This window comes from Sceloporus occidentalis, unplaced genomic scaffold, assembly GCF_023333645.1.
Source record: "Sceloporus occidentalis isolate IW3139 unplaced genomic scaffold, rSceOcc1.0.p SCAF_45, whole genome shotgun sequence".
Lineage (NCBI taxonomy): Eukaryota > Metazoa > Chordata > Lepidosauria > Squamata > Phrynosomatidae > Sceloporus > Sceloporus occidentalis.
Genome location: NW_028317025.1, coordinates 7599064 through 7666623, shown reverse-complemented (window position 1 = coordinate 7666623; position 67560 = coordinate 7599064). Strand labels below are relative to the sequence as shown.

Sequence of the window (67560 nt, the reverse complement as noted above, 5' to 3'; positions counted from 1 at the left end):
CCCCTTCGGCTTCCCTCATCCTCTGATTCAGGACGGCAGCCTTTCGCTCCTGGCATGTTTGGTTTCCGGGATCCCTGGCAGATCTCTGGCATTTCGGACTCAGCTCGGCGACTCTTGGCAGGAGCTTGGGCGCCAGGCACTCACAGATCTTACTGTGCAGCCTGGCAAGCTTGGGCTTCTTGGTGCTTGGAGCGGAGTTTGGATCCCTTTTCAGCCCGTGAATTCTGTCATTCTTTTTCTCTCTTCTCTTTTTGATAAGGGTAGGGCTTACAGGACTATTAATCTCTATCGTTCTGCCATTTCTGCTGCACATTGGGGTTTTAGCGGCGTGCCTCTGGGTAAACACCCGCTGATTTGTCGCCTGCTTAAGGGAATCCGTCTCTCGAGACCTCCTACACCACGCTATTCTTACACCTGGGACGTAGATGTGGTGCTCAATCTGTTCCTTTCTTGGCCTCCTAACTGCGATCTCTCGTTACGTCAGTTATCGGCTAAACTGGTCATGTTACTCTGTCTTATTTCCTGTAAGCGGGTTTCTGACGTTCGTGCTCTGGATTGGAATGCCAGATCTTTTGTGCCGGAGGGAGTCCGATTTGACATCTCTCGTCGCACTAAGACGGCTCTTAAATCTGTCGTCTATCCTGCTTTCCAGGCCCAGCCGGCATTATGCCCGGTTCTGTGTCTCAAGGAGTATGAGGCTCGCACCTTTCGCTTCCGTCATGAGAATGCTCCAGAGCTCTTCCTGTCCTTCCGACATCCTCATCTCCCTATTTCTTCGGCTACGTTGTCCCGATGGGTGAAATGGGTTATGGGTCTTGCTGGTCTCGACGTTTCTAGGTTCGGGGCTCATTCCACTAGGAGTGCGTCAGCATCCAAGTCTATGGCCCTCGGCGGTCGTTTGGAAGATATTCTTCGTTCGGCGGATTGGTCCCGAGAGTCCACCTTTCGCGATTTCTATTTCAAGCCGATTGAACATGTTTTTTCTTCTGTGGTTTCTCAGCTTTGAACTTGCACAATATGAGCCTCCGTGTCTTGAAATAAAATTATCAGATTTTACTAAAACATGACGTAAAGTCATGATTTTATGAAAGACACGGAGGCGAATATTGTCCCACCACTTACCTTTCAATAATTTTTCCCTCCCCTGGGTTATTTTCCATCTTTTGTGGTTCCGTGATTTCGCTGGATCTCTTGTGACCAGGTTTGATGTTCTGTTTGTCCTGTGTAGGTTTGCCTTCCGGTCGTGTGTTTTGATCCTTTTATATGGTTAATATTTATTGTCCCTTATTGTGGATATTATTCCTGTATGCTGTGCCTTTTTTCCTGTCTTTCCCTCAGTATCGGTCTATTTGGATTAACCGTGTCCATGCTCTGTGTTTTTTATATTTCTCCAGGTTGAGCTTTCTGCTGTGTTTTCCATCTTTGGTGTTTTCTCGAGGATGAGTTTTCCTTCTTCCGGAGTTCCGGTGTTGAGGTTTTTCCTTGGATGTGACCTGGATGGTTTTCCGTTGTTCTCCTGAGTTGCTCGGCTGTGTCTTGTTCCAGTCAAAGAAAGAGGAAGATTTGGGGCTGTGCTAGTCCTTTTATATTGTTACTATTATGATTAATATATGGAAGGGGTTTGTACTTCTCCATGTTTATTGGTTTTTGCTTTCATCAATGTCTTTTTTCTTTGCTGCTGTTTGGAGTAAAGAAAGGGTTAATTGCACAATATTCGCCTCCGTGTCTTTCATAAAATCATGACTTTACGTCATGTTTTAGTAAAATCTGATAATTTACTCTTTTGCAGTACAGTGCTGAAAAGCTTTAATTAAAAAAATCTAAATACAAAAAATACATCAAGTATGAAGGAAAGCAGAAACCTTGCAGAAAAATACCATAGGTGTATAATTATTGCTTTAAAAGAAAGTAACACAAGCCTCCAACAAATTTCAAACAAAATGAGAAAAAGACCAGAAGCAGTATTCAGCTTGAAACTACACACATCAAGTATATCAAAAGGACATATTCGATCCCTGAAATGGTTAAGTCATGCATTTACTGATATACCATACTTATATGTGCTGAAAATGGCAAATGCCTTGAAACATTCACTGTAAACATTTAAATAAAAAATGGAGATTTTGTGGGGGGGCTTTTGTTTCACACACAGGGCTATTCCTTTACACTATATATTTGTACAATATAAACATTTATATGTATATTAACCACCAAATGCTACAAACCCAAAAAATATTATATATAATTCTGCAAACCCCTTGTTCTATCCCCTTTTTCGACTTGTGTCTGTTTAAACAAGCATACAATTGTGGTGGGCAGAGTTCAATTATGAATGCCGCAGCTTAAGGATATGGGGTGTGCAGACTCTAATTGAATTTAGATGTGCCAAGAATTGCTTGGCACTTGGCTCCTTAACTACTGGTAAAATTAGATAACTTTGAAATAAGTGCGTATCACATTTATAAGTCCTTACACCCTGCAAAACCTTTAAGATGTAGCTAAACATGTTTGTATTTAAGGGATGACCAACACCTGCCAATAATCATCAAGGGCTATAATTAGAGCTCTCAAACAGTCAAGCCAGACTTTTTGTTTAGCCTTCATATGTATGTTAGCTTCTTGTGTAGAAAGAGGTCCTCCACTCGCCTGTAAGTACCCATTAATGGAGGGGGGAAAAAAGTCTTTGTTCCGTAAAATACATTCATTCATACATCTTCCTCTTCATGTTTCAGATCAGACAGCTGCAATAAAAAGTTAAGGTTAGCAGTTAAAATCAGACATAAAATGTTCATATCAACTGACTACTGTCGAAAGCATAATTATGCATAAGTAGGCTCCGCAGTGATGTAGGAAGGGCGAGGCGAGAAAAGCACTTCAGACCTTGGCTTCTGTGCTCCCTAATCACTCTGTGCGGGCAAATGATGCCAAGTGCCAGGATATGGCGTCGCACTTTGCATCAATCAAATCAGAGGTCTGAAAATCCTACCACGACAGAATGGAGGATGAGAAAGGTAAGAAATGGGGAAAAGGGTGTAAGGGCAGTGTATTTGTATATGTGTATATGTGTGTGTATGTGTATATGTGTGTGTTTAAAGGGAGGGTTGTGTAAGGGCAGTGTATGTGCATATGCATGTGTGCTTATGGGCAGGCATGTTTAAGGGCAGTGCATGTGTATGTGTTTGTAAGGGCAGTGTAAGTAAAATAACCTCTGCAAAAAGATAAAATAGCTGGGGGCACAATTTTCCATTTCTGCCTCGGGCACAAAAGGATCTAGCTAGAGCTCTGAGGCTCTGTGTCAAATATTTTGGACACCATTGCTTGTTACTATAGAAATAGCTCTTCTTCAGTTCCAAAGATCCATCATGTGCTGGTGCATAGCAGGCACAACCACATAATTATAACCCAAAGTGATTTTTTGCATGCGCCAGAATGCCTTCTATGCATTTCCACCTCCCAATCTATTTGCTTGCACACTGCACATGCGGAATATTTTTGCGGTGCCTCTGCACATATGTGCTGAAAGTGCTCCCATTGATTTCCAAGTCACACAATGTAACGGTGGGGTCTTATGCAGCAGCATTCATCAAGTTTTCGCTTTATTTTCTTAGGTAAAGCAATGCATCTTAAAGTAATAATATGCATTCATTATTGGTGGAGCATTAAACTGTCCCTTTAGGGAACATTTTTTTATTATTATTACAGGTTTGTGAATGGGTGGATGGAGAAGTTCAAATATACCAGCAAATACACTGCAGTGTTAACATTTTATTAAGTAAAAATGAATCACCAACCATGTATGTAGATGAGGTAGTGCGATCCAGATCTGGTTTCAGATACTTCTTAGAAGCTTCAAAGAGCCGAGTATTCAGTATATTACAGTTTGTTTTGTTCCAGTTGTATAAAATAATGCAGAAAATCAGTGATACACTAAAAAGAACTAAGAGGATATGTCCATTATATCTCTCAGATACATTAACATCACATCATACACTACACAATAAGATAATTGTAGATTTTTTTGTTCTTAAATGAGGTGCATTTCAGACTTAAAAGACTAAAAGCTTGATCCTGGGTCAAATGTTAAACCCCCCCCCCCCCGGGAACTGCACAAAACTGAGCCATGAGTGTAAGCAATAGTCATGAGGAAAGATTCTACTAGGTATTGCCTTTCCTTGCTCACCTCCTGGCTGTATTAAATTAGAGACAGACTCCTCCCCTATAACTCCATCATGTGTAAATTAAGACACGGCAGAATTTCCTATTTAAAAATGTGTTATGGAATAAATGTTACCAGGAAGACAAGGGAATTCTCAGTAGATTTATAATACTTCCCTTGGCAACCCTGGCAGGAGTAAATTCGAGATCAAACAAGGATTAAAGGAGGGGATCAAAACAAGAACACACGGACCTGGATTATGCTTCAGATGTGTCTCTACGCCACAGACATATCACAGGCATTGTCAAGCCACAGGCTCTCAAGCATTGTCACCAGCCTTACAGTTCATAAGACAGACACCTGTCTGTCAGACCTGTCCAGTCCAGAGACCTATACTGCCTTAACCTTCACCCATAGAGTCCCCCTCTGTGCCTGTTACCAAAAAGGTTTAGACAGGACTAGAAGGCAAGAGACTGTCTATAGACCTATGAATTTGTTCAAAACTTTGAAAGCAGATGGCCTCCCAAATGAAGTTAAGGCTGGAGGAGGCCATTTGCAACTGGGGATGTAAATGTTGACCAACCCAGAGTAGTCATGACACCATATTGGTTGCATAACCTTGAAGTCACTACCATACCACTCGTTCATCCAAAAACATGTACGGGACAGATCATTTATACATTTGTTCCTGCTCTACCCAACTGAAGAGTCTCTGTAACTTGCTGCTGCCAGTGATTCCAAGGGAAAAAGTTTAAAGGACACTTAACTAGAGCAAGTCAATGTTTTAGATGCTGGATGTTTCTCTTTTCACATGTTTTAATGTTTAGACAAGTGTGTCTGTAATTATTTCTTACCTGACAAAATAAACACCAAACTGCTGGTATAAAAGGAAATTTTTTCAACACTATCACCAGTGTTCACTAAAAAAGGAAGAGTAACATTTTGAAATGTTCCATCTCCCCCCACCATACGGCATTTTTATAAAAAAACAAAAAAACAAAAACAAAGTATACACATCACACAGATAGACATGATGGAGAAAACATGAAATATGAAAGCACACACACACACCAATAAATGAAAGCAGTGAAAGTACAAATTTACCTGAAATAAAATGCTAGTATCTGTCATTACAAACATAATTAAACAAATATAAAAAAAAAAAAACAAAACAAAAAAAAAAAAAAAAAACATGCTTCTACCCAAAGGAATTTAAGGCTCCACAATATACTAGCAGCTTGGTAAGCTATGAGGGAATTCTCTTAGCTAATGAATTAAAGGTGTTCCACACAGATGTTTTTCCCAAAGTTTAAATGAAATGGCAGTTGGGAGCGGCAGCTGGTGGCCAGACTGCTGTGATATAAAACAAATGGGAGGGCTTTGGAGGAATAAGAAGACTGTAGTATTTCAATTAACATTATACACAGTTTGTAAGAGACAGAGAGCATTAAAGAAAACAACAAAGTGACAGTTTTCTTTTACTTCTCTCTACATGATGTGGAACTTATCTGCTGGTATTTAAGGAGCTTCTTTAACGTGGTTAATTTGATTTTAGGCAATAATTCACTAACTTTGCCTTAATGGGAGATTTGCAGTAGAGTTGCAGTTTCAACTAAAAACTCATTATGCATGACCAACCCCAGAAAAATCCTCCAGCCTAAAGCAAAGAAAAAAGGAATGAGCAGCTCCAGCTGAATAAAACCCTTCTGTTAAAAAGGGCCACTTTTAGTATTTACCAGTTTCTGGAAGGTATGAGATATAATTAGAGTCCGAGTTTAGACAGTTATAGGCCTGAGAAAGCTCTTGGCTCGGAGAAGGAACACAAATGAAAGAACACGTTGCTCCCAGCTCCAAGCACAAGTTTAAACCTACACAGCAAAGAAGAGGGGTAAAAATTAGGGCTGTACATTCCCTAGAAAGAAGTCCTGTCACACATACAAATATCTACCCAGCCTTTTCTAATATGTTTAATAATCTGAACCAAAAATACTTGATTTAAGTCAGGCCAAAAGAAGTAGCTAATAGTGAAATGCATATCAAACTCAGGGTTAAAACTGAAGGTCAAATGTTACAGATTTTAGATTTTTAAATACTTCCTGGTAATTGCAATATCATTATGTTTTAAAGTCATTTTCAAACTTTTTTTTTTATTATTTTAATGCATCCATGTGATGCTATATAAATATAGTATTATATTACTTTTACAGTATTGAATAAGCTAAGGAAACAAGTTTGTATAATACTGAACTGCCGTAAGGCTATAATTTATATCTGCTTCTCACATCATTGTGTGGATGAATTTGGACAAAGTATGTCCGGCACAGTTTGAAAACAGTTGGTTTAGACGTGTACAAAGCACTTGTAGGTTCGATGGAGGAAAAAGATTGCTGAGCTTTTAGCAATCAGAATTTTTACAGAGGAAGTCGTATGGGAAAGAAATAGCTAGACTATCAAAACAAAAATGTTTGCAAAGGAGGATGACAAGAGGTCACAGTAAGGAAGTTTTACTCTGCTAAGGCAGCGTTTAATACAAAGAGAAAATGTAAACACATTGCAGATAAGTCTAACCCGAACATAAGATAAAGCAAAGGAAAAAATTAAACAGCGACATAATAGATGAGCTGAATGGTTCTAACTGCCATCAAACTTTATGTTTCCCTTTCTATTTTTAACTATGCAGCACTATAAGTAAAGTATGTGTAATGTATTCCATGGAAAATAATAAAAATAATTACAAAAAAAACAAACAAACACACATTTGAGAGGGTTCCTCACCATCGGGCTGTAATTCCCTGTCGAAGATTAGAAGCCCAAAGGGCTGGCTCACCGAAGTCACCTTTGTGGCATTAGCCTGCTGGTGCTTCGGCATGCTGTACACAGCATTGTGTTGTAAGTCAGACCAATATATCTTGTCCTAAAGCGAAAAAAAATCCTCTATATTATAAAAACACAACATTTTTTTCTATAGAATCTTTTTTTTTTTTTAGCTTCTACATGTCGTTAGTCGGTAGGACAAGACTGAAAAGAGTCAAGAACCTTATTGCTGTGCTCTAGTGTAACGAAGATAAAAGAAAAGTGTGATAGACATAAGCCTGTCTACGCTGAGCCTTAAATTGTAATATTTAATAGACTTTCGGTCTGAGAATTACATACTGGTCTTATCACCACAGCAACCTCTGCTGATTGGAACTTTCCATTACTTGTGGAGAGAAGACCACTTTGACCAAGTCTTAGGTCTAGGCTTACATTAGCCAAACATACTGACTCCATACTACACCTGAAATAATGCAATTCCTGATGGTTTTGCCAAGAAGTCCTTAGAATACAGAACTACTTTCCTGTGCTGACCGTTCATTGCAATTTTGGATATAGTGTTTAGTTCACTGTCCACCCAGTATACTGAACTGTGCTTTAGATCTGTACAAAACAAGCATTATGAACGTTAGATATATTGGATTTATTGCAGAATGAATGTAATGTATAATGTTTCAGAACATGAGTGTTTAGTGTTTTTTCCTTCATTAGCCCCCCGTGTGTTTGTTACCAATCTACATTACACGTACACACACACACACACACACATATATATATATACACACGTACACACATGTGTGCGTCACACACACACACACACACACTATATATATATTGTGGCAAGGTAACGGAGTCCGTCTATATCAGTGGCAGGTTGGAGCGCTCTATATTCCCAGCATGAGGGGGTTAATTGCTGGAAGTCAGCAGGTAGATCCAATTTACCTGCACTGAGATGTTTAAAGGGCGGCCGTTAGAGGCATTAGTTGTCTGAAAACAGGGAGAGAAGCAGTCAAGCCAGAGGCCCTAACAAACTTGTGTTGTGCTATAACTACTTTATGACTGGGACTGGATTAGCTGGCCAGTTGGTTAGTGAGAGAATAAATTTGTATAGGTAGTCTCCAAGATGGAGTAGGATTTGTTTTTTGTTTTGTTTATTTACACTGTGAAGTGCAACACTGTGGACCTTAAAGAAAGCTACAATAAACCACATTTTGCTTCTATTCTGCTGGTGTTTGGAGTTTGTTTGTAACCGGGCCATTTTGTATACACATACACACACACATATATATATATATATACACACACACAAAAGATTAAATAACATTAATATATATGATTGCTAACAGAAATCACTCCTATCATGCCAAGGCAACCAGTACATGCTGGAATCTGGGTATGCCTGGGCACAATAGGAGTGTGATTGCTGTTAGCAATCATATATTTAATACAGCAATCACACTCCTATCATGCACAAGCAGCCAATACATGCACATCGCTTACAGCCTCCCTGTGCCATGCCCCCCTTACTCATTCATTCATAAATACTAATAATTCACAGATACTCATTCATTCCCTCAATCACGCATACTCGTTCATACACTCTCCCCCACCCCCTTACCTGAACTGCAGATTTCCCTGTGCCGCTCGCAGACTTCAGCATGGGCCCTGCTGCTTCCCTCTGTGTTGCTTGCACTCTGTGAGAACAGCTTCTCTTCACAGAGGAAGCAGGAAGGAGCAGTCATGTGACTCCACTGGGTTCCCGTGTCCCGAGGTAAACTGCAGGGCCCCTGCGGAAGTGAACATTCTGCCCTGCATCTGGGGACATAATTTCTCTCTGGTCTGGCCACCCTAACTTAAGTCAACGTAAGTTACACAAATGATTCAATTTCCTCTTGTATTTATATGACTATATGTATACTTCCATATGCAATGGTGCTGTAGCACAATAAAACATTACTTTTTTCCTTGTATACAACATTTTATTCCATCACTGTAATTACCCAAAGTTAGTGCAACAGGTCTTCGGATGTGCGCAGTAACCAGTGGAATTCTGTCAACTCCATTGATGGCTGCCTTCTCTATTTTAGGTTCATCCCCCATGTCAGACCAGAAAATGTACCTGTTAGTAGACAAAATGTTACAAAATGGTCACAATATTATAAAGGTTTTCTAAAAGGGCAGTCATGCCAGTTTTTGTTTTCTTCTTCCCATGAATTTTAGAACTTGCCTCTTGGTGGCTCTCAGCTAATTCCTGTCATTCTGCACTAGGGGATTTTGTGCTCATGCTTGCTCGGGTATTGGGTGTCAGTATCCATGCACTACCAATGCACTTTCCCCTATGTTAGGTTTAAAATTGAAACCTGCATTAACCCATCCACACCACTGGCCAATACACCAAAAAAAAAAAAAAAAAAAAAAAAAGGAGGGATGCCTTTATGTTCCTTTTTATTATTTACGTTTGTTTATGCCCCAAAACAGATAATTGCCATTGATGAGTCCCTGGTCACAATCAACTGCACTTCAGGCAGTATATCCCATCAAAGTGCTCACGGTACTGCATAAAGTTATACAAATTTTGTAAGAGCAGTACAGGATATGCTGTCTCCTTCCAAAAATAGGAAGGGAAGGACAGTCATCTTGAACCCCCTGGGTGCCTAGAATCTCTAGGCACTAGTGGGAAAACAGTGTGGGACCTTCTTCTGCCCTATCTTAACCCCTTCAGTCCCCTATGGACATACCGGTACGTCCAGAAAACACATCCCGCCGCTGCACGGGAGATCAGGCTGTCGTTTGACAGCCTGGACTCCCCCTGACAGCAGAAGCCAGCATCGCCGGCTTTCTGCTGTCCAATCTCATGTAACAGCTTCCGGCATGAAAGCCTCACCCTCCTCCCATGCTGAAACAGAAAAAGAAGGAAAAACAAAAACGGTTATTAAAATAATATAAATAATAATAATAAAAAAAAAGTGAGCTGGCATTAATAACATGTTCAAGAGGTCCCTAAGAGAACCTCTAACCATTTTTTTTTAATTATATATATATATATATATATATATATATATATATATAAAAAATACAAAAAATAAGAAAAAATGAAAAAAAAAAAAAAATCCTTACATCCCATTGCCCTTGCAAAACATCTACCCAGTATAACCCTCCTGCCCCCGTTCACAACCCCTAAACCCGTTAAGCCATAAGCATAAAAATTCTACAAAAATTTACACCTTCTAGTATGTTCTCTATAAGCGCTGGGAAAGTATGGAAAACCTATATAAATTAGGTATTTCTGAAATCAGAACACCTGAACTGATAAACTTGGAGGGGGATTTCCCATCACTTTACCTAATTTTGTGAGGATTCAGAGGGAAATTTAAAAAAAAAATAGGTGTTTTTTCTAATTTTCGCTAGTTTTTACTAAATTTCTCATTCTAAATTTTCAGCTAATGATCTAACTATGGTATCAAAAGAAAGTTCTCTCTCTCCTTGAAAAAACAATATATAGTTTACATGGGTACACTATTCACAGGAAAAGAGAATAATCGCTGAACCGACATAGCGCAAAAATAGAAAAATTGCTCCGGGACTTGGTACCAAAAACCCCTATCACCTCAAATATCATGGGGGGGGGGGGTAGATCTTTCTAATCAGTGTCTACAGCCGTACCTGGCGTTGTGGAAGATCAAGACATGGTACTAGAATTCCAGATTAAAATCCTGAGGAATATCCTTTTTTGAGGATGCTACCCTAAATGTGCATTGGTCTGCTATAAAAAAAGAGCATTAGGGAGGACTTGAGGTACCACTGCTATTCCTGTACCACAATCATACCACCGTAGATTATTATATTTCTATACATTTTGGGGGTTTTTTATGTTCAGTTAGGGTGAGCCACAAGGGGAAATGGGAGTATTTTCAATTGGCACAATTGTTGCAAATTCCAAGAAAACACATATGCTTGTGGGGTATTTCCATAATCTGGAGCTGTAGCTCAACAATTTAGGCTGAACTTCTCTGCCATAAAACATATAACCCCCAGAGTAAGGACGGTCAAAGAGGAGGAGCAGCAGCACTAGCAGTGCACTGGGCCTGGGCAAGCAGACACTGGTAAATCACAGGCGCATGTAACCCCTGGAGCATGACTGAATTTCAACAATATAGAAATTTAAAAAACGATCCCTCTGATTAAGGAAGGAGACAGAGCAGCAGCACTAGAAATTCATTCACTTTGAATATTGAGTGCTGGGTACCCTAATTTGGGAAGATTGACTTTCAAGAAAGCCATCTGCTCAACCAGGTGAGGGGAGAGCCGTTTTCTCTGGGGGTTGAGTATGTTGTCTGTCTCAGAGAAAACCCACTCCCTTTGAACTCCGGTGGACGGGCATAAAAGCAACTGCTTTGCCACTAAAGAAAGGCCTGGATAGACAACGTAAAGTGTCAGTACCAGGAGATAGTGGCAGTTTCTCAAGATAGGCTTTCACCATTTCAGAGATGCTACTCTGACCTTGGCTGCTACTATTACCCACTAAAAGTATCAAGGGCCAGTGCCCAAATGGGTGATGCTCGGGTGGGCCTAGTGCAGCTGCTCTGCGTGGGTGGAAAGGATTGGGAATAGGACATGTGGCTGGTACAACTGCAGGGAATTTTAATTTCCAACTCCTGCATCTCTTTCACTTAGCATGCCTCATTTTGCGCTGCATCTTACGCATCCTACAGAGAAATTTGCCCTTGATTCTTGGTTCACCAGAATGTACTCTGGGGATCAGTGATTGCTTACATGCTACCTTTCAGCCTACTCATCAGCTTCGCAACCTCCACCTCTCTTTTGCCTGTGCCAGCAAAATATGCATGAAGTGAAAAGCCCGCTGATGCTCTAGCTCTGCTCCTCCCTCAGCTGTTTGCTTGGCTTCAAGCTACTGTGAAAGTGCCCAGCAATCCTACGGCACATTTCAATCAGTTTCGAAAGCGTACACTGCCCCTCAGTTGGAATAGCTGCCCTTACCACCAGGTGTACCTGGTTACCACCACACTTTCACCATGTTTGCAGCCCCATTAGTAACTACCTTTCTCTTTTTAATGCTGTGCCTGCCTGTGGTACAATCCATTTTACCAGCATCTTCCTAAGAGCAGCCAAAATATGAGCTGATGCGTGCTGCTCATCTATAACCCCAGCATAGAATAGGCAGGATCTATAATCCTGCTGCCCTTCTGCCCCAGTTCCGCCCCTCCTTTCAACCTGCGTGTGTTACAGGATCATCGTACCAAAGGCTGGGTACCCCTGTTTGAGGGCTGAGAAATCACCAGTCAGTACCCTCATACGGATAGCTCCTGCTATCCACAGATCGGTCAGGCCGCAATTTGTGCAGTAAAACCAGAACTGCTTTTATTACAAACACATAGAACTTATATAGATTCTTAATTCTATCAACATTCCTTTAACAGACGTTCTCAATAGACACAGAACCCAACCCCAAATCCCATCAGCTCGGGGAGTACACAGGCAATGGATAAGGTGAGCCTGTGTTATCCCCCCTCTAGTGAGGCTGCCATCTGGGCAAACAGGCCTGTGCTGGCCCAGACGATTAAGAGCTCCAGCCAGGTTACATGATTGTCCCTTTGAATCAGCAGCCACATTCAGTTTGACTATAACTTAAAAACCTATAAAATATTACCGGGCCATGGGATCGGAAACAGGACACAGACGCACTCCATGACCCGGCTAAACCGCACAAATCCCCAACAAAGACCTCCAAAACACCCTCACACAACGAAACACTTTGTGCAAACTGCCCCCAGACAACTCCCCCCAGAGTTCCACGAAAATGTCTGTCTCTGTCCGGGGACAGGAGGTCCGGGGCAACTCCAGTTAACCTGGCCCTGTCACAGCATGCCTCTGCCTACATCAGCTACAGCGGACCAGTATTTGTCCTCCAAATAGTCGGGCAGCCACCAGTGTGCTGTCAGTCAAAGAAAGGCATGTTGTGCACTATGGCGCTCCATATGTCGAACGTGAATGGTTTGTCCAGCTGCTGCAGACAGCTCAGTCTTCAACAATGACTCACAAGACTGGTCAAGAGAGGGGACTACCGTCCAGCGGAAGGTGGTGCGTCAAGGGGAGCGGTAGTAGGGAGTGAGGGCCTCTAGCAGCTGCCTGAAGGGCTTCCCCCTGAATCATGGAGAATGAAACACCTCCAACAGCGATAAGCTGACCTAGCAGTCATGTCACATTATTTGACTTCAGCTTTGAATTGGCCACACTCCTCTGAAAAGACTGAGGCTTCACCAGGTCCTGGCAGCTGCTGCTGGTTGTGGGTTTGCTGTTGTTGCCAATGCCTTCAGTTTCCCCCTGAAGCAAAGCTGCACTTTGGTGTACAGGTGTTTATTCATCCCAGAATGGATGAGATGTCCTTTCATCTTACTCCTCCTCACTACCTTACAACACAACTAGATTGTAAGCTAGATAATTTGAAAACGAGCGAGAGTAAGGGAGCTATATGTAATTAGTAGATAATAATATCAATGAACACCACTGTGAAAATTAAAGAAAATATAGTCATGTATTTATATATATATCGTTCCACGATTCTTCTTGCAAGTAGGTATGGGTAATTTACATGAAAGATAAACAAATTAAAACATACATAGCGTAACATATAACGCAAAAAATAAAATAAATAATAATTTGTATACATTTAAATTTTTTTCTTCATTTTTTACCAGCTAGTATATAAAACATTTGGAAATGTCCATGAGTATGTGTGATTCTGGTGTGCATGGGTTGGGTACTGCTGGCCTATAGAGTTATACTGTTATTGACCAGTGGGGGCACCGGTGACTACAACTTCTCTTCTGAAATAGATCTGACCATGCCAAAGCTTGCTGCCCATCTTTGCTGGAGAGTGCTGCCAGGGCTTACAGTAGTGGTAGTGCTAGGATTGGTAGTGGTAGCACCATGGGCAGTTGTGGCTGCACTCGTAGTGGCGGTTTTATGCCATGCTTCACTATTAAATAGCTTGCAAGCCCTGCATCCTAATCTTTTAGTGAGTTCTTGGTAGCAATTGTGACTAAAACAGCATTTTACTTTGGTAGGTAGGGTGGACAAGATTTTACTAGTAGTAGATTGAGGATGGTTATTGGTGCTGCTGGGGCTGCTGCATGCGGTAGTATTTGTTCAACTTTTGATTCCAAGCAAATATACCAGGAGTCAACCTGACTGCTACTTTTTCGTACATGCTTGCCGCTAGCTATGCCCAACTCACGCACACCAGAATCACGCCTTCTCATGGACATTTCCAAATGTTTTATATACTCGCTGGTAAAAAATGAAGAAAAAATAAATAAAAATGTATACTCCCTACTGACACAGTCAAATGCCAGATTTTGTCACCATTATTAAATTTTTCAGCAATTAATTGAAAATAAGAAATATTTGGTGTTGTCCAGGAACCCGAGGTTTGGCTGGTAGCGTAAATGGGTAACTTAAACTACTCAGGAACAGGTTTTCAGTTTTAAAAAACTGAAAGACAGTGGCATTGTGTACAAGCCCAGCAGAATGTCTGGTTTTGTCACCAATAGTTATCAATTAAAAATTTGATGATCTGATCTGAAATACACAAAATTACAGGTTTGGCTAGTAGCATAAACGGGCAGCTGTGTTAATCAACTAAACTCTACTCAGGAACAGGTGGGAAACAACCATCAATGAGACCACAACAGCTTGTAATTATTATTATTATTTATTGTTTTATATAGCGCCATCAAATGCCGTAGCACTGTACAATGTGTAGACAGGACATAACAAGTAGTATGTAACATAATAAATTGACTAACAGAGACAACAGAGAAAACAAATCCATACTTAAGTTTAATACTTACCCAGTCAAAGGATCCACTGCCATAGCCCCAGGTAGAGAAATGTTGTCCTTATGAAGTATTCTTTGTTTTGATCCATCAAGGGTGGCTACACATATGGTTTTGGAATTTGAATCGATCCAGAAAACAAGCTTATAAATCCAGTCCACACATATGCATGTTGCTGGGCCAATATCTTTGATTATTGTGCTGCTTGTATCTTCCAAAGATCTTCAAAAATCATATGTAGAAAAAATAAAAAGAAAAAAATAATTGCATTTCATAATAAAAGCAAATCCTCTGTCTCTATAAAGATACATGAATAAACATATTTTTCATGCATCTGTTGGAACAGAATAAGAACCAAAAATACATGCAACAAATAGGTTATGTATGGAATTAATCCCAGAAAAAAAACAAAAAAAACAGTGCTCCAGGGATAAATGTGATGACGGACAAGGTGGAAGCACAGACTCTTTGGGGTACACACACCCCTTCATCAATGTGCACCTACAGCCACACAGGTACAGGTTATGTACAGACTTGAAGTCTCAAAACACGTGCCATCCAACAAGAAAGAACTATTTCAATATACAAAAAAGTTACCTACCGAAATATTACTCTCTTCTCTCTATCAACCAAAAATATTTCAGAGGAATTTAAAACCCCAGAAACAGCAGCCACACTTGAAATAAACGGAACATCTTCCCTCCTCTCACCATTAAGGTCCATTTTTGTGATGGTACTAGAGTTAAATACCAGAAGAAATGGTATGGAACCTGAGGAAGTGACAACATTTGTTTTTTGTTTTTTCCAGTAAACATCTTACAGAAAAACCTTCACACCAAATTATTACACCATCATTGTTATTACACCACGCATTCCATTGTTAGCAAAACAAAAACTGTATATATGATGCTCTAAGATTTTTTACTTCAACATTAAAAGCAGGCGTTCAACGTTTTTCTTGAACTTTATACTAAATTAGCATGAGGCTGCAGATAATACATAACTGTAAATGTTAATGCTGTATAAATTTTAATTACAAAGAATAGTGTATAAATAAACACCGGCAATAATACATGAGACAGAATACTACTTACCACAGTTTTCTTCATCACTCTCATCCTCACAGTCAGTGTGTCCATCACAATTCCAAGCTAACGGCACACACTTTCCATCACAACTGAACTCACTTGCGGAACAATGTGATTTTGATTCCAGATCACACATTTCCTTTGTCTCGTCTAGGCCCCCAGAACAATCTGTTTTACCATCACACAAGACATTAACAGACAGACAGTCCAAACCGCAGAGGAACTCTTCAGGGGAACACTGCTTAGGTGAACATGCCTCCTCATCACTACCATCTGTGCAATCATTGTGCCCATTGCAGACCAACCTTGATGGAATGCACTCTCGATTATGACACTGAAATGTACCTTTAGGACAAGTACATTTCCCTAAGAAAAACACATGTGTTAGGATACATCATTAAAGAAGCATTCTGTAATATATTTGGAAGGCAGCACATAAGTACACCCACTTGCGCTACTTACGTAATTATTGTTATTTATTGTTTTATATAGCTCCATCAAATTCCGTAGGGCTGTACAATGGGTGGACAGGACACAACAAGTAGTATGTAACATAACAATTTGACTTACAGAGACAACAGGTGAGGAGGGCCCTGCTCAAACGAGCTTACAGTCTAGAGGGATTTAGGGTGTATTACACAAAAGGAAAAAGTGCCGTTGTTAGGGATAGACCAGCCACGCTATTACAAGTATTTTAGGAGAGGGACTAGGAAAGGTGAGCTAAAGGAATATGGGAGGGCGTTAATGTGCTATGTTGTAAGCATCCTTAAAGAAGTGGGTCTTGAGGGCTTTTTTGAAGGAATAAATGCACGGAAAAAGGCAGATGGGCCCGGGGAGAGCATTCCAGAGGATAGGGGCAGCCCTTGAGAAATCTTGTAAGTGTGCATGAGAACTAGAAATCAACGGAGAGGATAGAAGGAAATTATTGGAAGAGCGGAGAGACCAGGGATAGGAGTGTATTTAGGGATGAATGAGGCGATGTAGGGAGGGGAACTGTTATGAATGGCTTTGAAAGTAAGAGTAAGGATTTTGAAATGAATCCTGAAGTGCACAGGCATCCAGTGAAGAGACTGACAGAGGGGAGAGGTGTTAGTGAAGCAATATGAGCGGAAGATAAGTCTGGCAGCAGCATTCATGGTGGATTGCAGAGGGGTAAGACGGTTAAGAGGGAGACCAGCTAAGACAGAGTTACAATAATCAAGGCCGGGGATAATAAGGGCATGTACGAGAGCCTTAGTGGCATCCTGTGTTAGGAAGCGACGGATGCTGGCAATGTTTTTAAGATGGAGACGGCAGATTTTAGAGACAGACTGAATGTGGGGGGTGAACGACAGATTGGAGTCAAGGGTGACAGCAAGACAGCGGGCATGAGGAGACAGGGAGATGATAGCACCATTAATATTGAGGGAAACTGATGGGGGAATCTTAGCGTTGGAGGGAGGGAAGATGAGGAGTTCGGTTTTGGAGAGATTGAGTTTCAGGAAACGTGCAGACATCAAGGTAGAGAGAGAGAGGCGAGAGATCAGGAGAGGATAGATAGATCTGGGTGTCATCAGCATACAGGTGGTAGTGAAAGGCAAAGGATGCGATCAGTTTGCCAAGTGAGGAAGTGTAGAGAGATAATAGAAGGGGTCCTAGAACTGAGCCTTAAGGTACCCCCCCCACTGAGAGAGGGAGGGGAGGGGAAGTGTTACTGGAGACGGAGACGCTGAAGGTACGATCAGAGAGGTCGGAAGTGAACCAGGAGAGAGCAGTGTCACAGAGACCAAGAGCATGTAGAGTTTGAAGGAGAAGAGAGTGGTCCACAGTGTCAAAAGCAGCAGAGAGCAGAGAGGTCTAGTAGGATTAGCATGGAGTAGTGGCCCTTGGATTTGGCAGTTAGTAGGTCATTAGTGACTTTAGTAAGGGCGGTCTCAGTAGAGTGTCGACGGCGAAAACCACATTGAAGAGGGTCAAGTAGGGAGTTGGAGTCAAGAAATTTGGTTAATTGGGTATAAACAATTCTTTCAAGAAGCTTAGAGGCGAGATGAAGTAGAGAGATGGGACAGTAATTGGGTCAAGGGAGGGCTTTTTCAAGATTGGGGTAATGGTAGCATGCAACAGATCCAGTAGTGAGGAGAGGTTGAAGATGTGAGCTAGAGTAGGGATAAGAGTAGATGAAAGAGACTGGGTGAGATGGGAAGGGATCGGGTCATGGGGGCATGTGGTTGGACAAGAGGAAAGAAGAAGAGAACATACCTCCTCTTCAGTGACAACAGAGAATTGATGTCATGTAGTGAAGGGAGAAGAGGTCAGTGGGTAGGAGGGTGTGTAGTCAGAGGGAGGGTGAGGGCAGGGCGGTGACTGTACAGATATGTCATATCTGATAGTAACGATTTTTGTATTGAAGTATGTGGCAAAGTCAGAGGGATTAAGATTAGTGGAAGGGGTAGTAGGGATAGGTTGAAGGAGGGAATTGAAAGTCCTGAAAAGTTGTTTAGGGTTAGGAGATAGGGAGGAGATGAGGGAGCTGAAGTAGGTTTCTTTAGCAAGCAACAGTGAAAAGTGCAAAGAGGCAGATAGGAGAAAAGAAAGGGACACCACAGCCTTTAATCCCTTGATGACAATTGCCGGTCCGGGCACGTCACGGAAATTCAAGTCGATAACGACAAATGACGTGCCAGGACCGGCACGTCTTTAAACGGGTGCAGAAAGCGATCTATTTTCGCTTTCTGCACCAAAACGGCGATGCTGTAATGCCTCGACCTCGAGGCATTCAGCAACGCCATTATCGGCACAAAGGGGCCATCTCTGGCCCCTCCCCGGGGCGTCAACATCCGCCATACTTTGTATGGCGGCGGACGCCCGTTTTAAAAGCGTTTAGGAGGCGATCAACGATCGCCTCGTAAACTTAAATGGTGTCGCTGGAATGCCTCGATCAGGAGGCATCCAGCGACACCAAACACTTACCTGGGGATGGACTATGACCGCTCCGGAGAGCGGTCACAGCCGCAGCTGCCGGTGATCTTCGCCAACAGCAAGATGGCGGCGGCCCGGGGAAAAAAAAACAATAAAGACTAAAAAGTTTGCTAGACGGTCTCCAGACCCTCTAGAGAACTCTGGCTCTACTTGCAGGTTGAATATAGGTACTGCATTCAACCATGCAAGTCAATGGAGCTCAGCTTTCTAATCACAGTGTGATTAGAAAAAATAAATTAAAAATAAAATAAAATTAAGAATAATTAGAAAAAAAAATTGTAAAAAAACAGTAAAATGTAAAAATAATTTCCCACTGATGTCACTATCAGGGGAACCTTCAAGTTGAAAAAAAATGTAAAAAAAATAAAAAAAAGGCAAAAAAAAAATATATATATATATAAAAAATATATTTTTGTGAGCAAGTCCTAAAATTAGCATATTAGCTTAAAACAATTCTCGCATGGAAAGAGTTAAAATACTGGCATATTAAATGCCCATGGGGTGTCTACTTTTAAAAAATGTATGATTTGATAGGGTAAATTGAATTGGCCGGGTTCAACAAGGTCCCAATTAACACGGGGGGAAGGATGGCCACACATCTAATTTCCAATTAGAAAAATGCACACGTACCAAATGTGGCCTTTTAGTTCCCCCCAAAAATGACAAACCCATGCATGTGGGGTATCACTGTACTCAGGAGATGTTGCTGAACACATATTGGGGTGCCGTGTGACAGCGGCATATACCAGGAGCTGTAAATTCATACATAAAGTAGGTGTGTGTGTGGGAAAAATACACGCACAAAAATACTACTGCAAACTTTGAAAAAATGCTGGTGGTAAAATGTGTGCATGCAAAGAGTTAAAATACCAGCATTTAAAATACCCTGTGGTGTCTAGTTTTCAAAAATATATGATTTTGTTGGGCACACTGAAATGGCCCGGCTCAAAGATGTACCAAATAGGGTACAGTGGATCCCCAAATGCCAAAGTTCAACATTGAAAAATGTGCATGCCCCAAATGTGGCCCTTTTGCCCCCGAACAGCCAGGCAAAATCATTCATGTGGGGTATCACTGCGCTCAGGAGATGTTTCTGAACACATATTGGGGTGTTTTGTGATAGTGACATATACGAGAAATTTTTAATTCATACCTGAAGTAAAATGTGTGTGACAAAACAAATGCAAAAAAATGACTACCACAAAGTTTGACAAAGACTGGTGGTAGATATGGTGCATGGAAAGAGTTAAAATACTAGCATTTGAAATACCCTGGGGTGTCTAGTTTTCAAAAATATATGGATTTATTGGGCACACTGAAATGGCCTGGCTCAAAGATGTACCAAATAGGGCATGGGCAGTGGATCCCAAAATGCCAAAGTTCAACATTGAAAAATGTGCATGCCCCAAATGTGGCCCTTTTGCCCCCAAACAGCCAGGCAAAATCATTCATGTGAGGTATCGCTGTACTCAGGAGATGTTGCTAAACACATATTGGGGTGTTTTATGATAGTGACATATACCAGAACCTGTTTATTCATACCTAAAGTAAAATGTGTGTGAAAAAACAAATGCAAAAAAATTACTACCATAAAGTTTGACAAAGGCTGATGGTAGAATAAGTGCTTGGAAAGGGTTAAAATACCAGCATTTGGAATACCCTGGGCTGTCTAGTTTTCAAAAATATATGCTTTTATGGGGTAAATTGCATTGGCCGGGTTCAAAGATACCCGAAATGGCACATGGGGGGAAGAATTACCAGATTTGGAAAAAATGGCTTTGAAATAGCAAAACGCTACCTGTACTTATTGCTCCATAACGTGCAGAAAAAAGCAAAAAAAAACATTGGGTATTTCTAAACTCAGGACAAATAGTAGAACCTATTTAGCAGGTTTTTTCATTACCTTTTATAGATGAGTAAAAGATTTTTCAACTAAAAGTTATAAAGTCATTTTTTTCTAAATTTTTCACCATATTTTATACTTTTTTTAATAGTAAATAATATGATACAATCAAAACAATGTCATCTAAAGAAAGCCCTTCTTGTCCTGAAAAAAACAATATCTAGTGTGTGTGGGTTCAGTAAACGGGAAAGAAGAAAATTACAGCTAAACACGAGCAGCGCAGAAATGTTACAACGGCCATTGTCACGAAGGGTACAAAAAGTAAAATCAGCCTTTGTCACGAAGGGGTTAAAGGATTAGATGACATTATCATGGCTGTATAAACCATAGCATGCTACTATGTCATGAAGACATTCTAAGGCAGTAACCCAGAAAAGCACAAGTATATACATTCAAAGCGATAAATATGACCCTTGAATACATACTGCACATTAATGGATCTTCATCTGAGCCATCCGCACAGTCAGCATGGCCATCGCATTTCCATCTCAAAGACAAACAACGTCCATCAGTGCATTGGAAACCAGAGCACACCATCTCTCGTACTACAGAAAGAATTGTATTTAAGGTTACATGGCAACTTTCACTGTATAACATTAGGTTATACTAAGAATAGTTAAGGTCCATAACTAAAATAAGTTGAGTGTGCTATTAGACTTTCACTATCCAATAGCATTACCCCTTGGGATATCCCCTAACCTGCCTTTTAGATATAATCACTAAGCTGTTAGGTTGGTTATTTGCTTGCTAGTTTGGTATTGAGACACATACTTGAAAACTAAGCCCCAAACCAAAGGAAGGGGAGACAAACATTTCAAAAGCAAGGGAAGGAAAAACATGACCAAGAAAAAAAAAAAGTAAATTCAGATCCCAATATGTGCAAACATACGTTAAAAGGTAGAAGAGCCTCAAGATTCTGAGTTCCCTTCCCATTAGATTTGTAGTTGTGGCAGTCTACTTAGAGAAGTAAGTGGGATCTCATTGAGGTTCTCGGGCGATATGGTTTCAGGGAATATATAGTATATGGGAGTTAATCATGCCTTCCTGGTTCAACTGGAAAAAAAGTTGAAACCTCTTTTTTGAGGGGGGCCCTTGTGACCGTGTAATGCTGACATACCACACATATGTAGTATCAATGTGGGAACTGAAGAGAAGTGGGACATAAATTTCTGTTTTCTTTCTTGTCCCAGGTAGCCCAATGTGCAGCATCCCAAAATGTGTCTGGCATGTGAAAAGGTATAGAAAAACACTCCAAATTCTATCTTACCATTAGATTCTTGATTGCAGTGGGCCACATAGAAATGAAAGTAGGGTGTGTGATGTAATGTTATGTTGATTTGTGACACTGTTAATGTTGTTAATTTCCAAACTCTAAAGTTCTACCTTAAATACTAATATATGGTCTACCTTAAGTCCTGTTATGCAACTAGTTGAGGGGGCAGCAGAGAGAGAGGAAGAGAGAGCATGGAATAAAGAAGTTTCTGCCTGATCTGTCTGTCTTTATTGTACATACAACACAGGGTGCACCTTCCTTATTGAACTGTAAAAAATCAAACCATTTTGGTTTGCTTTTTTGTTCTCAGCAGCCCAATGTGAAGCATTTGTCCCAAAACATGTGTCATGGGTTCCTGGAGGGGAGTGAGTGCCAGCCTCCTTCCTACAGACTATGGGCCCTGGTATGGAGTGCCACGTTTCCACAAGTACCAGAGACTCTGTAGACTGTGGCGCTCAAACAGATTTGGGGGCCCCTGCATTTTGGAGGGTGTTTATGTGTGGTTTTATATATATATATATATAAGCTTGTTTGAACAGGGCCCTCCTCATCTGTAAGTGAAATTGTTATGCTATATACTTCTTGTTATGTCTACCCATTGTACAGCACTTTATAAAACAAATAATATATAGTTATCTAGGTATGATTTCAACAGAAAGCCCTGCTTCAAGTGAATATTCTATACAATATGTGAGGGTAAACTAAACAAGTTTATGGGAAATCACAGATGCAAATACACAAAAAAATGCTCTGGTCCTGTAGTGTAATCTGGACCTTGTCCTGAAAAGCTTAAATTATGGATTGGTTATTTATAGTCAACAAGGAGTCGGATCAGGGGCAGGCTGGGCCGGGGGGCAATTGCCCCCCAGGCCGCCCGAAATATAATCTAAACGGCCGCTGGGTGCTGATGCCGCCGGCCGGCGCTACTTTAATACTTTTTTTTTAAAAATTTAATATGGCAAGCGGGATCGGCTATTAAATAAAAAAAAAAAAAAAAAAAAATAGTATTAAAGCAGCGCCGGTCGGCGGCATCAGCACCCAGCAGCCATATGCGATGGCCGCCAAGTGATGGGAGCAGCGTGAGGGGTGAAAGCTCCGCCCCCTCGCACTCACCTTTCACCCCTCACGCTGCTCCCATCACTATGCGGCCATCAGATTGTTGGAAATCGAATCTAAACGGCCGCTGGGTGCTCATGCTGCCGGCCGGAGCTACTTTAATACTTTATTTATTTTTAATATGGCAAGCCGATCCGGCATATTAAATAAATAAATAAAAAAAAGGATTAAAGTAGCTCCGGCCGGTGGCATCAGCACCCAGCGGCCGTTTAGATACGTTTTCCAGCAGTCTGATGGGAGCAGCGTGAGGGGTGAAAGGTGAGTGCGAGGGGGCGGAGCCACTTCACTTGACTTGCCCCCCAGGCCTTAGGCTGCCAGCCCTCCCCTGAGTCGGATAAACCTCATTTGTTCAACTACAACTAACTGGTATTTTACATAACCAAAACAGCTGCAAAGATAGTCCAGATATTGTTCATCACTCACAGCATGCATCTTCATCCTCCCCATCTGGGCAATCATTGTCCCCATCACATTGCCATTGCACTGGGATACATTTGCCATCTTGACACTGGAATTGGTTCTGGAGGCATTTCCCTGATTAGACCAATAAACAATACAATAAATGGTTACTATAAAAAAAATGTGTCTGGAAGGAAAGAAGTAGACAAGGAAATAACAGGTGGTGAAATAAGACTTAAGAAATGGCACTTACCAAAGATGTGAACAAGTTCATCTGAAACGGTTTCCAATAAGACTGCTGCACACAGCCTGTTTGACTAAATTTATGAGAGGGAAAACATTCTGGCAATGGGTCGTAGTAAAGGTGTGGTCTGTGCCAGCCAGTCATATTTTTGTAGCTCTAAAGTAATATAACATCAACTTTTCTAGCGCTCAAAAGATTCAAGGAACACGTCTCAGATGATCATTTCCTTACAGAAAATCTAACATTGGTTTGCATTTAGCAGTGCCTGTGCCGGAGAGAGAATTCTTGCACATACATTTTAAGTGTTAGTGCATTAAACAGATGATTGAGTATGGTTTGTTTTATTAAAAATATGTTCCCTGCACGTACACAGCCTATAGCAAATTCCAATTGTAAAATTAGTATTTTTTATTTAAAAGTATCTAATCACTCCTGTTAAAGTGATCACAGTAGAGACAAACTAGCGGCTCCTCATTGGACATCACTGTGTTTAATCTGATTTTTTTCAAGGAAAAACTATTGCCACTCTGCCTTACCAATGTATCCCCAGACTCGTCCCCCATGCTTCAGACTCCCTAGTGTCTAGTGGGGTCAGCCGGTGGACACCTGCGTGATGCGCGTAGACATGACCTTCATCTGCTCAGTCACAGAAGCCCCGGCGGAAGTGCCTGGTAGCAGCAGAGGTTGTCTACGCGCATCACGCAGATGTCCGATCTTCCTCTCTGGGACAGGTGCCTCTGCCTGGGCACGGGGAGAGTCAGAGGAACACTCTGGGACAGTGACCTGGGCTTCTTCCAGGACACTTGGGGAACCAGGGATCACTTCGGAGACTAGACCTGGTGCCTGTATTAGGTCACCGGAAGGACCTAGGAAAGTACACAGCCCCTTCGGCGTCCTTACTAGTTCAGGAGCCGGTACCTCTCTCAGGTCACAGGTACTCTCAGGGGCGCACGCAGAACCAAACGGCTCTGGTAATTACCAAACCCAACCCCCAATCCCATCAGCCACATCCCATCACAATACAGGGGATGTATCAGGTGAGGGGATTACAGAATACAATGGGTTCCCCCACCTATGTTATCCCCCCTGTAGTGCGGGTGCCGTCTGGGCAGACAGGGCTGTGCTGGCTGATTAAGAGCACCAGCCAGATTATAGGATCGTCTCTTTGAAGGCTGGAGCTGCAGCCACATTCAGTCTCTGGGCCGAATACACAATAAAACGTCTTATAAAATATTACCGGGTCACGGTATACGGAACCAGACACAAAAGTGTTCCATGACCCGGCTAAACTTCATATGACACATGAGCCAGCTAGCCTGGCCCTGTCACACTGGGGGAACAGATTCATATCAGGGGGCAGAGTGCTATATAGAGTTGGCAAATAAAAGGAAATAAAAACAAGAAATTCTCATTTTTCTCAATCATAGTTTTTATTAAATATGAAAAAATAATTACATGTCAATTCATATTTACTATTAAAACTATTTTCCTATAGGGTAGTCTTAAACGATCAGCCCTGCATGTAATGCTTAAATAGGTAAAACAATTAAAAACACACTATCAATACAATTAGCGTTAGGTTAGATATTTGGTGGCTATTAAAATACGAGCGATTAAATCAAGGGTTTTTGCTCAGTGTGGATAATGCAGCAAAATTTGTAATCATTTTTCATTCTGCCTGCAACAGCAGACATATTTGAAAATGAGTGGCTTAATAAGAAAAGTAAAAAAATGCAGTATTTTCTGAAACCTGCATAACTTTTACTGAGGAGAAGGCTGAGGGACACTAAAAAAACAAAAACAAAGGATAAAATGGGAAAAAGGGGTAAAACATAAATCGGAGGGAGAAAGGGATAAAACATAAATAAGAAAAAAGTTACTTCTATTTAACAAACGTTTGAAACAAATATATCAAAATAAATCACACACAAGTTTGACGTAATAGAGCTCAATAAGCCTGCAGGGAAAAAAGTCACATGTCACAAGCACAGTTAAGCGGCTTATCATCAAGGTCGCTTTAAGTCATTAAACCAAACTTACTTTCAAACTTTTTATGTATCTAGTGGAAAGGCCAATGTAATATATGTGAACCGAAGAATATATAAGCAGACGTAGTAGTTACGTTTGCCAAATCATTTTGGCAGTAATGAAGAAGTTGATCGGTTGGTCCTATAAAGTGGTAAATGATAACTACAGCTTTTAAAAGTTCTATTACAACGGCAGATACATTTTGCAACAAAAAATAATTAGAGGTGAGCTTTTTAAATCATGTAAAGCATCCACATAGTCTTGGTAAACCAAAATTAGATCACCAAGGTTAAAAGGCACACGGCTGTTTATGAACAAGTATCTATAAACTTAATGTGTATATAACGCCAGGTAGGTCTACAATATTTTTTTTATGGACACCTTTATTAATACCGCTCCCCCCGAAAGTCACCTCTGAGATCCCCCATTTCATGTCACAAAAAACGGGGGCGTTGCTGTGATTGACAACCTCCCCTACAAACCACAGCTCTACTACCACTATCAGACTTCAGTCATCTGCCTAGCGTACCCAATGACAGGGGAGGAAGGAGGTGATTTGCGCCTCATGGCTTCAGTCAATGAATGAGCCGCTGGTACCGTATGCTACAAGCACACATGGACTCACCTGAGACAGCAGTCTCCCCTTCCACCTGCCAGGCCAACACTAGCATCGGGAGCGAGAAGAAAGCCAGAGAAAATCGTCTCTCCATCACGCCTCCCAAGATATGTCAAAACTCAGGCCACTGGAAGGCGTGGTGAAAAATTCGGCTTGTGCGCGTCTCTGGGCGGAGTCGTCAGCTAATTGGTGCGCTCGTGAACTTGACTGTCAATGAGAATAGAAGGTGCGCATGCGCGAACTGCACGTGTGACTTGCATGCAACCGAGCTGGTGCATTTCTCTTAATACGCATAGCATGGAAACGTTGTCCCCCCCCATTCACTCTACAGATGTGGAAATATGTATCAATAAACATGTGCGTGCCCCCTACTACCCCAGGGTGCGTGATCTAAAAAGAAGCCCACGTGCCTCTGTGTCATTTATATTTTTACCTGCACAACACGGTAGGAATGCAGTGAATTTTGAGCTGGGTGATGTGGGGGCCCAGATATAGTCTATATGGTGTTTAGGTGATAAGGATTCTCCAGCCTGCAGCCCCAGAAGCATGCAGCTATGAATGTGGTGGGGTGCCTGCATGAGGGTTAGGGATGTGTGTGTCTGCATGCATTACGAATACTTGATTCTCCGGTAAGACCAAGCCTTTGAATAGGGAGATACCAGATAAAGAGAAACGGGAGAGATTGGACTGATTTGAGAGTTGAACCCGCGTGTGTGTGTGTGTGGGGGGGGTGTTGGCTGGTGATACCGTATTAACTCGATTTTAAGACGACCCACCGAATATTACTTTAGGAAAAAACGCCTGAATATAAGACTACCCTATAGAAAAGAAGTTTTAATAGAAATGCATCGTTTTTATTTCCTTTTATTGGCCAACCAGCCCCCAGGTTTGCCACTCTGCCCCCCCCCCGATATGCCTTACACCCCTCCCCTATAAGCCACTTTGCCCCCCCCCAGACTTACCAATGCATCCCCAGACTGGGCCCCTGTTCTCCAGACTCCCTGGTGTCTAGAGGGCCAGCCAGTGGATGTCTGTGCGATCCAGATAGACAACCTCTGTTGCTGCCGGCACTTCTATGACCAAGCGCTGGAAGGTCATGTCACAACGTCGCTCGTCATAGAAGCCTATAGGAGGATCCAGGTCCCCTGGATATGCATTATACAGGGCCAGCCAAACTCTTCCCACAGCAGAAGGTCACTGTGGTTACACATTCATAATGTATAAATGAAAAAGCTGAAACACAACACACTCCCCCGGAAGGCATTAAACTTGAAACCTAGAAACCTGCCATCAAAAACTGACAACAGCTTATCCAATAATATACTTTATGTAACAACAGCTTTAAATTAAAATATATTAAAAAAAACAAATTATGTACATAAGTCCCGGTCTCCCAACTTGGTACATATATCCATTCATGTATGTTACTGCAAACTGTATAGTTGGGACAGTCACAATAAATTTACTTATGTTACTTTGTCATTTCACCTGTACTATGTAATGTACCATAATTGGAATGTAATAACTATAACTAAATGAACTAAACTAATTTGGCATATCTGCCCTGGAGCCTGAACTGACCACCCAGCCTGGAAGGCAAACCTATTTTTATCTGATGCTTGTACTGTCCCATCTCAAACATCATCGCTCATTAGAATCTGCATGCAGCTTTGAAGTTAGACGCTGGGTCCTCCTGCTTACAGATTGGGTGGGGTGCACCAACAGGACATGGGATTTTTGGATCGTAGGAGCATTTTATCGCACTCCTGTCCTAATGGAGGCTGAAATATGAAAGCAATTAATAGAGGAGAAACTTCAGGTTTTATTTCAGGTAATGGATTATATTTACAATAAATTGCCATCAATAACCTATTTTTAATTGTTGTTTTTAACAACTTTGGTAACTCTTTTATAGATATGGTTCATCCCTAGACAACTGTAGTTCCGGAGGGGGGGTTCCAGGAGTCACTGGCTTCTTTGTGGATGCTGTAACTGCTGTGTCAGCACTGCAAATAAAAAGAAAACCCCCCCAAAAATAGAGTAAAATATTTGACAAGTAATTTCCAGTGTATTTTAAATATTTCAGCACATGTAAAAGGATACCCAATTTATTTTAGGTACAGAAGGCAATCCAAACCACTCATTATAAAACATTTTAACAGTAAATAAAAAAATAATCCCACGCAGTCCCGCAAGGCTGGCTTCTCGCTGCTCCCTTACAGTGTCTCCTTTCTTGCTCCGGCCAGGAACAAAACGGAATCACGTGATGTGATGTCACTTCCCGTGACTCCGCCTTGTTCCTGGGCGGAGCAAGAGAAGAGACTGTCAGGGAGCAGCGAGAAGGCAGCCTTGCGGGACTGTGCGGGACCTCTGAAGTTCAGGTAAGGAGGTGGGTGTTATTGGCCACAAATGTGGCGGGAGCGAAACACCCACATTGCGGGAGTGGGATTAAAAAAGCCGTCCCGCGCAGGGCTCTACCACAGATCTTAAATCTTAATAAAAGACTCTTGATCTCAACAAATTTAACTATGCGTTATACATATTATCAAGCTCTTTTTAAAGGCAGAATCTCACTGGAGTTAGTCCTCCATTATGCATGATGAAGCTTGGGAAGTTGAAGCTATCCCTCTTCAGCAAATTCTTGTTTTGTAAAACTATTAACTACTGAACAGATCACCAGGATGATTAGTGCTCATTGAAGTGAGAAATGTTTAATATCATGGACACATAACTAATAAAAAAAAACAAGTTAAAATGCTAGCATAAACAATTACTTTAAGCCACTGACCTGGCTGGAGAACCTCCAGGACTTAGAACCTTGTAAGGAGACATTATAACAGCAGGGGGACCAGTTTGTCTGCGGCCATCTCGTGTGCAGTAGTAGTTGTCTGCCAACTTGTGACTGGGTCCAACTGGTAGAGTTGGGGGTGGCTGGGTTCTAAGAGTAACCAGATGTTATTTATATGACATATTAAATAAAATTCTCATTTTCTTTCAAAACTAAGAAGTTTCCATATTCTAAATTTAAAAAGGGGCACTATCTGGCCACATATTTTGTGGCTGTGAAACTCACACCGGCATATATACAATGTGCAAGGTAAAGCCATGGCAAACGTATAGACCTCACAAAGGAGAGAGAGAAAAAAATAGTTCATATACAACCAGTCCTGTGTCTTGGTTGGGCTAAATCAGCGGCTACCAAGTGCTTTGGCATACATTGCATTTGCAATGCACTAGAGATTTTGGGATGCCATCGGGCAGAGTGGTTCTCTGTGCGGGACCTAGCGCAGCACAATTGTGAAAGTGGTGTTAGGCAAGTGGAAGCATTAATAGTCCTATATAGAGCCAGGCACTAGAAATAGATATTATTGTATTTGTTAGAATTGGCAACGTCATGAGAGACAGAGAATTCTATTAGGTTTCTCCTATATAAAAACTAATTTTTGGAATATGAAAACATTACTAAAACTAGGACAAGAAAAATTAAAGCTACATATGGTTTTCAATTGGTTTGGAAGAGTATATATTTTCATTCTATCCTATTTCCAGAAATACCTTTTATAGATGGCTTTAAAGTATCCCATAGATTTTTCAGAGAAAGAGTATGTGTGTTTCAAGTTGCAGACTACTTTATGGTTTCTACAGCTTAATCAGATCATATGTTATAATGTTTTATTATTTACATTGTCCTTTAAGTGGGAACCACGTCACTGCATTTAAAGCAAGAACAGAAATGTAAAGGTGGTTGCAAAGTTTAAACAAATCATCAATTACATATATAACAATGTAAATTCAATAATGCTAATTGTTTGTTAAAATAAAGACACACAAGAAGAAGAAAAGAAAAAACCTGAAGAACTCCGCACCTCTTTGCAATTTCAGTATAACGCAGCTGTAATTTAGTTTGAAGATTATGCTGCCGGATAAAACACAGTGCAAGTTAGCATTATATACGAACATCCTCATACGTCAGTTTAAAAATAAATAAATATATATATTATATATCTTATACACACACAGGAAAACAAAGGATGCTAAAAGTCACATTCATGTGGGAGCTATTTTCATGATTCTGCACAGTTCCAGTGCATTACGATAGATATATATATATATATATATATATATATATACATACACACACATACATACATACATACATACAATCATACAATAATCATCCAGTCCCTCTGATCTGCACCTAGTAAAACATACGAATATTAAACAAAAATATATTTTTCATGCTACACAATAACTAATACCACTACCATCCAAAGAAAACTCTCACCCGTCAGAGTGTCATTTAACGGAAGCTTTAACTTCCATAAACTATAACATATCAATTTAACATATTACCCCAGAAGCCCAATTCCGTAACCTCTGGATGAATTTGGTTGCGGTCGCCATGTTTCCTTGTCAAGGACAGGGGAGGTGCTGCGGTGAAACTGAGGCTGTCATGGGCTTTATGGGTTTTACACAACAACGTTAAACAAACGTGACCGAAACCAACATGCCAAATAACATATCAATTTATGCCCACAAAGTTACAATTATTTGCGAAATCTGTTTCGGAGGTTTTTAGGTGCCAGGCTCAAATATGGCTGATGGTGTATACTTCCAAGCGTCAAAATGGCTACAAAGTGCTTCCTACTCTCCGCCCTTTTCCTGTTCGTTAAAGAGCCGCCTTCCAGAGCCTATAAAAGGTGGCGCCTAAACCACGTGACCCCTCTTCTGACTCCAGCAGCCATAATGGAAGCCAGCCGCGTGCAGCCCATCAAGCTTGCTCGGGTAAATTCCTGCTTAGGCGGTTTGAGGGGAGGTCAGAACGCAATGGTTGATAGGATTGAGCGAAGGGAGTGTGGAGCCCCAAGTATGTGTTTGCTGGGCATTGCTTTTATCGGACTGATGGAGCAAGCGATAGGAATGGTGCATGGTTCCCGTTCCGGGCCTGGCAGCGTGGATTGCTGTACGCTCTATACGTTTATCTTCTGCGTGGCTCTTTTGGGAATGTCGCTACTTACCATCAGTAGGGTTATCGCCCTCGCGACTGAGCTTTAGTTACATTTTCCCTTTTAGTAACTTGCAATGATAACCTGCTTTTTGTTAAATTGCGCGTACACATCATCGCTAAAGTAAGAGCGTTTGGGCAGGGCCCTCATCCCCTGGTTCTTGAGTCGAATTGTATACTACTTATGCCCTGTTTACTCCTTGTACATCGCCGCGGAATGTAATGGCGGTATATAAAACATAATTATGCAGTAGATGCGTTGGCACAAGTAAAGATGTATTGTCTTTGTACACTGCGCATCACTCTAGTTTATGAAATGCTCCATTTAATCGGTAAAGTAACTCCTGGCTAATCTGGGAATAAATTAAAACAATCCTTTATGGTGTAAACGAAACAAAATGCTATAGATGTTATAGTTTGGCCAACTCAGATTGAGCCCAAATGGGCCTCTTGAGCTCTGGACGTATATCTGATTTTCTTTGTTGGCTCCATAAGTTACTTTCACAAGAGGCTACTTAAGTATATTCAAGTAACTATTTTTTGATTTGAAAAGCAAACATACATTTACAGATGTTGCCCATTGACTACTTTTGGTGTTGCATTTGCAGACCTGTTCTGCTCTTTACTGTGGCAGTAACATTTTTATTTTTCAAATACTCTATTAAAATGAAGGTTTGCATAGTGGTCTTTACGTCACACTATTTTGGTTTTTTGATACTTGGTCATCTAATGTACAAGAGTCATTTACCATACTATGCTGTTGGATCACTTGTAATTTTTGTTCATAGTATTTTATTTATTTAGGTAACAAAAGTCCTTGGAAGAACAGGATCTCAGGGACAATGTACCCAGGTGAGGATCATTTTGAATATCTAAATATCAGATGTGATTAACTATTAATACATTTAAAGTGATGTATGTGTGAAGTAAAACACACACGCTTAATTAGATCATAATGGTGCAATCATGACTCAGCAGTGAAGTTGATTCTGAGCTAGCAGCAAACTATTAGCGTTTGTTAAAATTGTTGTCTGTGCGGTGTGTTACAATATTTAACTCCAAGGAAATTAATAAATATCTGCAAAATGGGAAGGAGATGGGTGATTTTAGGAAAAGGTCACCCCATCAGTGTAACTATAAGGTTAATCTTCACCTCAGAGTCTGGAACAATAGGGCACTTATTAACTAAAGCAGCCAAGTGTCCAAAAAGTACAGTCTTAATGGTTAGCGCGTAAAGCTGGGATGTAGTAAGTATTGATGTGATGACTGCAGGTACTGTGGTGGCTATACAGAATAAACTATATTGGCTTTTTGCTTGCTAGTTTACCTGCGACTGATGCCTACCTCCGAATGATACATGCATTGGATGGGTGCCAATTGCGTATGTTTTAAAAGGGCACTCCAGCTATCGTGCACATTTTTAGTGCGCATAATAGCTGGGTGGTCCATTTCAATTTTGTGGTGTCCTTGCAAATGTATTGGGGGGGGTATGCAGAAATGCATATGTCCAGCTATTTTCTATGCATTAGATGTGTTCCCCAAACCCATCCTTCCCCAAACTGTTCCCACAAAGCTGGAAGCATAGCATTGTCCAAAATGTCTTGGTATGCTGAAGCATTAAGATTTTCCTCCACTGGCAGCAAGGGGCCCAGCCTAAGCCATGTTTTCAATAATTGGGAGGCATGCCCCAATACTCTTGTCCATATAGTGGTGCACAAAGCAAGGTCAATGAAGAGATGGTTGAGTGTGGCATGAAATAACTTGACTGGCCCGCAGAGAGCCCTGACCTCAACCACAACGAATACCTTTGGGATGAACTGGAACAGAGATTGCGAGCCAGGCCTTCTTGTCCAGCATGAGTTTAGGAAAGTAACTCTGGTCTACTTTGTCAATCTTCTGAGATGCTTCACACTAAACTTATTCCTACATTGATCAGTTGAATTAATTTGACATACGGCATTATTGTATGTAATCTTGTCTAGGATTGCTTTTTTTAAGGCACAGAAACGTAAGTAGTCTTTAACCTTTAACCCATGTCACCAAAGGATTAAAAGCAGTTTACACTGCATTTTTTCTACATATATCACGTACATTTCAGGTACAGTATGGGATTGTGACTGTTCTTAGAACTGAAACCGCAAAATCTTTTGACTTCTCTTACAGGTCCGTGTAGAATTCATGGATGACAGCAACCGTTCCATCATTCGAAATGTGAAGGGACCCGTGCGAGAGGGAGATGTGCTAACTCTGTTGGAATCTGAGCGTGAAGCTAGGAGATTACGCTAAATTGATTGGTAATCACCTGCACTTTTACTCTAAACACCCTGCGCTGCACATACAAGCATATGGTAGCATAAACATTCACCATCATCACCCCCACACACACACGTGTAAAGGCCAAAGCACCAGCTGACAAGTGTGTTCCGGGTGCTCACACAGTGTATGTGCAGAAAGTGCTTCTGTTCACACCATTGGGAGAGCTTTCCTGACAAAGGGGATCGCGCACTGCAGTTTTTGTATTTAGCTGTATGAAGAAAAAAAAACTTGGGAATTTTAGCTTTTGATTTAGACAACATAACTGAATTGTCGCAAGTAAATCTGTTCTGAGTCTGTACCTGGCAGAAGCGAAAGCAAATCTTGCAAGACATTGTCTCCAACAGATCTACTTCTGAAATTTGTAGTTTCTACCTGTTTTTAAAATGGCTAATTATAGGGGATCTTACTGAACAGCATATCTGCATCTTCCCCACAAGGACAACTGTGCTGTGTTGCCTTCCCTGTCTATTTATATTCTCAAGTGATGTGATAAACCCACCTTTATCAGTGTGCTATGAAAGCAATTTAATGGTGTCTTGTCTGGATCTTTGACTACACCTACCCTATCAAACCGCTGGTTGTAATAAACACCTTTTAAATAGCATTAACTGCCAGAAAAAAAACACTGCCTTTCCAAGTTCGTGTCCTGAAACATTTACTAGGTCTTGCCCCTCAGTTTACTAGTACATAAACAGGTCCTTGAACCCTACTGTTACTGTGCACATATATTCATAACATCACTATTTTTTACTACAGATCCTTTGCTTTGACATGCCGGCTATTGAACAGACTGGAGATTCCCAAGGGAGAACTAACATCTTGTTTCTCTGACTGTAAAATAAAACATTTATAAACAGACTTGTTTTCTGTAGTTTCAGTTGGGTAAAATATTTTAGTTGAGGGTAGCTGGTTTAATATAGAACAAACTGATAATTTTGCTCATATAATGAATGGGCGCCTGACCTTCACACCTATGAGCTTGTTGGGCATCCCATTTTCGAACCAAAGGTATTAATAGAAAGTTGTTGATTTACCCTAAAGGTGTTCAATGGAGTTGGGGTTGTGCAGGCTCCCTCAAGTTCATCCGCAGCAAACTTGTCAGTGTTTTTATGAACCACAGGGGCTTAGTCATGCTTGCCCTTGCTTGTGCCACAAAGTTGGATGCATACAACTGTTTAAAGTATGCTCGTATGATATAGCGCCTTTGCAATGTAGGATGTAATATTACCTCATCAGGAACTACCCCTAGGATACTGACAACCTAATATGTCCTATTGTTCATTGGACAGCCTAGCTTTGTGGTTACTGATCAATGCCCATGTAAGCACCAATTACATTAGAATACAGCCATTCTCTGCTGTGTGTTGGTCCTAATAATGGCAGACAACTTTAAATCTAGAGGTACCCACATGCTCTAGCCAGACCCTCCTGAAACCTCTGAGCAGATGACATCTTAAGGGGTTCCATCCAGTTACAAGAGGGAAAAGTAGGTGCCCAAGCAACTTGTGCACCTCTTTCTACAAAAATGCAACACTTAACCTCCAATGCAAAGTTCAACAATAAAGAAAAGTAGATAAATAAGCATTTTGCTCCTTTAACCCCTTCGTGACAAAGGCTGATTTTACTTTTTGTACCCTTCGTGACAATGGCCGTTTTAACATTTCTGCGCTGCTCGTGTTTAGCTGTAATTTTCTTTTCCCAATTACTGAACCCACACACATTAGATATTGTTTTTTTCAGGACAAGAAGGGCTTTCTTTAGATGACATTGTTTTGATTGTATCGTATTATTTACTATTAAAAAAAAGTATAAAATATGGTGAAAAATTTAGAAAAAAATGACTGTTTCTAACTTTTAGTTGAAAAATCTTTTACTCATCTATAAAAGGTAATAAAAAAACCTGCTAAATAGATTCTACTATTTGTCCTGAGTTTAGAAATACCCAATGTTTTTTTGCTTTTTTCTGCACGTTATGGAGCAATAAGTACAGGTAGCGTTTTGCTATTTCAAAGCCATTTTTTCCAAATCTGGTAATTCTTCCCCCCATGTGCCATTTCGGGTATCTTTGAAGCCGGCCAATGCAATTTACCCCATCAAGTCATATATTTTTGAAAACTAGACAGTCCAGGGTATTCCAAATGCTGGTATTTTAACCCTTTCCAAGCACTTATTCTACCATCAGCCTTTGTCAAACTTTATGGTAGTAATTTTTTTGCATTTGTTTTTTCACACACATTTTACTTTAGGTATAAATAAACAGGTTCTGGTATATGTCACTATCAAAAAAACACCCCAATATGTGTTTAGCAACATCTCCTGAGTACAGCGATACCTCACATGAATGATTTTGCCTGGCTGTTTGGGGGCAAAAGGGCCACATTTGGGGCATGCACATTTTTCAATGTTGCACTTTGGCATTTGGGGATCCACTGCCCATGCCCTATTTGGTACATCTTTGAGCCGGGCCATTTCAGTGTGCCCAATAAAGCTATATATTTTTGAAAACTAGGCACCCCAGGGTATTTCAAATGCTAGTATTTTAACTCTTTCCATGCACCATATCTACCACCAGTCTTTGTCAAACTTTGTGATAGTCATTTTTTTCCATTTGTTTTGTCACACACATTTTACTTCAGGTATGAATTAAAAATTTCTCGTATATGTCACTATCACAAAACACCCCAATATGTGTTCAGCAACATCTCCTGAGCGCAGTGATACCCCACATGAATGATTTTGCCTGGCTGTTCGGGGGCAAAAGAGCCACATTTGGGGCATGCACATTTTTCAATGTTGAACTTTGGCATTTGGGGATCCACTGCCCGTGCCCTATTTGGTACATCTTTGAGCCGGGCCATTTCAGTATGCCCAACAAAACCATATATTTTTGAAAACAAGACACCCCAGGGTATTTTAAATGCTGGTATTTTAACTCTTTGCATGCACACATTTTACCACCAGCATTTTTTTAAAGTTTGCAGTAGTATTTTTGTGTGTGTATTTTTCCCACACACACCTACTTTATGTATGAATTTACAGCTCCTGGTATATGCCGCTTTCACACGACACCCCAATATGTGTTCAGCAACATCTCCTGAGTACAGTGATACCCCACATGCATGGGTTTGTCATTTTTGGGGGGAACTAAAAGGCCACATTTGGTACGTGTGCATTTTTCTAATTGGAAATTAGATGTGTGGCCATCCTTCCCCCCGTGTTAATTGGGACCTTGTTGAACCCGGCCAATTCAATTTACCCCATCAAATCATACATTTTTTAAAAGTAGACACCCCATGGGCATTTAATATGCCAGTATTTTAACTCTTTCCATGCGAGAATTGTTTTAAGCTAATATGCTAATTTTAGGACTTGCTCACAAAAATATATTTTTTATATATATATTTTTTTTTTTGCCTTTTTTTTTTTTATTTTTTTAACATTTTTTTTCAACTTGAAGGTTCCCCTGATAGTGACATCAGTGGGAAATTATTTTTACATTTTACTGTTTTTTTACTATTTTTTTTCTAATTATTATTAATTTTATTTTATTTTTAATTTATTTTTTCTAATCACACTGTGATTAGAAAGCTGAGCTCCATTGACTTGCATGGTTGAATGCAGTACCTATATTCAACCTGCAAGTGGAGCCAGAGTTCTCTAGAGGGTCTGGAGACCGTCTAGCGAACTTTTTAGACTTTATTGTTTCTTTATTGAATTTTCCCGGACCGCCGCCATCTTGCAGATGGCGAAGATCACCGGCAGCTGCGGCTGTGACCGCTCTCCGGAGCGGTCACAGCCCATCCAAAGGTAAGTGTTTGTTGTCGCTGGATGCCTCCTGATCGAGGCATTCCAGCGACACCATTTAAGTTTAGGAGGCGATCGTTGATCGCCTCCTAAACGCTTTTAAAACGGGCGTCCGCCGCCATACAAAGTATGGCGGATGTTGACGCCCCGGGGAGGGGCCAGAGATGGCCCCTTTGTGCCGATAATGGCGTTGCTGAATGCCTCGAGGTCGAGGCATTACAGCAACGCCGTTTCGGTGCAGAAAGCGAAAATAGATCGCTTTCTGCACCCGTTTAATGACGTGCCGGTCCTGGCACGTCATTTGTCGTTATCGACATGAATTTCCGTGACGTGCCCGGACCAGCAATTGTCATCAAGGGGTTAATAAAAGAAAAACACTAAGGCAGGTTGATTATTCTACTTGGCGTGTTGGACATAAATCAGTATGTTTTTTGTTTCAGTGGGACCAAATTAGTGGAAAAGGTGAAATTAGTCTTATTTTTTTCCTACATAAATGAGACTATAAAATAATATAGAGAAAACTAGCTGTCCTTTAAAAAAAAAAAATGTATTTGTGAGAGTAATAAAATGGAAGGAAAGTGCTGTAAAATGAATGTGCCCTAAATAACCCTAAAACGGGTCACCCCTTAACCCTTTTAAAATAGTCAAACTTTATAATACAGGCATGGGCGTAGGAACCAGGGGGGAAAGATCCCCCCCAGTAACTTATGCGGGAGGGACCAGAAACACCGCAGGAGGGGAGAGAGGGGGGCCGCCTCTGTTGTCGCCGCTTGCCTCAGCGCTGCCCTGACTGCAGTGGTGGGAGTGTGAGGCATCTGTCTCAGTGCCGGCGCTCAGCAGTGAAGCCGCGTATATCGCAGTGGGGCAGAGGCCTCGCGCTCCCACCACAGGACTGCAGGGTAAGTGAACTACAAAGGGCAGTAGGGAGAGGGTAGCTAGCGAGAAGGGGGCGGTAGGGAGAGGGTTGCTAGTGAGAAGGGAGGGTAGATAGTAAGAAAGTGTGAGAAGGGGGGCAGGGGGTAGATGGTGTGAGACATGGGGAGAAAGTGGGGATCGGATGGGGGAAAATGCTGCCCCCCAAGATTTTTAGGGGCTCCTATGCCCACGAATACAGGGTGAGCTAAAACGAATTAAAGTGACACCAACACCAAAAAAATGCTCATGTGATAATATAAATAAGTCTTCTATCCCAAATCTGATGTTTCAACAGCCATAAAAGAGAAGAAAAAATATATAACCACAGTGCAACCTGTGTGTGTAAATGCATTCAGGAAATTCAAGGAATCTCACTCGCATGGTGTAGACCAGTGATGGGCAACCTTTTTGGCGTGGTGTGTCAAAAATCGGCAAAAAATCGAGCATAACTCGCGTGGTGTCACTTCGACAAAAAAACATGCACCTCTGCCCCCAGGCTTGCCACTCTGCCCCCCTGATATGCCTTCTAACCCCCTATATGCCACTCTGCCTCCAGAAATGCCTTATACCCCCTATATGCCACTCTGTCCCATGATATGCCTTTTAACCCCTTATATGCCACTCTGCCATATAGGGGGTTAAAAGGCATATGGGACAGAGTGGCATATAGGGGGGTATAAGGCATTTCTGGAGGCAGAGTGGCATATAGGGGGACGCACATACACACATGCCGATTTTTTTTGTTTTTAACAAATACAAAAAACATTATACGGTACAAAAAATACATTATTTTACTCACCTTCTACTTGTCTTGACTTCCTGGTAGCTGCACACTGTTCTCCTCTATGCTGACAGGATGCCACTGACCTGACATCCGGTGCTGCAGCAGTCTGAGTGCGAGGGGGCGGAGCTTCCACCTCACGCTGCTCCCATCACTATGCAGCAATCAGACTGCTGGGAATGTAATCTAAACGGCCGGTGCGTGCTGATGCCGCCGGCCGGAGCTACTTTAACACTTTTTTTTTTATTTATATGGTAAGCTGGATCGGCTTGCTATATAAAGTAAAAAAAAAGTATTGAAGCAGAGGCGGCCGGCGGCATCAGCACGCATGGGCCGTTCAGATTACATTCCCAGCAATCTGATGGCCGCATAGTGATGGGAGCAGCGTGAGGGGTGAAAGGTCAGTGCGAGGGGGCGGAGCTTTCACCCCTCACACTGCTCCCATCACTAGACGGCCATCGCACACGGCTGCTGGGTGCACAGATTCTTTCATCTTCGGCGGCCGTGCAGGAGCCGAGGATGAATCGCATGAAATCCTGCGCGTCACCCCAAATGGCTACGCGTGTCATAGGTTCGCCATCACTGGTGTAGACTATTAAGGGCTCATATATAATGCTTCCTGAGGGCTAATGCTGCAGTTTGCAGGTGAAAGACTGAACAATTCCCATAAAAGATAAGTATTCATCCAAAATAAAAATATTAAAATAAGAATATGCTTACAAAACAGAGTGATGAGCACACCTCACGATTCACACATACCGCTTCAAAATAATTCATCCGTCGCATGTGGTTCCGTAAACAGCGTCTGCAGAATCTGCTAGATCTCGCTCTTCCACTTCCTGGTACATAAGCAGGCTTTCGTGTGCAATGTCTCTTCGCTATTAATGCACTTTATGTTCTATTAAGTCACCTGTTTCGCTTAACTTCTGATGTTTCTACTTAATTAGATACATTCTATGGCGGTGCATATATATATATATTTACTCTAAAAATATATATAGCCTTTAGAAAAATATTAAATTTAATGTACAAAAATAAGTGAGTCATAATATATCAGTAAAAATTGTATAACTATATAAATCAAATTAATTAAAAAATGCAGGAAGATGTCCTTGCACTTAATAAAAGTGGTTGCTGCCATAGAATGTAGCCAATAGATATCCTCCCAAAACAAGATAAATTAATGAAACAAATATTTGTATTTGCATTGGTACAAATTAAATGTTACAGGGCACTATTGTTTAAACACTGCACATAACTCTTGAAATGTCTTAAAAAAATATTCTCATGCATCCAGATTGTAACATCAAATAATGTTAAAAAAATACATATATTAAATAATATAATGGTCTCACTTCACAAATATATATCCATATACATTTTGGTGACACATATTTTTGAATTTATTATACAATTGGTGCTTATACTTAGACAATAGTGCCCTAGATTAATTATAGTAAATATATAGATTGGTTTTTGTAAATTTGGGATATATATTTGTGATGTGAGACGATTGTAATATTTAATATATACGTTTATGTTATGATATTTCTGTTGAAATATGGAATAATTTTAAAGATTCCTCGGATTTGGGATAGAAGACTTATCATTTTGGTGCTGGTGTCACTTTCATTTGTTTGAGCTCCCCCTATATTGATTATTTAGTTTTACTATTTATGTGAGTAAAAATAGAAAAGGGGAGTCATGGTTCAAACATAAATGCTAAAATTATTAAGAATGCTGTGGTCACTTAGGAGGATAAACCCCATCTGTCAGGTTAACATCACGTGAGTTAGCCCTCGCTAGAACTAAGGGGCCTAGCTCGAGCAAATACAGTACATCTTACTGATGTCGGCGATGTTACGGTTATAACGATACATATATAATAACTTCGCAGAACCAGGCATATACTCCAACATGCGCAATCGGGCATTGTTATTGTATTGGTGCATCAGTGTTCGCGCCAAGTACCAGTAAAAGCAAAGTATCTGGAGTAAGGCAGCAATGGCTTTTGCTGACAGTGGGCAGTCCAGGCGGACGTTAGTTCTGTGCGTCAGCAAGAAGATGTCGGTGCCGCTGCACAAAAAGTCAGGGCGTGTACAGGTCCTAACTAAGGGGCATCCACCTTTTTGTGTATGTACCTCTACGTCCATAGGGACATGAAGTGGTTAATGGTTTATTTTACTCCTTTTTTTCTGTGCGTTTTAATTAAATAAAGAATGTTGAAATTAGTGATGCGCAACTCGTAGAAAGGGATTTGAAAATGTATGATGAAATGTCATCTACGGTGTTAGTGACAGCGCCACTGTTATTCCTTCGATAGCTCAGCTGGTAGAGCGGAGGACTGTAGAGGAACTCAGTAATCCTTAGGTCGCTGGTTCGATTCCGGCTCGAAGGACGTAACTTTTTATTTTTATGCTTTGTTTATAGTATAAGATTTTATGTGATATAAGAAATTATTTACTTATATCCAGACATATACATCAAAGGTCATTATGTAAAATATGTTTAAACATTTTATACATAGTGTAATGTGCACATGAAAATAATCGTTTCAGTTATAGTCACATCAACACGTAGCCTATTGGTTTTAAAAATAACAGATGCACAAGGGAATAGATCGTGTATACCCACACTGAACTCCTTGTATATTATTATTTTTTAACGACAATTTTGTCACAATTGTGATTATTTTATAGCGAATACAGAAGTAAAACTAATGGTACCTTGATTTTTTTTACATTTTCATTAAGAAGTAATAACTTGTTTATAAGAAAATTGTGTTGCTCTAATTTAATCAATATCATTTGTGGGTGCACCCCTTAAGTTTGGGAAATACATTCTGAAACCACAAGTCAACACATTTTTACCACTAGATGGCAGCACACAGCTATAAAAAGCTAAGGATTTCTGCGGTCTGGACTCGGAGTAACAGCTTCACCAGTGACTGTAAACCCTGTACTACTACTATTTACAACAAAGTGTATTGTAGGTCAGAATAAGCAGTGCACCTCTCTCTATAAGGTATTATTTTATATTAAACAAAAAATAGGAAAGAGCACTTTTACCAGAACAAATAAGGAAAAACAACTTATCTTTGGCGATTCCTCATGGAACATGAAAATATACTGTAGTATGTTCCAGTAAAAGATCAATATATAAAATTCTGAAGATTTAAATATTGCTCTGTTTTGACAATGCTAGATGAGGTTGTCCATGAGGGTCGTAGATCCTAACTGGTTTGGCAGAATTAGAAGTAAATACGTTATTTGAAAACGTTTTCAAATAAAAAAGCATGAAAATCTTACATTGATAAAATCAGGAACTAGATGTGCAAATGGGCCAAAAAAGATTTGGATGATTTTTTTCAGTTTATTTTTTAATTCCGTTGAGCAACACTGACCTGCAAGCAGACTGGCGGAGTCAGAGGCCAGGGGGCAGGAATGAAGCCACAAGGTGAAACGCGTTGCGCTATTGGAGAAGGAAGGATGAGTGAGTGTACACGGTCACTTAAAGAAATATTTTGCTCACTCACTTTCACTTTTTTTATTTTGGGATATTGTTTTTTGAAGGCGAACATTGTGTTTGTAGCAATACGCTTAATTCTTTGAAATACGTTTCCTGCTTGTTCGTTTCAGATGAAATTTTGGGAATTAAATTCATTGTCCGATGCCCACATTTACTCTCAGTGACTCTCTCTCATGCTCACTGAATATCTCTGCCGACCACTTCTGCTTCTGTGTTCTCCAAACTGGGGAGAGGACGTCACTAGAACATCCGCCATTTTGGCAGAAGTTTTCCTCAATATAAAATTCTGTTCCCAAGGTGCAAATGCTGAATAGTACACTTGCGCATTCGGATTCGGACAAACTTGTTTTTTTTAACGGAAATTGCCTGTTTCGTGCTTTCGTATGAATCTCTGACAACGAGGGCCATCCCTCTAGCCAATCAGCATTTACAAGGGAAAAGGACAAGCGTTAGATGGTGCTGACACCATTTTAACTTGTTAGTAGCAGCAGTTACAGACTGATGAGAATTGAAGTGTGAGACGGTGACAGCTTAGCAGAGGCTGAGCTCATTGCTCACCTACCAAACTGCAAGTTAATTGCATTCTAGTGGGCTTGTGAACAGTGTGACTGTCTTTCAGTTGTTTAAAAATTAGAACCTGTTCTTGAGTAGTTTAAGACAGTTTCTCATTAATGCTACCAGCCAAACTTCTAATTTCTGGACAAGGTGATTTTATTAAATTATATTTTTATCACAAAAATATATTATTTTTCATTGATAAATACATATTGGTGACAAAACTAGGCAATATAATATATATATAATATTGAAAAAATTGAAAATATTGAAAAAAATCATCTGCCAGTGCCTTCCTGCCCAGGCCCAGTGCTCTGCTGGACGATCAATTATTTTAATTTGTAATATTGGGGACATTCAGTCCTGCTCCATGGGGCTGCATGTGCCTGTCTGCCCAGACACAATGCCCTAGTACAGTGATGGCGAACGTGTGGCACGCGTGCCGCTGTTGGCACGCCGAGTCGTCTCTGTGGGCACGCCGTGACTATAGTCATACACTGTAGTCACGGCGTCGGCTCCCGCGGACTACATCTCCCACAGTTCTCTGGGGAGAACCCTCCCCAGAGAACACTGAAGCCACGCCCCCCGCTCTCAAACATCTGACGCACCTGCGTGGGATATCACCTGACACACGGACATCACAGGAGCGACTGGGGACTGACCCCACACCGATTCCAGCAAATCAAGTAAGTTTTATAACCAATTGCCGACCGGGCCATAGCCAAAAGATGTCTACAGCACGGTCGGCTTATTCTGGGAGGACGTGTACAGTTGTTTGTTTTTTTTGTTTTTTTCAATAAAAAAAAATGTTTAATGGAAAGCTCTGTTATTGTGTTTTTCTTTTGTGTTTGCAGTTTGGGCACTTGGGCTCAAAAAAGTTTGCCATCACTGCCCTAGTATTACAGCTGCAACTCTTTCACATCCCTATTCTGGGCAATCAATTCTTATTTTATTTTAATATGGAGGATCAGTCTTGGGGCTGGATGTGTCTGTCTGCCAGTGCACCTCAACACCCTTCCTTACTCTGGGGAATTATTTTTTTGTATTATGGAGGGGGGGTCGGTCTTGGGGCTGGATGTGTCTCTGTTCCAGTGCCTAGCCTCAGAGGCGTATCTACCGAAAATAGCGCATATGGCAAGCACTGAAATTGCGCCCCTGTCCAAATATCTAAAACCCATTTATTAGCCCCTGCTGCCCATATATATATAAATATTAGTCTCTGCTGCCGAGATATATATATATATATATATATATATTGTGACAGAAATCAGGGGATGATAATGGAGGGAGTGTATATATCCCCTTATATTTTGCAGGGAGAGATGCGCCAAAAACACTAACTGCTGCAATTATTGCATATACTCTGTTGTTTTGTTTGTTGGGAACGGATAAGCCGTCCAACTGTAGTTAGGTTGGAGAACCGTGTATTAGTTAGTGCTCACAAGAGCAAGGCTTTTGTTTTGATTTGTTTATTTTTCCTGTTATGCCTGTGACGAAAAGGCCCAGCCTTTTATTTTACCCTCCTCGTGTCTGAGCCGTCTCTGCAGCCTGGAAGACTGTGTGTAAGTAAAGATTCCCGGACAGAGTACCAAAGTGAAGGGGTATTCTGTCACAATATATATACCGATAGCAGGTATAGATCAACACACAAACCCAGATCAATTGAAATTCACTTGTGATCTCAGCACTGAAGGTATATATCAAATTAACAGAATCAGACATACAAATCCTATATTTCCAGGTATACAATAATAATATATGAAACATAGCATCGCAGGTATAGATCAAATAAATACATGGAAACAGCATTGCAGGTATTAATCAACTGAATAAGACATATTAACCCTGTATTTGCAGGTATACATAAATAATGTATGGAAACAGCATAGCAGATATGGATCTACAGAATAACACAAAAACCCAGCTTTGCAGGTATAGATCAATTGGAATTCACATAAAAACACGGCATTAAAAGGTATATTTAAAACCCCCTAAATTACAGGCATAGATCACAGGTTGCACACCCCAAAGCCAGCCCTGGCGTCCACACTGCCCACATAGAACCTGGCCAGCACCCAAATTACACACACATAAGATTTGCCATCTGTTACGTTTGCATAGGTGTGGAAACCAGGATGCAGGATACAAATTTATCAGTCTCTTAATGGTCAGATAATCCAGGTCAGGAGCAGAGAAGTTAACGTGGTCAGGAATCAAGCTGAGGTCGGTACCAGGTAGCAGGCAGAGAATGGTCAAGCAAGCCGGGTCAGGAGCTGAGAGGTTAACGTGGTCAGGAATCAAGCCAAGGTCGGTAACAGGCAGCAGGCATAGAATGGTCAAACAATCCGGGTCAGGAGCTGAGAGGTTAACGTGGTCAGGAATCAAGCCAAGGTCGGTAACAGGCAGCAGGCAGAGAATGGTCAAGCAAGCCGGGTCAGGAGTTGAGAGGTTAACGTGGTCAGGAATCAAGCTGAGGTCGGTACCAGGTAGCAGGCAGAGAATGGTCAAGCAAGCCGGGTCAGGAGTTGAGAGGTTAACGTGGTCAGGAATCAAGCCAAGGTCGGTAACAGGCAGCAGGCAGAGAATGGTCAAACAATCCGGGTCAGGAGCTGAGAGGTTAACGTGGTCAGGAATCAAGCCAAGGTCAGTAACAGGAATCAACATGAAGAAACAGATATGCGCCAGGTAAGTACTACAGCTAGTTGTAAAAACAACTGAGCACTGAACCGGCATCAGTGCTCTGGTTTTAAACCTGCCGCCCTTCCAGATCGCGCCCCCAAACCTGATGACGTCCAATGGACGTTGCTTCTCCTCCAGAGGGGTAAGAGTTCGGCAGGGGGCGTGTCCTGTGACACCGTGGGTGTCCATCACTGTGCGGTGGTTCATTCTTGTGAACCACCGCGTATGAGGACGCTGTGTGGCTGGATCGTCCCGGGAGGGGTAAGTACCAAGTACCCGCCACTCGGGGGTACTCGGGAGATGCACTCCGCACCGGAGCGCGACACCACGAGCACCCGGGCGACGCGTCCCGGACAGGGCTGTGACGCCGCGGGTACTCGGGCGACGCACTCCGCACGGGAGCGCGACGCGGTGAGTCCCCCCTGGCCGTACTCCGGCCGGGATCATGACACCATCTTTGTCCCCAAATAGCCCAGCACAAGTCATCTTTTGTCCCATATACACCCTGCCTGTGCCATCTTGGTCCCCAAGGCTCAAACCTCCTGCTAGTGCCATCTTTGCCCTTCCACAATTATACATCTATGATACACACAAACACTGTCACTCACTAATTCACACTTTCATTCAGACAACTCATCCACACATTAACCCATGCTCTCCCTCATTCAGACAGCATCCACACATTAACTCATGCTCTCCCTCAGACAATTCATCCACACATTAACTCATGCTCTCCCTCATTCAGACAATTCATCCACACATTAACTCATGCTCTCCCTCATTCAGACAATACATTCACATATTAACTCATGCTCTCCCTCATTCAGACAATACATTCACATATTAACTCATGCTCTCCCTCATTCACTCAATGCATGCACACATTAATCCACTCTTTACTTATATCACTTTCTAACCCCTCTCCCTCTCTTATCAATCCCTTATCACTCTCTAACCCCTCTCCCTCCCTTATCACTCTAACCCCTCTCCTTCCCTTATCACTCCCTAACCCCTCTCCTTCCCATATCACTCCCTAACCCCTCTCCCTCCCTTATCACTCCCTAACCCCTCTCCCTCCCTTATCACTCCCTAACCCCTCTCCCTCCCTTATCACTCCCTAACCCCTCTCCCCCTTTGTAGTTCTCACCTTGAGGTCCAGCTACAGGAGCACAAGGCTTCTGCCTTCTTGCACTGCTGCGGTGCCCGCTGCTTCACTGCTGAGCGCCCTAATATGACGTCATATTTCGGTGCTCAGCACTGAAGCAGCAGGCAACAGCGAGCGGCTTTTAAAGGCTGTCTTTTTTTTTTTTTTTGATGCAGGGGAGAACGAGAACCCCTCTCTCTCCTCCGCATCAAAAAAAAAAAAAAAGACAGCGTTTAAAAGCCGCTCGCTGGTGCCGGCACCGGGATGGAGGTAGAGGCCTCGTGGAGGAGAATGAGGGGCACCGAGCGGTTGCTAGGCGCCCCTCTCTCTCCTCCGCATCAAAAAAAAAAAAAAAAAAAGACGGCGTTTGAAAGCCGCTCACTGGCGCCCCCTTCAAATGGCGCCTATGGCAGGAGCCATAGCTGCCATACCCTAGATACGCCTCTGCCTAGCCTGTCCTGCCTTGTGTCCCGCACCTGTGCCTCAATGTCCTTCCTTACTTTGGTGAGTCAATTCATGTTCTTTTTCGTGGGGGGGGGGATTGGGTCTATTTGCCAGTGTCTGCCCTGGCAGACACTGCTGCTGCACCTCAATCTCCTTCCCTACTCTGAGGAATAAATAAATGTTTTCCTAGTTTGGGGGAAAAGTTAGTGCCCTGTATGGTGGGGCTGGATATCTGTCAGTGTCTGCCCACTCCCAGTACCCTGCTACTACTGCTGCCATATCATCTTCCTTACTCTGAGGGATCAAGTAATCAAACTGGTCCAATTTTTGGAGAAATTGAGTCCCATATCATGCGGCTGGATGTGTGTATCCATTGCTGCAGCTGCTGTTGCTAGTTGTCCTGCAGTGCAAAACCAAGTGTGGATCTCTTCCTTAACCTTGAGATGGTGTTGCTGTAGGTGAAATGTAGGCAGACCCAGACTGGCCATCGGGCACACCGGGCATTTGCCCGGTGGGCCGGGCCGGAGCAGGGCCGCGGCCGGGCCAGCCAGGGCCGAATTGACTTAGGGGCTTATGGAGCTGCAGCTCCAGGCCCCTACCTTAAAATAGGCCCAGTCAGGACCGGACTGACTGGGCCTATGTGGTCATCCTTAACGCAGGGCAAAAGGGGCACCTGCCCCTTAAGCCTGCAGCAACTACGACCGGGCCCGCTACTTACCGGCAGACGCGCGCGGGCAGCGTCCCTTCCACGGCCAGGGGGACGCAGGAATCCAACAGAGCCATGTGACGTACGTGACGTACGTCACATGACCCTGCTGTGCGTCTGCTTCCCCTGTGCAGATCCGCGGAAGTCTGCGAGCGGCGCGTGCATCATCGGTTCGGGTGAGGGAGGCTGTATGGTGTATGTGAGATTGAATGAAAGAGTGAATTAATGAGTATCTGTGAAGGAGTGAGTAAATGAATGTTTGTGAATGAGTATATGTAAATCAGTATCTGAATGAGGAAATTAATGAGTATCAATGTATGAATGAATATCTGAATGAGTGAATGATTATCTGTGAATTAGTGAATAAATATTTGTGAACAAGTGAATGAATATGTGTGTGTGATAGCATGGATGTGTAAGGGGGGGCAAAGATGCCACAGGCAGGCTGTTTTGGTGGCAAAGTTGCCACAGGCAGGCTGTTTTGGTTACAAAGTTGCCACAGGCAGGCTGTTTTGGTGGCAAAGTTGCCACAGGCAGGCTGTTTTGGTGGCAAAGTTGCCACAGGCAGGCTGTTATGGGGGCAAAGATGCCACAGGCAGGCTGAGTGAAACCGTCTGTGGAAACCCTCCGGATGCGGGTGTCAGTGTGGCAAAGCCTGTCCTGGTGTTTGTGGTTGGGTGTCAGTGTGGCAGAGCCTGTCCTGTTGTGTGTGTGTTTGGGTGTCGGTGTGGCAGAGCCTGTCCTGGTGTGTGTGTCGGTGTGGCAGAGCCTGTCCTGGTGTGTTTGTGTATGGGTGTTGGTGTGACAGAGGCTGTCCTGGTGTGTGTGTGTGTTTGGGTGTCGGTGTGCCTGTCCAGAGCCTGTCCTGGTGTGTGTGTCTGGGTGTCAGTGTGGCAGAGCCTGTCCTGATGTGTGTGTTCGGGTGTCAGTGTGGCAGAGCCTGTCCTAGTGTGTGTGGGCGTGTGTTTGGGTGTTGGTGTGGCAGAGCCTGTCCTGGTGTGTGTACGAACACAGAAAAGAACCCCAGCACTCCAATCAGCTTCCAATCCTTAGGTTACTTTACTCAAAGAAAGCAAAACAAAAAAGCAACATTCCGGCCAAACAGGGTCTTTGTCAAGCTCAAACGGCCTTTTTCCTTCTAGCTCCCAGCTTCCTGGGAGTTGAGTGCTGAAACATTTCTTCTTTCTTTAACTGTCCTGGTGTGTGTGTGTTTGGATGTCGGTGTGGCAGAGCCTGTCCTGGTGTGTGTGTGTTTGGATGTCGGTGTGGCAGAGCCTGTTCTGGTGTGTGTTTGGGTGTCGGTGTGGCAGAGCCTGTCCTGGTGTGTGTGTCTGGGCGTCGGTGTGGGAAAAGCCTGTCCTGGTGTGTGTGTTTGGTTATCTGTTTCCTTAATTTAGAGTGGGAACTATTTCATTTTAACTTATCCAGAGATAAAATGCCCTCCTGAATTTGTAGTGACTTCAGGGGACAAAACATTCAAGGCCCTGAAATCACCCTGAAATAGTGGAAAAGATAAGGTATTGTGTTATTTACTCTATAATATTTATTTCAAGGATTAGTCACACTAAATTGTGGCCTCAGGCTTCCAATGTTGAATGACCAAGTATTATGTATATGTATGTACATATATGTTTTTTCATAAAAATGGGCTGCTCAGTCTGAAATGCCCGGGCCTATTTTTTATCCCAGTCCGGGCCTGAATGTAAGTCCAGAAAGTGTCAGGGACCTCTTCCTGGGAACGCCTTCCAAATGTAATTTCCGAATCGAAAAATACCCCACAGAGTTCATTGCCCGAGAACGAACGCAGCAAAAACGAAAAACATTTTGTCTGATTCGATTTAGATTGCCATGCACACGTCTACTGCATAGTATAAAGATTTAACATTACATTTTAACAAATTTGTCAATGTCAGCAATTCCCCAACAAAACAAACCAAAAGAAGCAGCGAGCGCAGAATTTTCTTTTGCATTTTTTTTATTCTCTCACACAATCTCTGTTAATGTCTCCCTACCTTCTTAATGTCTTTGCTTCTTTGCGCCACCTGTCTTTCCTTTTTTAGTTTATTATTTCAAGACTTTTTGAATTTTAAAATTAAAAGTCATTACTTCAAATGCTGTTCCTGGGTTACGTTTCAGTAATTCACGTACACTGCTAGCAATGCCTCATAGTTTTGTAAAAATAGAAAAAGGCTCCAGGTACTCAAGGGTTCCATAGGCAGATTTATTGAAGGAGAAGGACAACAATGTTTCGACCTCACGATGAGGTCTTTATCAAGTTTTGGTGACTTCATAGTTTTGTAAAGCACAAAATAAATACATAATACAATATGATATTGTTCACAAATGTGGTAGCTGGGACAGGGTACTGAACTGTATATGTCATGTCATGTCATTTCTTGAAATACTGTTCCAGAGTTGTGTTTCAGTAATACACTTATACTACTTTTATAAGTAAACATTATGGAACTACTATAATTCTCTTTATTCTTAGACAAAAGGAGACAGAGCCAGACACCCTTGATGTGTTCTGCGCTAGGCACTTAATCATAAACTGATTAAGAGTTGATTTATTCTACTAAATGGAGTTAAAAAAATTAAGTTACATTATATTGTTTGCATGCATTTCCAGATGCTTTTACAGGTCCCCAATTCTCACGGATGACAAAGACAGGTTGTATAGATCAGTTGTGTCCAGTATCTCGCTATTCCAGAATTTAAACTTGGGATGCTACAGGGAAATGTGTATTGTGAGCTGCATTGAACTCTGTCATGTCTGCCTTAATGTATTTTAAGTATCTCCAGATGTGGTCAACATCCAAAAGGTTTGGGCCCAGTAATGTTAATACCCAAGGGTTACGTCCATTTAAACAATATTAGAACATGTTCATCTTAGTTGGGATTAGGAAGAATACATATTTCCAAGATTAACATCATAAAACCAATGTGTTTCTTTATTAGTAAAAACAAACACAAAACAATGTTGAAATAGTTATCTGCTCACATAAATAATTTTTTTTTTTATATGGGGCATTAATATATATATATATATATATATATATATATTTAAGGTGTTAGTATAGAAAATACAACATTTTATCTTAAAATTAAAACAGTGGTTCTGAACTTGTACTTAAATGCTGCCAATTTAATACGTGTTGTCTCTCAGATACAGGTACAACATGGTCTTCAGCCCTTTTCAACATGAAAGCAAACATGATTAAAGCTGGCCTTGCCTACATACTAAAAAAGTACATTGTAGAAGTGAGTATTAGTGGTATTGTTCTCTAAATGGATGTTGTATAATGTGCTTTGTTCTATAACAAGAGATACATAGAATACAAAATGTATTTGTGCTATAAAAAAGACATTAAATATTCCAGTTTCACATTTTCTATTCTGACTTCACAGACATACTTGCGGATTTACTCAATGCCGTCACGTCTGAATCCTGCCAAAAGAGAGGAGAAAAGGCTGTTTTTATACTGTGTAGGATGCACAACATAATTAATTGAAATGTTAAGCATAAATGGCACTGTAAGCATCAGACAGATAGATAGATACAGGGGAAAATATTATAAACAGCTTACACTTTACTAGCTATTTAAGATATTCATGGAAAACTAGTTTTTTTTTTTTACTTAATTGTATTATTTTTAAAGAAAGTCTAATGTGACACAAAATCAGGTAGGTTCCACAGATAAAAAAAATTCCTTGCACTTTTATCTGCTGTTTAATGCATACGATAGCTGCCTTGTCCCTTTTAGATTTTTCATGTGTTCCACTTTTGAACCGCATGAGAAGATTATGCAGAAACCCCCAAATGCATTTGCCCCTTTTCCCACCAGCTAAATTCCCTGCCCGATGTCTCAATGGATCTCCCTGCACGTTATGTACTCACCTCTAGTCAGATCCTTGCTGTTGCATGCTGGCCGGGTCTGTTTAGTGCTGCTTTTGTGTACAGTCTTCCCATTGATTTCAAGGGGAACACCTTCCTGCCATCAATTGGCTGATTAAGTTGTCAATCAGTGACAGGACATACTCCCATTGATATCATGTTTTGCTTGCATGCAGAATTAACTCTTTGTGCTTAAGTTAAAAAAGAATGTTATTTTGTATTAGAGATGATAGGGATAGAAAAGAAAGCCTGGCTCTGGACCAAGCATATGAGAGTCACAGGATCTTAATAAACATATTAATCTATTGGGCACCTTGGAAACATTCTCAATAAGTTACTAGTCATGTGATAATGATGACTGTGTGATTCTCATATGTTTGGCTAAGATACTCTCTTTTCTCTCAACTACAGCACTGTCCATATTGGCCTTCTGCTAGTTCGTTATAAGGAACTGCAGTCCCACTGATTGTGCTCCATGGTAAGCAATACAGCCATGTTAGGATTAAATAGGAATCACCGAAACTGGGCTTTGACATGGTGGTGGGGTAAGCAATATGTGACCATATAACTTAATGACATCACCAATATTCATGCCTCAGATAGGTGCTTTTACATAGAACTTGCTGTGTGTGCTCCGATTCCTTGCTTTTTCTAATATGTACATAATAATTGCAACAGTACCCCAAAATCTGATTATATATGCTTTTTTTTTTGCAGGTTCTGACCAGACCGTAGGGTTAAGCACCCCACCAACCACGTGAGTGACACATTAACATTGTCAAGAGGGGGCTTTAACCCTGTAATGACCTGTGACGTAGGGCATATTTCACAAAATGAAGTTTTGACACTGGCAAGGACATTTTTAAAAATCCCTTTCCCATCCCTTATAATGCTCTTCAGTTACCTAAAAAATGAAAAGTCATACTATACAATAATACGCTTTGTTGACTACTTTTTTAGGAAAAAATATAGTAATTCAGGAAGGGTAATTTGCATACCTGGGAACTTTTGAACTCTGGCTACATGGAGCCTTCCCTTGCGGCAAGGATTGCCCACTGACACCAGTGGGCATTCCTGATGACGTCAGGGGTGTTCTTGAGGGCGTCAAAGAAAACACCTCCATTTAAAGGGGACATGGCCAGGGAGCGGGGTGTGTCAAGATCCCGCTTTGGATTGGGGTGACAAGGGGGGCTTCACTGTGAGTCATCCGGGTCAAACCCGGAGAGTTCCCAGGTACGGTAATTTGAAAGAGATTGGAGGTAAAATGACTGCTCTAAAAATTGTCAATACCATGGGTTGTCTTCTTTACAATAACATATACTGTTATGGGGTAGTTTGGATATCTGTGACCACTATTTAAGTTAGTCCCAATAAAATTTGAAAGAAAAAAAAGTTTGAAAAGAAAAAAAGGGTGTACAACTATTTGTCTTATAACAGACAAAATAGATGAAAATCCTATGAAAATCCTAGGCATATAGGGTAAATTACAAATCATGGCATTTTATTATATTTTGGGTATTTTTTCCATTGGCTCTGTGTATAATTTATATACATTTTTTTAATTTTATATATACAAAATAATGCCTTACATTTATGAATATTGTTTCAACAGAAAGCCCTACTTGAGCTGAAAAAAATAGAATTTGTGTGGGTACATTGATCGAGTAAAATAGGTAAATAGACATAGTAAAAACATGGAAATATCTGCTGTCCTGTAGTGTAAAAATAATCCTATACTGAAGGGGTTGAATTGCAAGAGAGTGGCAGGCTAAGCAATATATGGCCATATAGTGTGAAAGAATTCCCAATATTTATGCCTCAGATAGGTGCCTTTAAATAGTATTTGCTGGTTGTGTGCTGATTTGTTGCTCTGTTAGGTTTGGTTGTTTTAAACTCATTTAAGCATTTTGAGATATTCTTTACCAACAAACTTCCTTAGTCACAATGAGGCTTTGCTTAGGTCTGTAGCTACAGATTAGGGGGTTCTGAGGGGGTTCATGCTACACACACACATGGGCGTAGGAACCCCTAAAAATCTGGGGGGGACAGCATTTTCCCCCATCAGATCCCCACTTTCTCACACTATCTACCCCCTCTCACACTTTCTTACTATCTACACCCCTCCCTACCCTCCCTTCACACTAGCTACCCTCTCTCTACCCTCCCTTCTCACTAGCTACCCTCTCCCTATCGCCCCCTTCTCACTAGCTACCCTCTCCCTACCACCCCCTTCACACTAGCTACCCTCTCCCTACCCCCCCTTCTCACTAGCTACCCTCTCCCTACCCCCCCCTTCTCACTAGCTACCCTCTCCCTACCCCCCCTTCTCACTGTCTACCCCAGGGGTGTCCAAGGTTTTTCTGCAGTGGGCCACTTCATCAGAATTGTATACGTGCGCGGGCCACACTCATTTTTCACTGTGAGAAAATATGGCCTTTAATAAAATATGCAGATTAAAATAAAGTAAATAACACAAAACCTTTACTTTTCCTCTCACTGATTTCTGGGCCTAGAAAGTTTTGTGACTACAAATTCAGGACTCAGGATAATTAAAAATGAAATAGTTCTATTTATTCTAGGGATGCACCAAAATGAAAATTCTGGACCAAAACATTCACGGTTCACTTAGCCAAAACCGAAAATGACCCCCCACCTTTAAAAATAATAATAAAAACTCAAATTTTTAATAAAAGTAGGTAACACACCACAATTGGACAAAAAAAATTAGCAATATGACTTGGCATGCCTATCATACCCAGGCAGCCAGTACATTCTGGTACAGGGTGGCTGTAAGTGATGTGCAGACCCCATACTGCTGGCAGCATCAATACACAAGGGGGGCAGCTAGCTATGTTTCAGCATGTACTGGCTGACTTGGCATAATAGGAGTGTGATTGCTAACAGCAATCACAGTCCCATCATGCCTAGGTTCCTGCACTTACACATCCAACCAGTAAATGCTGTAACCTAGGCATGATGGGACTGTGATTGCTGTTAGCAATCACACTCCTATCATGCCAAGTCAGCCAGTACATGCTGGTACAGGGTGGCTGTAAGTGATGTGCAGACCCCATACTGCTGGCAGCATCAATACACAAGGGGGGCAGCTAGCTAGGTTTCAGCATGTACTGGCTGACTTGGCATGATAGGAGTGTGATTGCTAACAGCAATCACAGTCCCATCATGCCTAGGTTCCAGCACTTACACATCCAACCAGTAAATGCTGTAACCTAGGCATGATGGGACTGTGATTGCTGTTAGCAATCACACTCCTATCATGCCAAGTCAGCCAGTACATGCTGGTAAAGGGTGGCTGTAAGTGATGTGCAGACCCCATACTGCTGGCAGCATCAATACACAAGGGGGGCAGCTAGCTAGGTTTCAGCATGTACTGGCTGACTTGGCATGATAGGAGTGTGATTGCTAACATCAATCACAGTCCAATCATGCCTAGGTTCCAGCACTTACACATCCATTCTATCACACACACACTCATTCATTCACAGATTCATTCCCTCAATCAGGCATACTTATTCAAACACCCTCCCCACCCCCTTACCTGCACTGCAGCTCCTCGATGCCGCTCACAGTCTTCAGCAGAGGGCGCGGCCTCCCTCTGCGTTCTCTGGTACTGCACAGAGGATGTGATGTAATGTCACGTGAACTCTGCTGGGTTCCGGTTCCTCTGTGCAGTACAGAAGACCCTCCCACAGGTAAGTAGCAGGGCTTGAGGTGCGGATCGTGTAAGATCGGTTGCCCTGGCCCTGGGGGGGATTTCTTAATTATGGGTCCCCCCGCATGAGTTACTGGGGGGATCTATCCCCCCCCGTCCCCCCCGGTTCCTACGCCCATGCATACACATGCATGAAAAGTGATGTCTCCATCCTAATAGGAGAGTGGCCTTTCAGACCTGAGAGGTTTATGACGGTCCTCATGGGTCGATCTCTAAAGGTCTTCGCATCCATGGGTGAGGGGGAGATTTTCCTTTGTAATTTCTATGCAGCTAATAAATAACCCTCCCTAATAATAGCACCAACATACTTTTTGGGTCCTCCCTAGTCCTTAGCAGCTAAACAAACTTATGAATGGGTCATGGTGCTCATCTAGTGAATATAGGGATACATTCTTGCTACAACAACAGAAGGGAAGAGAGACTATGAGACATAAGACCTAGATCACACATGGGAGCAACAGATAGACCCTGCTAACTGTACTGTGAGTGAAGGTGAGAAGGTAGTTATTTTTTCCACTTTTTAACACTTGTTCAACAACTAACATTTTCCTCTTATGTTGGCTGATATCAATACTATTTTTATTCATCACCCACTTACCAGTGATTGTGGCTTGGAGAAATTCATATGTGCATAGAGTAACATCGCAATTTCATTCTGTCCAGCCTCCAGAGCTATAGACAATGCATTACTCCCATCCTGGAGAAAAGACCAAAGCATTGTTTTAACCGCCAAAGAGATTTGAACCCTTCGTAATCAGCCAGGATGATTCCAGAAAATTAAGGTTTTGGTTGTCAGTGTTTTAGACAGGTTCAGATTTTTTTTCTTTTAAGCTGAACTAGCCTACAATAATTCTAATAAAAGCAAACAGCTGAGCCAAGAAGCAAATGGAGAGCTACATTCTAAAATATTAGTTTGGACTTAAATCTCGTTTGTCAGTCAACCAGATCATTGTGTTCTGTCATTTTTTAATGACATACACTCTAAAATTAAACATTATAGTGATAATGTTTTTGTATTGTGAGATCCATTACAGTGGATTACAATGATCTTAATATTTACATTATCAGTAATGGTAACATCACATCCAGCTTGTGCTAATAACAATTTAACAATCTCTGAGCGCCCATGTTCACTGGCACACATCAGTGCTGTCGATCCCTCATCATCCTGAAGGTTTACATCGGCTCCACTTGAAAGTAATGCTTGTACCATTTCCTGCCTTCCGTGGCTCACTGCTAGCATCAGTGCTGTCTGACCAGCCTGAAACAAGAGAAAGATAGTATAGTATAGTATAGTGATGTAGAAGATAAGCAAAAAAATCACAGTTCTCGGCCTGTCCTGCTTGTAGTATATGTAATATGTTGTATTTTTTTGCTTTGTTCAAACAACCTATAACCATTGGGGCTGCTTCTGAAACCCTCCTAACTAAAGCCAAATGAAGTTTATAAAAAAAAAAAAAAAAGTCACCTGGCTTGCTTTGGCATTGACATTTCCCAGACTGAACAGCCGAGAAACAATTTCCATGTCCTCTTGCTTTTCCACAGCTGCCAGAGCCGCTAACATTATGGCCGTGTAACCTGCCTTATTCTGACGATCAACATTACAGACTCCTAGACGGAGAAAAAAAAAACAGACTTTAACCTATGGGTTAAACAATAAGGAATTAGTATGTTCAACAATTAAAGTGGTGGAGTGACAAAACTAATATAAATTAGTATAGGGGTAAGAAAGGAACCAATAAATCGTACCAGTTCAAAAGGCTAAATGTTGAGCTGAATCCGCAGTAGAATTTTTTTTGTTTTGTTTTGTAAAAAAAAGTCTTATGCAGTCACATAATTTAGCATTTTTAGCTTCCCGTTTTGTAAGAAGGGAACGTTTAGAAGGAGGTGTTATGGTACAAGCAGGCAGGAAAGGGGACCTGTGGATGTTGAAATGGATAAAGTGTACTAGAGAGGAATTAATATATGCATAAGGGTTATCAGATGCAAGAGAAAATACAGTGGGATGGAAAATGTAAATCTTTCAAATTCTACAATTGGCTCAGGGTCACTATTTGTTCAAAATTAAAAAATATAATGTGAAACACTGGTTTGGATTCCTGTGACATTAGAGGCAGGCCCAGGGGCGTAACTAGACGCCTCAGGGCCCGGGTGCGAGAATCTGTTAAGGGCCCCCCCAAAAAACATGATTTTTACCCAACAATTTTTTTTCAACTAATTCAACAAATTCAATTTACATATTGAATCATATCTGTAAAAAAATCTAAGAAAAAGGGGCGCATGTACAAAGGGCATAATCCAGGGGTGTCCAAGTTTTTTCTGCAGTGGGCCACTTCATCAGAATTGTATACGTGCGCGGGCTGCACTCATTTTTCACTGTGACAAAAAATATGGCCTTTAATAAAATATGCAGATTAAAATAAAGTAAAATGACACAAAACTTTTACTCTTCCTCTCACTGATTTCTGGGCCTTGAAAGTTTTGCGACTACAAATTCAGGATTCCCTAGATTTATTCTAGGGATGAACTAAAATGAAAATTCTGGACCAAAACATTCAGGGTTCACTTAGCCAAAACCGAAAATGACCCCCACCTTTAAAAATAATAATAAAAACTCACATGTTTAATAAAAGTAGGTAACACACAATTGGACAAAATTAGCAATATGACTTGGCATGATAGGAGTGTAAATGCTGGTACCTAGGCATGACGAGACTGTGCTCGCTGTGATTGCTGTTAGCAATCACACTCCTATCATGCCAAGTCAGCCAGTACATGCTGGTACAGGGTGGCTGTAAGTGATGTGCAGACCCCATACTGCTGGCAGCATCACTACACAAGGGGGGCAGCTAGCTAGGTTTCAGCATGTACTGGCTGACTTGGCATGATAGGAGTGTGATTGCTAACAGCAATCACAGTCCCATCATGCCTAGGTTCCAGCACTTACACATCCATCCAGTAAATGCTGGAACCTAGGCATTATGGGACTGTGATTGCTGTTAGCTGTTAGCAATCACACTCCTATCATGCCAAGTCAGCCAGTACATGCTGGTACAGGGTGGCTGTAAGTGCAGACCCCATACTGCTGGCAGCATCACTACACAAGGGGGGCAGCTGGCCAGGTTTCAGCATGTACTGGCTGACTTGGCATGATAGGAGTGTGATTGCTAACAGTAGTCACAGTCCCATCATGCTTAGGTTCCAGCACTTACACATCCATCCAGTAAATGCTGGAACCTAGGCATGATGGGACTCTGATTGCTGTTAGCAATCACACTCCTATCATGCCAAGTCAGCCAATACACGCTGGTACAGGATGGCTGTAAGTGATGTGCAGACCCCATACTGCTGGCAGCATCAATACACAAGGGGGGCAGCTAGCCAGGTTTCAGCATGTACTGGCTGACTTGGCATGATAGGAGTGTGATTGCTAACAGCAATCACAGTCCCATCATGCCTAGGTTCCAGCACTTAACACATCCATCCAGTAAATGCTGGAACCTAGGCATTATGGGACTGTGATTGCTGTTAGCTGTTAGCAATCACACTCCTATCATGCCAAGTCAGCCAGTACATGCTGGTACAGGGTGGCTGTAAGTGCAGACCCCATACTGCTGGCAGCATCACTACACAAGGGGGGCAGCTGGCCAGGTTTCAGCATGTACTGGCTGACTTGGCATGATAGGAGTGTGATTGCTAACAGCAATCACAGTCCCATCATGCCTAGGTTCCAGCACTTACACATCCATGCTATCACACACACACACACACACACACACACACATTTATTCATATAATCATTAATTCACACATTAATTCCCTCAATCACACACACACTCATTCAAACACCCTCCCCACCCCCTTACCTGCACTGCAGCTCCCTCGATGCCGCTCACAGACTTCAGCAGGGGGCGCGGCCTCCCTCTGCCTTCTCTGCTAAAGCACAGAGGAAGTAGGATGTCACGTGAACTCCGCTTCCTCTGTGCTGTCCAGAAGACCCTCCCACAAGTAAGTAGCAGGGCTTGAGGTGCGGCTCGTGTAAGATCGGTTGCCCTGGCTGCCGATCTTACGCAGGCCGCACTTCGAGGTCTCGCGGGCCGCATTTGGCCCGCGGGCCGCATGTTGGACGCCCCTGCCTTATTTAAAAAAAAAAAACTTAAAAAAGATTTCGGGCGGTCCCTTGGCTTGGGCCCCCCAGCCGCCGGGGCCCGGTCGCAGTCGCGACCCCTGCGACCCCGGTAGATCCGCCACTGGGCAGGCCATAGACATATTTCCAACCCACAGTAATATTTTTTTTTTAATATAATTTACCAGTTTCAAGCAGCAGCTGAACGATACAGAAGTTTGAGTGGGAAACACTGTAGTGAAGGGCTGTATTCCCATTTCCATCTGTGAGGTTTACCACATGGCTGAGCATCTCTTTTGAGAGATCATGGAAAGCCTGCAGATAGGAGGACACTTTTTCAGCCACAGATGATTTCTGGCTGGATACTCTGAACCATTCTTGTTGGACCAAATGATAGCTGGAAAGCTGAAAAGAAATAACAGACATGTCGTAGATGTAACATAAAACCACATTTGGGTAACAAAGTGTTTTAAAGTAAACATATTTATCCAAATGAGGAAAAGCTGGATGGAGATGCTGATCACTGTCAATTTTAAATTCTATTATAATCCACAGGTACAATAAGGGTGACCACGTTTTATTTCTGCCATTCAGGGACACACTATAAAGTGGATGAGAGTACACACACAGATGTATGTATTTTGAACCATGTTGATTTTAGATGAAATTATATATTTATATAGTATACATACAATTATTACCAGATATGAACAGTTTCAGGTAATTAACCTCTCTATTACCAGACATGAGAAGAAAGAATTAACCCCTTCATTACCAGACATTACACAGAGTCACATACACACAAATACCTGGTGCTAGCTGCAGCTTACACTGAGCTTGGTGTGAAAGAGGGACTCTGCCTATCAGGAGAGGCTTCTGAACTCTCAGCCAATCAGGAGAGTTGAGAAGTCTCTCCTGATTGGCTGAGACCTTCTTCATTCTCATTCTCTGAGGCTGCCCGGGACCCGGGACTGAAAGTCCGATTGCAGGACTATCCCAGGCGATCAGGGATATGTGGTCACCCTAGGTACAATAACACACACTCTAACACAAATTTTTAATCTAATTTTAAGTGGACGTTCCACCAAAAGTATCACATTATATATATATATATTGCAGTAGAGGCTCCTCCATAGGAGCACATGCGCACGTGGACCCCTAAGCGCAAAAGGAAAAAAAAATTGCAAACTTCATCAAAACTCCATTTAGATTAAAATGGATTTTTGATGAATTTTGCATTTTTTTTCCCCTTTGCTCTTTGGGGTTCACGTGCCATGAAGCCTCCTGTCCTCTGATGTAGCCTGCCTATGCCTATCACATGTGCGATAGGAAGAGACCCTATTTGGCTCAAATGCTGCTGCGCTTGCTAAAGCGCTGTCTGAGCTGCCCATTTGATCTCTGTTCGCAGAGTAAAAGCTGTGCGATCAGGGGAGGAGCTCCCAGCCATCAGCTCCCGACCACCACACTCCCCGCCCAGCCTGGAGTCTCCCCACCCTCCCTGTTGTCTGACTGCAATCCCTGCAGTCACTCTAAAGATTGGCCCTGCCCCTTTCCTGATAGCGACCACACTGCTCAGCAACTGATCTAACTGTGAGTATAAAATTAATATTTGGGCTGCTGAAAGTTAGGGGAGGCGGGGGTTAATTTAGGGGCAGTTATGGTTAATAGGGTCTTTAGGGTTAATTTAGGGGCATTTATGTTTAATGGGGTCTTTTGGGTTAATTTAGGGGCAGTTATGGTTGATGGGGTGTTTAGGGTTAACTTAGGGGCAGTTATGGTTGATGGGGTCTTCAGGGTTAATTTAGGGAAATGTATTTTAACCTGTACATTAAGTAGTAAATGTACATTTCATTTTCAAAATGTATATATTGTGAACCCCCCATTGGAATTACCCACCAGCCGCCACTGATATATTGTATTATCTGGTTTGTCAGACAATGCCATATTTTACCTTTATCTTGGCCAAAATTATAACACATACACCTTGACTCCTACTCCATACTGCTTGTGGTGTGGAAAACATGACAATGATGACTAAATGATGGGAATTCAAAAAGTGTCCGGAGATTTGCTTAAGATTGTTAATAATAACAGGGATTGTAGAATGTTTTTTTTTGCTGGTTGCTGGAGTGTATGAACATATAGAAAATGTAGTTATTTAGGTCAGATGACTAACCCTTTAAGGGATGCTCTCTATTAATGAAAGTTACTTACAACCTCTTTGGATTTCATGGGACTGGAGTTTGGTAAATTCGCATTAACAACCGTGGAGGCTTCTATTATCTTCACACTTAGACCTATGCTGTAAGATATAAACATCCTATTATCCTACAGCAATTAGAACAATGACAATGTTTACAGGAGCTGACAGCAAGAAGACATTTACACTACTTCATACCTACCCAGCCACGCATCTTTTAGCGTACGTACATTTATCTACTGAATCTAGTTACATTTATCTACTGAAACCGTATAGGTTGTTTTTTTTTCTTCAAATCAGTGTAACCGTTTTGGAGATATTTTGTTATAAAGCTAAAAGCATGGAAGCTGTGATAAGTGGCCGCCTGTGGCAGTTGGCATCATGTTATGAAGTAACCACCACACAAAGGCTGTCTTAACCAATAAATAATTGGTAACTTGGTTGGGGAGATATACCATGACAGAGGGAGGAATAATCATGCAAATCCTTAGAAAATAGGTTTTGCCTTTCTCATGGTAGGTTTAATAACTTTATGTTGTGACCAGTCCATAAGGAAAATGAGGAAATGAGTATGCAGACAACTATAGTTATACTATAAGCAGGCTAATGTGAACAATGGAAAAAGTAAGGAAATACACTCTGTGATCATTAAAAAGCAAGACAAAATTATCACATTCACTGACACAGATGACAAAGGCAAAGCTTGCAAGCACTGCCTTTCAAGCAGTGAGAAAAAGTGACTCCCAGGGTCCCAAGACCCAGGTTTAAACATTTTTTTTAAGAAGTTTATTTTTGATATGTAATGTGTGGTATATATTGGGTAGCTAGTGTGATGGCTTATTAGTTAGATTCAAGTGGGAGGTTAAAAACATAATTGAAAATATGAATATACGGTGCATTTCAAACCTGGGCAAGTAAAAGATTATATTGTTGGTATTTTAGAACTATGAATAATTTTTTAAGCCCTTCCCCCTTTTTTTTATTGTTTTCAGAAAAAATTATATAGACGAATAATATATTTATTTTTAAAAAGGAGTCCCAAAAAATATAATTATTGTGGGTACACTAAATGAGAAATAGGGAAATGACGGTTGAAGAAAGACACAAAAATTGCTCTGGTCCTATAGCATAAAACAGCGCTGGTTCTTAAGGGATGAAAGCAGGCATATTTATTTATCATTTATTTATATAGCTTCACACTCTAAAGGCACAAATGTTTCATTGCAGTTTACTCACTTCTCCTTGGTGTCCTTATGGGATGGCTTTTTATCCTGTTCTTTCTTGTTCTTCTCTTTCCCCTCTTTTGTCATCTCTTCCTCCGTACAGTTTTCTACATCAAGATCATTGTCATTCACATTAATTTCTTCCTCAGATGTTTCAACATACATCATTTCCTCACTGTCTGAACTATCTTCATATACTTTGTCAGATGAGCTACCCCCTTCATTGTCACTGGAATCTTCACTTGACGTACTCTCGTATCTAAGGATTAAAATACAAAATCTTAGATAACCGTTCTCTTTTTTACATTTTTTAGATAACTGCTTAGAAGACTCACCCCCCCCCCCCGCTTCCCACAGCAAAGTATAAAGCAAGACAGGGCTAGACTTTGATTTTATGATTTTGTTTTGGGCTATGTGTGTGTTTTATTTACAAATGCACAGATCAGTTTGCTGCAAATTGGTGATCCTGAGCCTTATTGACCTAGAGGACTGTGCTAAAGAATACTAGAAGCAGGGGAGGGCTGGCAGCCTAAGGCCTGGGGGGCAAGTCTAGTCAAGTGGCCCGTTGCGCCACCGAATCAGCACACAATCCATGCCCATCTTTTTCTGATTTTCTAACGCATATTGATGTAATGTGATGGGACTGGGAGTAAAATAATTTATGTTTAATACATTAAAAAACAGCTAATCTTTGTAACAAAAAAAATTAAAATATGGAAAAATTGGACCCTAGGCATTTCCTTGGGCCCCTGCCACACTGACCATTGATTAGGGGAAGACTGTGAGAGTCAGTACAGTCTTCCCTCCTCCTGACCCTACTGTGACATTGTGAGGTCCTCTCCCCTGTAATCATCCCCAGAGTCCCTTATACATAAATAATGTATGGAAGCATAGCAGATCAACAGCATATCAACAGAATAACACACAAACCCAGCTTTGCAGGTACAGATCAACTGGAAATCACATGACAACTGAGCATTAAAAGTATAGATAAAACCCCTAAATTACAGGCATAGATCACAGGATGCACACCCCCAAAGCCAGCCCTGGTGTCCACATTGCCCACATAGAACCCGACCAGCACCAAGATAACATTAACAAATTACAGTCCAGAGTGAGCCAACTTTGTCCCCAAACAGCCCAGCGTGAGCCAATTTTGGCCCCAAACAGCCCGCCCCGGACACCAGTACAGGCAACACAGACACCCAAACACACACACCAGGACAGGCTCTGCCACACAGATACTAGGACAGGCTGTGCCACACTGACAACCAGACACACACACCAGGACAGGCTCTGCCACACCGACACCCAGACACACACACCAGGACAGGCTCTGCCACACCGACACCCAGACACACACACCAGGACAGGCTCTGCCACACCGACACCCAAACACACACACACCAGGACAGGCCCTGCCACACAGACAGCCAAACACACACACCAGAACAGGCCCTGCCACACAGACAGCCAAACACACAGACACCAGGACAGGCTCTGCCACATCAACACCCACACACACACACTAACCAGGACAGGCTCTGCCACACCCAAACACACACACACACACACACACACACCAGGACAGGCTCTGCCACACAGACAGCCAAACACACACACACCAGGACAGGCTCTGCCACACTGACACCCACATCCAAAATGCTTTCCACACTGGTTTGCTGTTTATTTTTTTCCCCCTTGTGTATTGATGCCCCAGCCAGCCCCCCTTTGGTTTTAATGTATTTCCCCCACACCCTTGTATATTGCCCCATGTGGATTTGTGCCCCAACACCCTTCAATATCTATATATATATATATTGAACCCAGCCACCCACCTTTGTGTATTGATTTATGTGGTGCCCCAACCACCCTGTTGTGTACTTATACCCCCTACCCACCCCTATTTTTATTTAATTGTTGTCCCAATGCACCCCATTTTTTTTAGTTTTTTAATACTTACGTTTTTGCTGCCATCCTTCACTGCTGATGTCCTCCAACGTGCTCTTCTACCTGTCACGAGGAACTGTTCCGTGTGACTCCGCCCCCTTGAGCGGCCCATCACATTGACGATGTGACGTGCCGCTCAAGGGGGCGGAGTCACACGGAACAGGACACTGGGCGGCACTGTGCTGTGGAGGCACGCTGGCCGCTTAATGATTTTAAAGCGGCCAGCGGCAGCGTGTCTTACCGCCACTTTAGGACTCACAGCCACATCGGCTGCAATGGCATCTCGGTATGCCGGCCAGTTCGGCCGGCACACCGCGGATGCTGCAGGTATTAAAGACGGCCCTGGCGTGGCCGAATCGGCCACTTAAATGGGGGCGGCTGCGCGGCCGTTTAATGTAGAATCAGCCCGTCCCTGCCTAGAAGTGACATTTACAGCCCTCGACTAACAGGGTTTTGTCGCATGTGGTGGAAAATTAAGGTAAAGCACCAATATGGTTGGTGGGCAGAAGGCATGAACCAAGTGAATTGCTGCATGGGTGCTCGCGAGTGCAAAAGCAGATGCGGAAACCCCAGTGTTATGGGCCCTGTGCATACCCTGGAATTACCCAAGCTGTGGTGGCACGCAGTTGAAGAAACTGCAGTTTATTGCAGAAGGTTAAGTCTGCAAAAACATCTGCTATATGATAAATGTCACAATATTTGCCGCCTGGAATGCATATGATTCTGGTAGGTGGATTTTATATGTTTGAACATTCACCTTGATGAACTGTATACAAAGCTTGTGTTGAACAAAAGTATCAGTGAGGCAGTGAGAAGGGGCAGAGGTGGTAGATAGTGAGAAGGGGCAGAGGTGGTAGATAGTGAGAAGGGGCAGCGGGGGGAAGGCAGTGAGGAGGGGGGGAGGCCCCTTCTCACTGCCTCCCCCCTCCTTATTAACCTTACTTACCTTGTTGAGTCCTGTGGTGGGAGCGGGAGGCGTCCGTCTTCCCGTTCTGCCGCGGTGTGCACTTCACAGCTGAGCGTGAAACGCCGGCACCACAACGGAGTCACGGAGAGTGAGGGTCGCCGAGCGGTTGCTGAAAACTTCACGAGCGACTGCTCGGCGCCCCTGCCCAGGACTTAAATTAATACATTGTTTGTTTTTTATGTTTGTTTTAACTTTATTTAACATCCTCCATGTTAAATAAAGTTAAAAAAAACTTTATTTAACATGGAGGATGTTAAATAAACTTAAAAAAAACAAAACAAAAAAACCCCCGATGTTTTAATTTAAGACCCGGGCAGGCGCCCCTGTTGCCATGGCGCCCTGTGCGGCCGCACAGGTCGCACACCCCTAAGGCCGGCCCTGCCTATACAAAAGGCTTATACAGAGGGCCCTGTATTGAGGCACATGAGTTCAAGGAGGCAATGAATCATTAAAGTGGCTGCACCAGTGGGAATTATCTGATTTGAATTGGCAGACGAAAGAAACAACAGACTGCAGACAAGGGATTGGTATTTTGACGTTACTAAAGTTTTTCCCAAGCAGTTCTCCAACTTCAGGAGGAGAAACACAAGAAATAACTGTTATCAACCATCAAACAGACAGAAGGTGAAAATGAGAGGCTATTGGAAGAAGTTAAATATTATCAAAGATAATATAAGGATAGCCAGAGTGAAAATAAACAAACACACATACACTTCGTTTTAGATTTGGGGTAACAGATACACTTTTTCATTTTTAATTTACTTTTTAATTTATTTTGTGCTGTTCTCAGTGCAACATGATTAGAGATCCAGTTGATAATCTGCCTTGTATTTAGAACCTGATGATGTCATGGTGACATCAAAGGGCTTCATATTATTTATTTTCATTATATTTTAATTTGTACTTTAAAAAGGCAGGTATTTTCAAAATAATAGCACTGAAATATGTGCCCAGGAAAAAAAAGTCACAATTAATACCAGACACCTCATAGATGGCATAATGAAAACCTGAAGCAGAGGTTCTTTTTACGAACATATGAGCCTGACATTTTGCCAATTTTCTATGTAGACATTCCAATTAGTTACATCAGCACCCAAATTTTGAAAATCTCCAAAAAAAATGCAGACTAGATGGGCCG

General features: G+C 41.9%; 3 protein-coding genes and 1 non-coding gene across 4 annotated transcripts in view; 2 read left to right on the top strand and 2 right to left on the bottom strand.

Moving 5' to 3' along the window:
- Positions 1-28360: 28360 nt before the first annotated feature.
- On the bottom strand, positions 28361-30855 carry LOC149289542 (NADH dehydrogenase [ubiquinone] 1 alpha subcomplex subunit 7-like). The gene is made up of 4 exons (XM_089490616.1): positions 30805-30855; positions 30318-30367; positions 29240-29389; positions 28361-28457 (listed from the first exon to the last, which is right to left on the bottom strand). Exons 1-4 carry the CDS (start codon positions 30853-30855, stop codon positions 28361-28363), a joined length of 348 nt encoding a protein of 115 aa, XP_089346742.1.
- Positions 30856-31197: 342 nt separating this feature from the next.
- Positions 31198-34611, top strand: LOC149289541 (small ribosomal subunit protein eS28). Its single transcript, XM_089490614.1, has 4 exons — positions 31198-31236; positions 32261-32308; positions 33620-33750; positions 34529-34611. Exons 1-3 carry the CDS (start codon positions 31198-31200, stop codon positions 33740-33742), a joined length of 210 nt encoding a protein of 69 aa, XP_089346740.1. The 3' UTR covers positions 33743-33750; positions 34529-34611.
- A 6974-nt stretch (positions 34612-41585) lies between these two features.
- Positions 41586-41670, top strand: TRNAY-GUA (transfer RNA tyrosine (anticodon GUA)). The gene is given in 2 exon segments: positions 41586-41622; positions 41635-41670. It is a non-coding gene; the product is annotated as a tRNA-Tyr (tRNA).
- Positions 41671-56322: 14652 nt separating this feature from the next.
- The window catches only part of LOC149289539 (KN motif and ankyrin repeat domain-containing protein 3-like), a 19874-nt gene continuing 8636 nt past the window's right edge, over positions 56323-67560 (bottom strand). Inside the window, exons 4-10 of the mRNA XM_089490620.1 lie at positions 63519-63764; positions 62297-62384; positions 60268-60487; positions 57425-57567; positions 57017-57217; positions 56555-56653; positions 56323-56352 (exon numbers count right to left, since the gene is read on the bottom strand). Coding sequence (XP_089346746.1) covers positions 56323-56352; positions 56555-56653; positions 57017-57217; positions 57425-57567; positions 60268-60487; positions 62297-62384; positions 63519-63764 — 1027 coding nt within the window. The remainder of the gene's footprint in view (positions 56353-56554; positions 56654-57016; positions 57218-57424; positions 57568-60267; positions 60488-62296; positions 62385-63518; positions 63765-67560) is intronic.

What these genes read in the sequence shown, in the direction of transcription:
- LOC149289542 (XM_089490616.1), bottom strand. Translation starts at nt 30,855, where the DNA reads ATGGCGACCGCAACCAAATTCATCCAGAGGTTACGGAATTGGGCTTCT. An exon ending in TACGGAATTGGGCTTCTGGG is followed by an intron (nt 30,368 to 30,804) that starts GTAATATGTTAA and finishes TTTATCCGGCAG; the next exon opens with CATAATCTTCAAACTAAATT. An exon ending in TATACTGAAATTGCAAAGAG is followed by an intron (nt 29,390 to 30,317) that starts GTGCGGAGTTCT and finishes GGTTACTCTTAG; the next exon opens with AACCCAGCCACCCCCAACTC.
- LOC149289541 (XM_089490614.1), top strand. Translation starts at nt 31,198, where the DNA reads ATGGAAGCCAGCCGCGTGCAGCCCATCAAGCTTGCTCGG. An exon ending in AGCCCATCAAGCTTGCTCGG is followed by an intron (nt 31,237 to 32,260) that starts GTAAATTCCTGC and finishes TTATTTATTTAG; the next exon opens with GTAACAAAAGTCCTTGGAAG. An exon ending in CTCAGGGACAATGTACCCAG is followed by an intron (nt 32,309 to 33,619) that starts GTGAGGATCATT and finishes CTTCTCTTACAG; the next exon opens with GTCCGTGTAGAATTCATGGA.